General features: G+C 37.5%; 7 protein-coding genes and 1 pseudogene across 7 annotated transcripts; 3 read left to right on the top strand and 5 right to left on the bottom strand.

The window, feature by feature from the left end:
* The first annotated feature begins 14,692 nt into the window (after positions 1–14,692).
* On the top strand, positions 14,693–15,680 carry LOC149707817 (uncharacterized). Its single transcript, XM_089862323.1, has 2 exons — positions 14,693–14,732; positions 14,826–15,680. The coding sequence occupies exons 1-2, from the start codon at positions 14,716–14,718 to the stop codon at positions 15,127–15,129; spliced, it is 321 nt and encodes a 106-aa protein (XP_089718449.1). The 5' UTR covers positions 14,693–14,715; the 3' UTR covers positions 15,130–15,680.
* Positions 15,681–18,055: 2,375 nt separating this feature from the next.
* Positions 18,056–22,335, bottom strand: LOC149707818 (uncharacterized). Its single transcript, XM_089864109.1, has 4 exons — positions 21,265–22,335; positions 19,384–21,080; positions 19,025–19,314; positions 18,056–18,928 (listed from the first exon to the last, which is right to left on the bottom strand). Exons 1-4 carry the CDS (start codon positions 22,333–22,335, stop codon positions 18,465–18,467), a joined length of 3,522 nt encoding a protein of 1,173 aa, XP_089720235.1. The 3' UTR covers positions 18,056–18,464.
* Positions 22,336–44,077: 21,742 nt separating this feature from the next.
* Positions 44,078–45,715, top strand: LOC149707819 (mitochondrial substrate carrier family protein S-like; annotated as a pseudogene).
* On the bottom strand, positions 45,667–46,784 carry LOC149707820 (C-reactive protein 1.1-like). Its single transcript, XM_089864110.1, has 2 exons — positions 46,282–46,784; positions 45,667–46,203 (listed from the first exon to the last, which is right to left on the bottom strand). The coding sequence occupies exons 1-2, from the start codon at positions 46,711–46,713 to the stop codon at positions 45,874–45,876; spliced, it is 762 nt and encodes a 253-aa protein (XP_089720236.1). The 5' UTR covers positions 46,714–46,784; the 3' UTR covers positions 45,667–45,873.
* Positions 46,785–51,943: 5,159 nt separating this feature from the next.
* Positions 51,944–54,223, bottom strand: LOC149707821 (uncharacterized). The gene has a single exon (XM_089863812.1). The coding sequence runs from the start codon at positions 54,221–54,223 to the stop codon at positions 51,944–51,946; it is 2,280 nt and encodes a 759-aa protein (XP_089719938.1).
* Positions 54,224–55,157: 934 nt separating this feature from the next.
* On the bottom strand, positions 55,158–57,469 carry LOC149707822 (uncharacterized). Its single transcript, XM_089864112.1, has 6 exons — positions 57,281–57,469; positions 57,135–57,230; positions 57,006–57,064; positions 56,835–56,894; positions 56,502–56,700; positions 55,158–56,267 (listed from the first exon to the last, which is right to left on the bottom strand). The coding sequence occupies exons 1-6, from the start codon at positions 57,426–57,428 to the stop codon at positions 55,972–55,974; spliced, it is 858 nt and encodes a 285-aa protein (XP_089720238.1). The 5' UTR covers positions 57,429–57,469; the 3' UTR covers positions 55,158–55,971.
* Positions 57,470–57,960: 491 nt separating this feature from the next.
* LOC149707823 (uncharacterized) lies at positions 57,961–61,643 on the top strand. The gene is made up of 2 exons (XM_089863813.1): positions 57,961–60,892; positions 60,961–61,643. Exons 1-2 carry the CDS (start codon positions 60,499–60,501, stop codon positions 61,641–61,643), a joined length of 1,077 nt encoding a protein of 358 aa, XP_089719939.1. The 5' UTR covers positions 57,961–60,498.
* Positions 61,644–63,906: 2,263 nt separating this feature from the next.
* Positions 63,907–67,023, bottom strand: LOC149707824 (uncharacterized). The gene has a single exon (XM_089863815.1). The coding sequence runs from the start codon at positions 67,021–67,023 to the stop codon at positions 63,907–63,909; it is 3,117 nt and encodes a 1,038-aa protein (XP_089719941.1).
* Positions 67,024–71,857: the final 4,834 nt, after the last annotated feature.

Raw genomic sequence — 71,857 nt, forward strand, 5'->3', positions numbered from 1 at the left:
AAACCGAGTGTCGTAAATTCTCGCTTATCGTTCTCGAACTAGCTCGAACTGTAAGTCTCTAGCATTACGAAGTATAGAAAGTATCATACATATGGAAGATATCTTATAAACTTATGTTAATACCTGGCATATCTTTTATTTTAAAAAGTGAGAGGGATCTAATTGAATAAATTTTATTTGGGAAAATACTGTTTAGATCAACTTTGGATTTCTTATTCAAATCGTTTCGAGTTATCAAAGTAGTTACTATTACTATTCGTGTTACATATTACAAATGTTAAAAATAAATACTTACAATAGCCATCTGTTCGAAGCAGTTGGCGAGATAAGGAAAAATTAATTGGACTGTTCACATGTGACAACGACTACGTAACATTGAAAATTCAAGAGTTTAGCTTGAAAATTGTTCAATTTCGTCGCTGGCAGATGGCACTACCTCATTAGCGCCTTTTCATTAGCCAAAGCTCACTCGATCATGCCTTACTGATGCGTGATCGAGTAAGCTACGCTTTAGCAGACGATATATGAAAAGTTTTAGGAATTGACCAAAGCTGGAAATAAGCATAGGACACTGGACATCGTCCAATAAAATTTCAAAATGTCCCATAATTTTTTTAATTCTGAGGGTTCACTGGAGAGTTGACCATTAAATTTTGCTTGACTATGAAGATGCGACACTTTTATGGCATAGTGCCCTATGAATTTTCCAGTTAAAGGGGGATCAATGCACACATATCATTTAAGAAATGTTTCTTATTTCCAGCCCTGTTCTTGCCATTCTGATTTCGGTAATTTTAGTATTGAAAAGTCTTGATTGAAAAAATCACCATGTACTCGTTTTGTTTGAAGTCATCCGCTCTCGCGTCTGAACGGGAAATGATTCAAATGAAAGTACCCACGCCAGGGAGAAATGATGTAAAAGGGAGTGGCAATTAAGATGGGCGACCTGCGGCACTGAAACTCTCCCAGTGAACCTCGTGCATGGACGTCCCTACCCTTTGTTAAGTGGTGCCACGTAGCGACATTGTATTTATATGAGTACTAGCTTCTATTTTTAAGACAGAGAGGGGCATCATTTAGAATTTTGCACTGTACAGCCCTACCTAATCGCCGAGGATGCTGGGAGGACATCGGTGCCGTTCCGTAGCCTAGGTAGGGGTTCAGAATTATGGGTATTCCCACTCTATCCCTGTCTCCTTCAAGTCGACCCAACCGAAATGAGATTAACGTAGTCTGAATGGGAAGGCTTGAAAAGCTCATGTTTAGTTAAAAATAATGTAAACTTCGCTTACTTGGTTTTCCTGAACAGAAAGAAAAATTAATACATTATTTATTTAAGTTTCACTTTTTATTTAAATTATTTGCAAATTCCGGTAACGTAACATTATACCTTTAAAGAACGGTTTTTTTCTAAATATAAAAGGAAAAATATTAAAAAAAACTTATAAATTGTCCCTTATTATAAAATAATTCGCATTTAATTAGTCCTAAAAAAGGGTGCTACGGCGCCATCCACCATTGGTTTAGTGGCGTCTGCTAAATCGGACCTCTTACCTCTACTAGCCTGCGAGAATTCAACCATGCCCGTAGAGCTAAGAGGGTGTACCCCATATGAGCAGTTCCCGGTAGAGCAGTTCTCGAAATAGCAACCGCGGTTCCAAAAAACAGCGGTGTTTTTCAAAACTGCTGTTTTAGAAATAGCGGCCGCTGTTTTAAAATAGCGGCTGCTATTTTGAGAAATAGCAGTGTTTGTCTTTAGTTTCGAGCATGTTTTAACAATACAGTTATATTCTAAGGTTTCAAATACTACCTTTTCCGAAATCATTTTATCAGGAATGTGACATACTAACGGATGGTGTTTTTGATGTACACTTAAATATTGTACTGTTCAGGCTGTATCAGTTTACAATTCTCATACTAGGATAGAAAAATCATTCGGGAAAGGTTATTTTATTTCGGAAGTAGATAATTGTAAACAGTAATTTTTGGAAAAGGCATATTATAATTCGGGAAAGATTATTTTATTTCGGAAGTAGATAATTGTAAACAGTAATTTTTTGGAAAAGGCGTAACATTGTTACACCAATTCCAAAATATTACTAAACTAAATCTAGCCTAACCAAACCTAACCAAACCTAACAAAACCTCACCAAACCTAGCCAAACCTAACAAAACCTCACCAAACCTAGCCAAACCAAACATAACCAAACATAACCAAACCTAACCTAACCTAACCTAACCAAACCAAACCAAACCTAACCAAACTTAACCAAACATAACCAAATTTAACCTTACCTAACCTAACCTGAACTGACCTAATACTATTTAATTGAAATAATCAACTTTAACCTAACCAAATTATCAATATCTGACCTAGTTCTTTTTGAGTTCATATAACCCAGCTGGGCCAGCTTACACCATAATAAACAACTATAGTTTTTCGCATAGCAGTTTTTCCGCTCTTTAGAGAACTGCTGTAACGGTAATTGCTGTAATGGGTAAACCGCCATTTCGGGAACCGCTATTTAGAGAACTGTTGTTATGAGGACCGCTATTATGAAATCCGCTCATATGGGAACTGCTCATATGAAGGCTTCCCGAGCTAAGAGGTTCTGGCTAGCAGACGCCACTAAACCAATGGCGGATGGCGCCGTAGTCCTCGATTTTAAGACTAATTAAATTTTAATTATTTTGCAATAAGAGATTAATTATTTATTTTAATATTTTTCCCTTTTTTATTTAGTAAAAGGACGTTCTTTTAAAGTATAACATTATGTTACCTTAAACTTTCCTTTAAGTAACCGATTAACTATAAGTATGACAGTTAAAGAAACACGCCTGAAAATGCCTAGCCGAGATGTTTAAATATCAAGTTTATATGTTAAACGCTCATACTTGTAGTTAATATTATATAATTCGAGCTTTATTGTACATCTGTTACATGAAAACCCTTACTATATTTGCCTGTTTTATGTAGTAAGTGTAAAAATAGGAAAACGTTATGTGATTAGACAAAGACATGGTCAAACCAAAGCTGAAATACACAGTTTTTGGACTAGGAGGATTGATAAATTTTAGCCAGGAGGCGAGGCTACTTGGTACTGCACTTTGACCGCCAAGTAGCCTGGTCTCCTGGCGTGAATAGTATCAACCCTCCAAGTCTGAATACCATGCATATAGTAATAGTAGTTTATTCGTGAAAAAAAATAATATAATGTCGTTCTTTTTTGATACACTAGATTTCTACACTCCCTTTAATTATGAAAACGTTAATAATCATTGAGGAGTAGACACTATAGCCTTTACCAATACATAATGGAATATACCGGCAAATTTTTGCTATTCCTTTCCATTTTTTTCATTGGGTGGTTGTTAGAGCTCGGCATTATCTATCCATTATCCACGTAATTTTATCTTTATCCATACTCGAAAATTATCCTCAAAACATATATGTTAAATCGTATTATATCCACAACTCTGTTTACAAATAGTCGGTTATGTATAAAAAATGCCGAGCACTAGTGATTGTCTTCCATACGAGGCATATCATTATTGGTTGAAAATTGTCGTCTGCTTTACCGTATATCCTCTAAGTAGGCTGTTGTATATAGACATTTAGATAATACGACGCCTATTTTTAGCCATAAGAAAACTATAGCTGTGTGTTAGTAAAAAAACTACATTACTGTTATAAAAGCCGTTTACTCATATTCCGCATTCAGTCCGACCCTCGCTCTTGACGATGTAACACTTACTAATTTTAGAATGTAAATAAAGTGTAAATTTTTATTGAACTAGTCGATTAAGTTTCAATCTCTCAAGACCTATCAATAAAACAAAAATGACGACGGAGGGGAGATCGACGGCGTGATTGAATAACAGAAGTCCTAGCCTACATTGAAGAACGCATGTCACTCAGAGGTATATCCCAGCCAGAAGTGCACCACGGCATTCTTCATCCCGTGAAAACGGCAGCCATATTTGCAAGATTAGAGATGTTCTATAACAGAATTGAACCCTGGTCACAATACGTTGAACGCTTGGATGCGTACTTCGCTGTGAACAACATATCAGACAATGCTAAAAAAGAGCCATATTTCAGAACGTATTGGAATCGTACACGTACGCCCTATTGTGAAATCTCGTCAGACCTGAGACTATTCCGGAACATGACGTACGCAGCCTTGGTAACACTCTTAAGCCAACATTTCAATTCCAGGCCATCGATTCAACAATAGTAACAGAAGACAAGGGGAATCCATCTCAGTCTACATATCAGAATTAAGGAAGCTAACAGAGCATTGTTGCTTTGGGACCAATTTGGACGAGATGATTCGAGATAGACTTGTTTGTGGGATAAATGATGAGACAATGCATGGACGACTACTGGCGTAAGAGGGCACCCTTACTGTAACAAACGCTATTCGCTTCACCCTAGCTATGGAGAACGGCTACGAAGAACACTCACTAAATCAAGAACGGGGAAAGTAATCCTGTTTCCTCCGCAAATCTAGTATCAAGTCAGCAGAGAGATGGCTGTCATAGGCAAAGAAAGACAACCTTTAAAAAGCCAAACCCTACACCGCAAGCAACTAAGTTCATTCCCAGCAGGAACAGTTGCAACAGATGCATATCCAAAAGACATAGAAGTAACGAATGTTCATTCATCAAGGAGACTTTTTACATATGCGAGGAGACTTTTTACATATGCGAGGAGACTTTTTACATATGCGAGGAGATTGGACATTTAGATATATAGCAAAAGCATGTCAGTCATCTGGAACAGAGAAGGCAAAAAATAGAGCAGAGGCACACCAGAGAAATCATACCCGTACCCATCACATCGATCAGAAGAATACAGCCTCGATCGCATCTTCACGAGAGTATGACTTCCCAGTATACAACATTGTTGCCGAAAACGAAGAGACTGGGACCGAAATGCCATCATACAACACGAGTATCATTACTGAAACCGAAGACGGCGACGCCCATATATACCACCTCCCGACATCATCAGTTGTTATATCAACGGGACAAGTATTGATTTCGAAATCGACAATGGCTCAGATCACTCAATGATTAACGAGGCCTATTTTTGCACAATTCCACACACCGGAAGAAGCCCGAAGAATAAAGAAATTCACGAAGACCTTACGCTCATACACCGGAGGATCAGTTGACGTCATAGGAAGTACAAAAGTAACAGTCAGATCACAACCGAAGGAAGCACGATTACCGTTACTAGTGGTACAAGGAAATGTGGCAGGAAATGGCATTATTCTTCGTTGGAAATGCTACCGTCCATCAACGAAGCAAGAGTCAGTCACATGAATCAGAGCCACACCACACTGGAAACGATATTGAAGAACCACGCACAGCTCTTCACTCCAGGTCTGGGGAAGCTTAAAAAAGGGCATCTGCACGTCAAACCAGACACAGTCCCAAAGTACTATAACGCACGCACCGGAGCCTCCGAAATGAACTAGGCCCATGCATGTCAAATTTTATGTAGGGAAATATCCAGTTTGTTAAGGAAAATATTTTCGCCATATATGTGTACGAGATGGCGCTTTTATTCGGGTGGGACAGGGGTCCTTCTTAAATTATCGTTGATATTTTAGGGGTCAGTCATAAAATTTTTATGATAGAGAAAAGTTTCATCCTAAAATTAACGTAAATGTTTTTGGGGCTATTCACTTTTTATTCAATCTTTTGGTTAAATTGCATGGGTGACAACAAAATAAATTATTTGAATTAAAATAATTCAGTAAGAGTAATAAAAACGTATACTTAGTATCCGCGACCTTGGCCCAAATACTTAAGCAGTCGACAGGGTCACGGGGTTGAACTTTGTATATTTTACGGTACTATAAGTGTCCCCAAGCGTAAAACCACGGCGAACTAAATTGGTTAAAAAAATATTCTCGCTTCGTGACACGCATGGGCCTAGTTCATTTCGGAGGCTCCGCACGGACCATACCTACTCCATGACAGAAAAAGTCGAGACAGAACTACAAAGAATGGAGGAAGCCGATATCATTGAACGCGTACCATTTTCAAATATGCATCACCGATAGTTCCATTGATCAAGATGAATTGGAATATCAGAATCTGCGGAGATTTCTGTTCAACTGCGAATCTGGCAATAAATACTGAAATCTATCCTCTTAAAAGAGCGCAAGACATATTCGCCAGACTTGCGGGCTGCAAGTACTTCACCAAGATTGATTTGCGAGAAGTTTACAATCAAATCGAGCTTGTTAAAAAATCCAGAGAACTCACCGTTATTAACACTACAAAAGGATTTTACCCGCACAAGCGATTGCCATTCGGAATATCATCTTCGTCAGCGATCTTTCAACGCCACATGGAGATGGTTGTACAAGGAATGACCGGCGTAATGCAATTTCAGGACGATGTCTTGTTAGGCGCCAAAACAGAAGAGGGACATCTTCACCAAATAGACAAGTTCCTCTCCATCATGAAAGAAAACCACTTGAAATTACGCAAGGAAAACAGCCATTTCTTCGTCTCTCAAGTTGAATTCCTTGGACACCGATTGGATGCTGATGGTTTACACCCACTGAACGAAAAGATGGAAGCCATTATGTTAGCACCTGATTCCTACCAAACCATACAACAAACCTTGCGCCGTTACACCAACTTTTGCACAAGGACACGCCATGGAAATGGGAAAGAGAACAAAAGGAAGCATTCGAACGAGCCAAGAAATCCATACACAAGTCCAAAATACCAGTCCACCTTATCCAAGGCAGAGCAGAATTACCCGCAAATCGAACGAACCCCTATCGTTTATCTTCGGGATCACGCGTTTCCGCGATTATTTGCTCGGAAAGAAGTTTACCCTGGTCACTGACCACAAGCCTTTGGTTTTCCTCTTCGCTGAAGATAAGCCGGTGCCGGCAATGGCTGCGGCCAGGATACAGAGCTGGGCATTCATGCTTTCAGCCTATGATTATCGCATAATCCACAAGAAGGGCGAACTCCATGGTAACGCGGACGGTCTAAGTCGATTGCCAATACCTACGCCTGATTGGGAACCCCCTTTACCGGCAGAAGTTGTCTTATTGATCAATGGAGGTCCGCGCGGTCCCATTAACGCACAAGAAATGGCACAAGCTACAGGGGAAGACCCGCTGCCGACCGAATAATCAATCTCAAAAGGAATGGATGGCCAAATAACAAGGTCACGAAGGAAAACATCAAAATATACCACCGCCGCTCGAACGGCATCTTACTCTTGGGCAACAAACTAATCGTCCCAGAGAAACTTCGGTCGAAGATACAAGTCGAACTACATAGTTCGCACCAAGGTCTACGGCAAGTGAAAGACCTCGCTAGGTCCAAAGTTTGGTGGCCGGGTATCGACACAAGTATCGAGAGTATGGCGCAATCTTGTGAACTATGTCGCCAGAACACCCCAAAGCCAGCGACAAATTACTCCCCTTGGCCTGCTGAGTCCGCACCTTGGAAAAGAGTTCACAACGATTTTGCTGGCCTACTGGATAACCGTTACTTACTCGTGACGGTCGACGCTTTTTCCAAGTGATAGAAGTCATCCACCACTTTCATTCAGTGCCTGAGGCAGCACATGTCACGTTTTGGCGTCATTCCACTACTTTTGTCCGATAACGGACCATGTTTCACAAGTAAAGAATTCCGTATCGTAGTCAATAATGGTATAGAGCAGCGCTTCTCAAACTGTGGTCCGTGGACCGGCACCGGTCCGCGGACATGCGACTCTCTGGTCCGTCATACATAGTTGAAAAAAAACCGGTCCGCAAGGTTAAAAAGTTTGAGAAGCGCTGGTATAGAGCACCTAACTACCGTCCCATACCATCCCCAGTCCAATGGGATAGCTCAGCGATTATTTCGTACTGTGAAGACAACGCTCAAGAAACTAAATGGCGATACCAATCTGGAAGTAGACATCATCGCAGCTGGTCTTGACCTTTACACAGAAGGTACGCTCGACGCACGCCTCGCTCGATTTCTTGTAAACTATCGTCGCACACCCATTCGAGAAGACAAGTCCCCCTCGGATCTGTTCTTAGGTCGTTCCATCCTGACCAAAATGGATTTATTCCATCCCAAGGAAGCCGAGACCCGCAAATATCCAGCAAGTGGATCGTACGAGAAAGCCAGAAAGTTGGTTCCGGGCAAGAGGGTTCTCGCCCTAAACTTCGGTGTCGGAGTTAAATGGAAGATTGGAACAATCATGAAACTACGCGGCAGCATAATGTGCGAAATCCTCACAGACGACGGTTTTCATCTTATACGCCATTAGGACCAAATCCGACTGCTAAAAGGTGAAAAGCCAGACCGGCGACAACTACAGATTCACAAGGAACTCGTAAGCAACGCTGAAGAAACGCCAATCTTCATAAGTAGCCGGTCACGACCAAAACAAATCGCTCAAAACCTTCACCTTGCACCCAGGGTTGCTACCGTATCACCGCAACCTCCGCCCGCAGCAGTTCCTATCATTCCAGCGCGTTCTTCTCCACCGCACGTTACGCCGCTCAGAAGGTCCACACGTGCAACAAAACAAGTTATCAAACTGAACTTATAAACTGTCTACCGCAAGCACATATTTTTACGGGGAAGGTATTGTTAGTATTGTTAGTTCCAGAGCGCGCCGACAATGAATGAGGCGACGTACGTACATACACGAAACCTAATACTTGCTCCTAAAGCAAACACACATCACTCTCTCTCGCGCCTCGGTATCGCACAGTTCACGCTGAGCTATAATCCAATGTAACTCAATTAAATTGATAACCATTAAAGCATTAATCTGTTATACCAGTCGTTTATATCATTATATCATTAAGATTAGATAGTTGAAACAGGGAGGAAGTAAGGAGAGTCGACTCCGGTAGTATCCGTAAACATCCGGTAGAGGCATGATTTGCAGAAGCTAGTGCTTCTAGCGGCCTCTAGTTCTCCTACGGAACATAATTAGATGCACGGGGGGCAAGGGACTAGTTTCCCCAATGTTAATATCCCCCAGTTTTTCCGTACGAAAAAAAGGGGGCGCCACGGTCACGTTTCGAAAATCGGGTACTATAGCCAAAGCTAGAGTCGGCTATCCTTGTTTCATCCATGGTTGAAACCCTAACACAGGGTATAGTCAAGGTGAAATCCCTAGCTCGCTCGAGAGTATGGTGGTCAAACATCAATGAGGGGATCGAAGCAGTAGTAAAGCAATGTCCCCTCTGTCAGGAAAAGGATGCCAGCAGCCGAATTTTAACCATGGCCTGAAACCAACCGTGGCATAGAGTTCATGCCGATTTCGCTGGACTTATCGAAGGAAAATACCTTTTGATACTGGTTGACTCCCACAGCAAATGGATGGAAGTCGACGCTACACGCTCAACTTCATCCGAAGCAGTTATCAACTCTCTTCGAAATCATATCGCAAGATAAGGCATCATTTTGACGCTCATAACCGATAATGGGACAGGGTTTACCAGTCAGGAGTTTCAAAGATTTGTCAAGAATAAAGGAATTAGGCATGTAACAACAGAACCTTATCATTCGCGGTCAAACGGCAAAGCCGAGAGGAGCGTAGGACCCATAAAGGGGATCGACTAATCTGCTGAATGTCTGAACGTCTGAACTGCTGAAAATAGTAGAATTCCTACTATAAAATTCTCCCATCCTACCAAACCATAAACTGTCTGAATGTTTTTGACTATTTTGCTGAAATGCCGAATTCTGAACAGTGAACAGTGAAATTAAAGTAAGAGATCGTCTGAACCTTTTTGACTATTTTGCTGAAATGCAGAATTCTGAACCATGAACTTTGAAATTAATGTAAGATAGAGACCGTCTGAACTTTTTTGACTATTTTGCTGAAATGCTGAATTCTGAACCGTGAATTTTGAAAATGAAGTAGAATGGAGACCGTCTGAACTTTTTTGACTATTTTGCTGAAATGCCGAATTCTGAACCGTTAATTTTGAAAATAAAGTAGAATGGAGACCGTCTGAACTTTTTTGACTATTTTGCTGAAATGCCGAATTCTGAACCGTGAATTTTGAAATTAATGTAAGATAGAGACCGTCTGAACTGTTTTGACTATTTTGCTGAAATGCCGAATTCTGAACCGTGAATTTTGAAAATGGAGGAGAAAGGTTATTTTATTTCGGAAGTAGATAATTCTAAACAGTATTTTTTTCGAAAAGGCATATTATAATTAGAGAAAGGTTATTTTATTTCGGAAGTAGATAATTCTAAACAGAAATGTTTTGGAAAAGGCATTATAATTTGAGAAAGGTTATTTTATTTCGGAAGTAGATAATTCTAAACAGTAATATTTTGGAAAAGGCATATTATAATTCGAGAAAGGTTATTTTATTTCGGAAGTAGATAACTCTAAACAGTAATATTTTGGAAAAGGCATATTATAATTCGAGAAAGGTTATTTTATTTCGGAAGTAGATAATTGTAAACAGTAATGTTTTGGGAAAGGCATAATATAATTCAAGAAAGGTTATTTTATTTTGGAAGTAGATAATTGTAAACAGTATTTGTTTGGAAAAACAATATTATTATTTGGGAAGTCAATGAAGATAAACAACAATATTTTAGAAAAGGCGTATTATTGTTACACTATTTTCATTTTCATTTTCAAATTCACGGTTCAGAATTCGGCATTTCAGCAAAATAGTCAAAACAGTTCAGACTGTCTCCATTCTACTTCATTTTTAAAATTCACGGTTCAGAATTCAGCATTTCAGCAAAATAGTCAAAAACGTTCAGACGGTCTCCATTCTACTTCATTTTCAAAATTCACGGTTCAGAATTCAGTATTTCAGCAAAATAGTCAAAAAAGTACAGACGATCTCTATCTTACATTAATTTCTGTTCAGAATTCGGCATTTCAGCAAGATAGTCAAAAAAGTTCAGACGGTCTCTATCTTACATTAATTTCAAAATTCACGGTTTAGAATTCAGCATTTCAGCAAAATAATCAAAAAAGTTCAGACGGTCTCTATCTTACATTAATTTCAAAGTTCACGGTTCAGAATTCAACATTTCAGCAAAATAGTCAAAAAGGTTCAGACGATCTCTTACTTTAATTTCAATGTTCACTGTTCAGAATTCGGCATTTCAGCAAAATAGTCAAAAAGGTTCAGACAGTTTACGGTTTGGTAGGATGGGAGAATTTTATAGTAGGAATTCTACTATTTTCAGCAGTTCAGACGTTCAGACATTCAGCAGATTAGTCTATCCCTTAATACAGTTCAAATAACCAACTTACACCATCATAAACGACTATCGTTTTTCACTTCTCAGTTGTAGTGCTCTTTTGGGAACTGCCGTAATGCTTAAACTGCGTTTTCGGGAAACCGCTGTTTGAGGAACCATGGTTATCAGGACCGCTATAGACCCAACCAACAAATCTTTGAACTTTTATAACGGCCCAGGTCTTGTTCTCGGGTTTTGAGGTGAGAAAGGGATAACCTGATTCGCTCTATTTTGCCATGCGCAGAACCCGTTTTACCCCAAAAGTCAGACTCTGTCGAGATAATTCTAATCTGAAAAAAGTAAATTTATTTCCGTCCCTCAACAACAGATGGTGCTACAGGCATCCTTGTTAGTCACGTAATCCTATCCCTTAGATGGGGACGAGATCCGGTCAACTTGTTTATTTGTTAGTTGGGTCTATTATGGGTTCTGCTCATACGGGAAGAGCTTGCATGAGAGTTTCCCCAATGTGTTATGTATATATAGTGATCTAATTTACTATCAAATTACTGAGCATGCGTGAATTTTGTACCGTGATCAGTGAGTTGGCAATTGGCAAAGAAATTTGCTTTAAATCTATCTGCCAATTCGTTCCACGCTTACAGTCACGTGACATTAACAAATCACTTCTCCAGAAACTGGTAACACCACAACTTCAAAATATAGTTCTTGACACGCTCCTACATAACATGCCTTTATTTGATGTAGAAATATTTTGGTTTCGCAATTGTCTGAATTCTTAAAATGTTTTTGAATTATATTCCATTAAGAGAAATCAAGGATAGATTTAATTAGGAATGGAGAATGGTTGGTATTTACTTCAGTCTTACTCATAGCCTAGAATAGAGCCCCTTCCTCCAACACGTAAGGAAAATTTTAAATATCTTATTGGCTCACTTAAACTACGTTTGGATGACGTTGCTGACGGGGACGGCGAAAAATACGAAATTCCTTTTTACCTCTGTCGCTATGACCCGCCCGCCTCTTCTTTCATACCCAGCCCCCTCCGTCCCGTGGAAGGGGGTCCGTGAGTTTGACGCGCTCCCTGTTTACTCTGTCGTCCATTCCTACTTTTAACATCATATCTATCCCTGGAGAAATTAAATTGTAGTATTGAGTTTTTGAGCCCAAAAATCTATAAAATATTCGCAAAATTTAGCGTCGATTCCAATCGAGATTTACTTTTCAGAATGTTACATTTGGTATTTTAAAAACCTCTCTTAACTTAATATAGATGGAAATACGTAAGTGCAAGGGACATAGCGAGTGCCTCTCAGCGATTGAACATAACTCTTGGTAGTAGAAGAGGGCTCAATAAGCTAGCAGCAATTGAAATAGAGGTACGTATAATTACAATTTAGTATTAATGTCTTGAATTGAGAATTTCTCCAAATTCTTTCCAAATACTGTAACAGTATGACAGATTCCATGCCCAAAAAGATATCTATTTTAAAGGAAGTTTTGAACAAGTGCAATTAACCGGGAACTTCTTGTAAACTGAAAGAAAATGGTTATGAATGTTCAGCACCTTCAAAATACCTAGAAACAACAGAAAAATTTTCTCTTAAAGTCTTTTTTTGGAAAAGAAAAAAATAATAAAATAATAATAATAATATATATTTTAAAGTATAAAATATCTCTTCAAACAACACGATCTCAATTTAACTTAAACCTAACCTAACCCTAAGTTCAAAGATGACATGGGCTAAATGGCTTAATTAAGCAAAAATAGTTTTTTCCACAAAGTAATTTCATTGTTTCTGAATAATTTGAGGATGCTGAACACGAATATCGAATTTATTTTCAATTTAAAATAGCGCATTTAGTAGATAGAAAGTATTGCTTTTGAGCCACTGGCGTCAGTCAGTGCCAGATGGCACATGATCTGGCACCAGTAAATATGGCGTCAATGGACGCCCACGGAATTTTTCTTCTTATGGCGCCAGTGAATCAAATATTTTTTCTCACAATCCTGCTATGACGTCAGTGAATCAATCATGGCGTCAATGTTAGGGGCAATGTCCCTCTTTCAGTGGAGGAGAAGGAGCGGTTGAAGAAACCTTCCGCGTTTAAAGTAGAAGGCCTCATCGCAGGAGACAATTCCGTTCCCTTATCATATCAGCACAAAATGTTGAATTCTGTTAACACTAAATTTGAACTTATATGCGTATTTTTCTTAAATGAATCTAAAATATTACACTTGTGTATTATTTATCATATAGTTAAGAGGAAGAAATTGAAGTAATGTTGTTTTACATATAAAGTGCATGTTTGAACCTATAAAAGAACCATACCTAAAACTGTAACTGAAACTAAAACGGGCGCCAAGTAAGATAATAGATCATTTAAATATGGGAGACCAAAATATCTAGGTATATTGGCTCGAATTTCTTGAATATGACGCTGGAACCGTTATCTTAAATAGTATCCCTACACCCGCCTCAAATAGCGTATCATTAACGTAAGCCAAAACAGAGGCGTTGAATACACTGTGTTCAGGGTTGTTCCTTCGACTTTTGGAAAGGTGCTTTCCCCAATAGTAAAATGTGCTGATCCAATGGAAGCTTTTTTCAAAATGTGCCTTTCCCCCCCTGGGGGTAGGAAAATTTCCGCCCCCCCCCCAACGAAAGGCTTTTGGCGCCACCTAGTGGCGGAATTTTCGTCCCATAGACGCTAATGTTAAAAATGAAATTTGAAAATGTGTTTTAAACAGGCCAAATGTACTTTCGGTGCTGAAGATCTTAAAATGTGCCGAAAAGGCACAATTGTGCCACTTAGAACAACACTGACTGTGTTTGTCCTAAAATATATAATTTGAATACACTGTGTTTGTCCTAAAATATATAATTTGAATACACTGTGTTTGTCCTAAAATATATAATAGGAATACACTATGTTAGGCTTAATATTTTTAACGAAGTTGGCGGGAAATATGAACGGAAAAAAGAGTGTACGGTTTTCAGATACGACGGTGTACGTGATTCCTCAAGAGGACAGGGTGAACCATGAATTTCGTAACCTGCAATGGTTTAGAATGCAATTAAAGTGTAAATACGAAAACATATTATCCCCGATATTGGAGTTGAAAATTGAACTTTTCGCTAACCCTTGTCTTACACGTGACTCGGGACTTTCTACGTGACGTTGACTTTCGACAACGTGGCGGGAGGGGGGAAATTATATATGTTAGGCTTAAAGATTAAGCGTCATATCGTCTTTCGTCAACGTGTTTGAGGGTGCCATGGTAAATACCCGGGTTCAGGGCGTCATGGTAAATTTCCGTTACGTCGTTGATTGAGAAAATACACCCATCCTATCTTGGGCGATCGTCTCGCGATAAGACCCTATAAAAGACGCGGTAGTTTAAAAGATAAGTCATTTTACGACTCTTCAAGCTTTTCACCCCAGCTAACGATATCCACGTGTCATCACTTAGAAATGGACTTTGTTAAATTGTAAGTATACTCCTAACAATATAGTTAACCCTTGCATGTACATTGGTATCCAGACTTATAATTAGAGTATTCAGCTAATTTTTACTCCATCAGGGACGAATCAAAAGCGTTCTCCGAAACTGACAATACGCCGGACACGCCTTCCTGTCCTATCTGCTGTACTGAGGGTGGTAGAATGAATTCACCCATTACCTTAGAAGCCGCCGTTAGACGAAACAACTTAAGACGAATTGAAAATTTTGGTGCTATCGGATGGGATAAAGATTACGGAAAATCCGAAAGGACTACAGATCCCGAAACGGGGTATTTACTAATAAACCCCTCACCGAATGAAGTCTATAATGTAGACGATGGTGAAGGTTATATATATGGCAATACGTTAACGGCCCTAATATAAATTTTGGTTTGAAACACTTAGCGATGTACAGATTACTAACTTCTACAGTACAATTACCCGCAGGGTCATTAATTGACATGTTTGCTAGACAGTTTCCATGTATCATAAATAAGAAGACCCATCAATTCAAATTGAAAGAATTTGCGGGAGATACTATCCTCGTATTTCCGGTACACCTCACACCGCACAAAATGTACGGAATACCAAACCCAAATATTTGCCAGTTAGGCAGTTGCCATCCTCGCAATGAGGAGGAATGTAAATTTCGTACCTTTTATTACGGTGGATACGAATTTCATTGTCCATACCAGTACTTAAGAGTTTTGAACTTAGCTCTTCATATGTGTATGTTTATGGTATATAAAACTAACAAAACCGTAAGGAAAAATTATAGTGATGAAAACGACCTAGCTACGCATTATATATTCAAGGCCCTGCAGATTTGCAGGTTAGCCGAGTGTCTGTGTGATAAAACTCACAGTTTAATGTTTTACGAAGTGCATTATCACATGAGATCCAATGACGCGAATAATTATTTCGCGAATAAGTATTTCGCAGACTTTCTTTAATTAATAAACCGTTTGTAAGTTGTACACTTTGTAGGCAAAGGATAGTGTTAAATACTAAACAATATTTGTAGAATCTCGAATAAAAAGAAAATGTTTGAATGATGCAAGGTTCTAATTATTTTACGTAGGTTTAATATAATTAATATTTTAAACCCATTTTTAAACTTTATCTTTTGGGTATTTATTTAATTTTCAGCATTAATTCACATATGAAACGATATACATATCAATAATAAGCACATCCGACATTAATACTTTTTCATTTACCTGAACATAAGCATATTTCAAATTTTAGGGGTTATTTATATTCAAATTTAATACTATTTAACTAAGTATATAGGCATATTCCAAATTTTAGGAGTTATTTCAACTTAATATCCGAATTTAATACTATTTAACTAAGTATATAGGCATATTCCAAATTTTAGGAGTTATTTCAACTTAATATCCGAATTTAATACTTCTAAATATAAACTTTAGAAATTATTTCAACTTAAACCAATTTCTCTTTATTGATAGGCCTATTTCACATTTTCATGGATAGGTAATGTAAATAACGAGGTCGGTGATCGGGAATAGAGATACTCGGATGGTAAATAAACGGCCTATGTCAATAATTAGAAATCATGATAAGCGCTTGTATGAAAGCGGTTAGTGTCAACATGGGATGATAGTTGGGTTGCAATGTTTGTTTATGCTAGGAAACTTGTAAGTAAACAATCTAGATTGAAACTTGACGTGAATTTCGAAACATGGCACGGTTTTCGAAACATGGCGTGGCTCTCATCGTGACGTCAATGGGAAAACCCATTTGATAGTTCAGGCAGAGATTAAATGGACGACACCACAATGTTTGCTTATGCTAGGAAACTTGTAAATAAACAAACTAGATTGAAACTTGGCGTGAATTTCGAAACATGGCACGGTTTTCGAAACATGGCGTGAATTTCGAAACATGGCATGGTTTTCGAAACATGGCGCGTCTCTCGTCGTGACGTCAACGGAAAAACCCATATGATAGTTCGCACAAAGATTAAAGAGTATAAAAGCCTGGCACGTGTCTTTATAACTAGTTAAAATGTTTATTTGTGATATTTGTAATACGAAGTTCTCCAGGAATCGTGACGTCAATAGGCATAAACAGGTAAAACACGCGAAAGTTGGTTTCCCATGTTCGGTTTGCAACAAAGTTTTCTCCAGACGTGACATGTTAAAGGCCTTTGCGAGGGTAATTTAAAATCTCGGGTACAAAACAAAACCAAACCTAACCAATTCTAAGCCTATCGCACTGCGAACAATCTATTTAAATTGGGATAAAGATAATCAACTAATATATTTTTTAGTAATTTAAGTGGGTGTTTCCGAAACGAAACATATGAGTAATAAAAACTTTGTAAGAACCTTTTGTCAATATAAGTTATAAGCTGGATATTTAGGCGGGGATCTCTCTTAAAAGTGTCGTTAAATGACTAAAAAGTGGTTGAAAGTGTCGTTAAATGACTAAAATGCCGTTAAGTTACCATAAAATGATATAAAATTATGTTGTGCCAAAACTTTGACGGGTAATTTGAAACCGTAAATGCTTAAAAAGAGGTTAAAATGTCGTTAAATGACAAAAAGGTGGTTACAGTGTTGTTCAACGACTAAATCGTGCATGAAAGTGTTGTTAAATGAATAAAAAATCGTTGAAGGGGTTGAGAAAAGATGGTTAAACGTGTTGATAAATGACTAAAATGTGGTTGAAAGTGACGTTAAATGAATACAATATAATAGAAAATGATGTTAAATGACTGAAAAGCGGTTGGAAATGTTGTTAATGGCAAAACACCAAAAATAGGTTTAGCTTTCGTTAAAAGTCTAATAAAAGCCCCGCTATTCAACTTAAATGTGTTTGATATTGTTATTATATTACTGAAATAAATCTGATAGTGAAGTTGAATGTCTAAAAAGTGGCCGAAAGTGTTGTTAATTTACAAAAAAAATGAGTTTGAAAACGCTGTGAAACGAAAACATTCAATTGAAAGTTCAAGGAAATTCCAGTAAGACATGTGGCGGATTTTGCGTATATTTTTCTTTGTATAGATGCAGGGGTATTAAAATGTATGATATTTGCTTAAAATTTGTAAAAGATAAGAGTTTGAACGATAAAATGATATCGGAATTTATGTATAAGAGATTTTTAATTGAGTTTTTTTTTATTGAATTGTATGTTTTTCTTTAAATCGCGCGCGAACTTATCCCTACACACGCGAACGCGGGAAATTTAAACACGCGCACGCGGCAGGTCCCACGCGCTACCCCTCATTTAACCTGAAAAAAAATGTTTGCCTAAGTTGTATGAAATAAGAGGGAGGAAATTTGTATTTAAAAAATTTTTATTTTGAATGAGAAACCGTAGTGTCACGGAGTAAAACTCATTCGAGAAAAAACAACTTAAAACTATACAATTAAACATTGAAAATATATATACATTAAATTAAACTTATAAACTATACATAGAACTATGAAATTTTAAAGGAAAAGGGTTGGGCGTGGACCGATTCGGCCACTTCGCACCAAAAGGGTATGGGAGGGGAAATTGGGCGTGGACCGATTCGGCCACTTCGCACCAAAAGGGTATGGGAGGGGAAATTGGGCGTGGACCGATTCGGCCACTTCGCACCAAAAGGGTATGGGAGGGGAAATTGGACGTGGACCGATTCGGCCACTTCGCCCCAGGAGGGTATGGGAGGGGATAGGGTTACAGAAAGTTATACATTTGAAATTTTATTCCTTAATTTTAAAATGACCATGCGCGTATGTAGACACTCCATCGATGATGAATCTCTTATCATCGCAAGGGTTAAGAGCGAGTTTCTTCTGAGTGATGGAAAATAGTTCGTGTTTAACACTGACTATCCTCTTCATCTCCTCAGTGGTGAGTTTACGTTGAAGCAGGCATTCCTTGTATTGGGCGTGACGTATCTTCTTTTTGACAACGCGACGACAGATTCCCTTCGCCGTCTTCTTTTCACCTTTTGCCGACAAGATGCTGTACATTTTCGGCCGCAAGCCGCAGAACTCTTGAATCTGGACGCTGTTGAGTTCGTCCTTGAACTTTCTGAGGGCCTTCTTGTTTTCCTCGCTGAAGAGAGGATGTTCCTTGGGGTAGGCGGAAAAGCCAAACATCTCCTTCATCTGGGCAAAGTCCCGGGGCAAATCGTCGGTGAAAATCTGATAGGTCAGGCTGTCTGCAATTATACGTAAAAACATTTAATTAGTTTTTTAAAATTGAAAGTAGAAAAAAAGGATTTAAATCTAGTAAACGTTTTTAAAAAAAATCATACCTGTGTCGGTAAAAAGAAGTTTGAGGTCGTCGCCATATTTTGCCTTCATAGTGTTGTAATGGAAGTCGTACATGACCAACTTTGAGAGGTCCAAGATGGCGAAACCGGTGTAAATGGGTCGGTCCAACTTGAGGGATTGCTTCAGACGATGGATCCCAACCAGCTCGTTCTTAAAGATGGTGAACCTCTGGAATGTCGGCGAACTGGCCTTCTTGATTGCCATCTCCTGGGTCTGGACAAGATCAAAGTTGATCCTGTTGGGGAGGTTTTCCATCGTCTTCCCGAAAACACTGTTAATAGATAAAAATTTTGATTAATTTACGTGTGAAATAATAACTTAGTGTAGCGTAGATGCGTACCTATTGTTGGCCAACTTGAAAAAATCCTTCTCAAAGTCGTTCACTGCCTGCTTCCTCTTCTCCGTGTTGAACTCGATAAATGGTTTTAACCACGCACCCTGCTCGAATGTGAGTATTCGATGGATTTTCCCCAATTTCATCCCCTTAGCGATGTAAAACTTGAGGTTCCGGTAGTGGAGAACATATTTCTCTCTATTGTAGAGCGTGGGAACTAACTTTGGGAGGCTATCCTGTACGTTAATTTTCAGTTTGTTCAACTGTTCAATCGAATACGGTGAAAGCTCATCCGCGTTAATAACTCTACGTTCGGGTGCTAAGGGTAGACAGTTATGTTCTTCGTGCAAACTTTCCGGGTACTCAAGATCAACCTCCAGGATAAAACCCTGGGGATCATCGTCTGGGTGATTCAAGATAATTTCACGAGTGAAATCTTGACATGGTTGAATCCATCGAAATCCTCTCATCGGCAGGTGGTGACACATGACGGTGCCGTAAAGGTTATTACAGTCTAGGTAGGTAATGTAAGAGCTACGTTCTGCTGGGTTGAATGTTTCGGGGAGATCCTTATTATTGGCTATGGCTAGTCTATGCGTAATTAAAGAAACACCCCCTCTTATACCCTTCTCAATAAAGAGATGCATATCAGGATCCTGGAGTAGTTCCAATTTCACTTGGGTCATGTGAAGTGCGCTTTGCCAAGCGAAACCAGGACCTGTATATGCATGCGCGCAATCTAACTTGTAATATTCTAGACACATAGCCCTGAAACTTTCAAAAACATCCGCTAGGAGCAGAACGTCGGTCTTAACGTATAAATCATGGTACTCACCGAGGTTAGTGAGTTGGAATTTTTCCCAAACCTTTTGAGCTTGAGAATAATCTTCCTCACTAACCTCTTCGTCAGTTAAGGAATTGAAGAAGGCATCCTTGGGTGGCAGCTCGGTCTCGTCGAATTTAGTCTCGCAGTCGAAGTAGTCATAGGGGTAAACCTGCTTCCTCAGCAGATGCGGTACTTCGTCAGCGCTGAAGGCAGAGTTTAAACACTTGAACTTATCGGCTCCTCCTCGAGCCAAATTCGATACGAGTGTCTCAAGCGATGCCTGCATGAACCTAATTGAGTCTAAGAATCGTAAATTACCCTGAGAAAACGAAATGTACGTTTCGGAATTCGTGGGGATACACGTAATCTTGTGATCTTTGACCAATCCAATTTTGTCCATAATAAGATGAGCATCGTAACGAGATAAGTTATGCATGAAGACCGGAACGAAATTCCGGGTCCTCAGTTTCAGGTTACACGAATTATGAGCAGCTCCCCTGTAGGCTCCGTTAGTGTGGTCGTGGTCACGAACTTTACAGTCATTTACAGTGAAAGGCTTGTTACATAAGTAACAGGATTGGGCCGAGGCGAATTGCGCCTTTTCTAAGTTTGATAGATTCATGGGGGCGTTATCTTTAATCTTACGCTGAATAATCGCGTCTTCACGCAAAAGGTTTTCTAAAAACTTTTCCGTGGCATCTATCCCTCGATAAGTAACTGGTTTGGAGACTGTACCGTCGTGACTAACAATGACATAACTAAACCCACAGGAGATATGCTGCGAAGTTTTCGTGGTTGAAGAGAGGTCGTCATCGGGATCGCATCGGTGAACTTTACGGAGAATAGACTCGAAATCGGCATAGATGACGTATTTAACCTGTGAAAAAATAGAAATAAAACTATATAAGATAAAATGTAAACAAAACATTCTCTCTCTCTCCCATGCATCTTATCGTCTGCTTTATTTATCTTGCTATAGGCGCCGTCTAACGTTAGCCTCAGTAAACTATTTTGGCGCGCTATTCAAAATACCCTGATAAATAACAAAAGTTTTAGTTTACCTTCTGTTGCCATGCGACGTTTGTGAATTCCAGAATAGGTTCCTTTACCGGCATCTCGATCTTCTGGGGTCCGTGAATACTACACTCCTTGATGTGTTCGCTGTAGTTTTCCTCCGAGTTTACACCGGAGAATCGATGCAGGCAATAACGACAGTAATAGTTCGTGTTTGTGCATGCGGTGAATGACTTTGCTAGAAGTCGACTCATGCTTCGGATTAGGCAGAAATGCTTCTTCTCACCCTCGGTTAATAGCAATAAATCTACTTGGCGTGGTTCCTCAACTCTGTTGGAACTCACGTAAAGGGGGAAGACCTCTTTCTCGTATCCGAATACATTAATCGAAAGGTTATTCACCCGTTCGAAATTCTCCAATTTACCGGTATTTACTTCCACGGGGAACGTAATACCGGCCATGTCCAATTCGTTACTATACTCTAGGTACTTTGTTACACGTTGTGGGTTATTATTTTTAGGGTGTAAATGTGCCAAAATTGACCATAAGAAGCACTTATTGTCTGTATTTTGCACATTTAATAGGGCTTTTTTAGCTAGAAGATTTTTAGGGGTTTCAAAGTACGTACCCCCGTGAAGCGGGAGGTACGCTATGATATTAATCTGCAGGAAGATAATTTTATCTAAAACCCACCCGCTACCTTGCGCTTCGTACTCCTCCATTAAACGTTTCAGAGTCCTAATACTAAAGTCTATCTGTCCGGGGATAACGTCGGAGTTCAAAATAGTAAGGTTTTGGGTTCTATGATAAATTAAAATTTCCACTTCCTCGTCAGTGTCGGCTAACTGACGGGTGTAGCGAGCCCTGACAGTTAAATACCACTTAATCCCTCTGTCCCTAGCCAGTTCATTGCGCAAGTAATTTTCAATCGCTACCCTATGTCTACCCACGTACAGCTCTACGTCTGTCTCGGTCGCTACGTGTGTGAAACGTGCACAAAAAATAGCCCTACCGAGTACTTCCAGTTCCTCTAGCTCGTCGTGAAGAGGAACTTCCGGTGACGCAACGATGGGTTCCTCCTCCTGCTCTTGACCACCACCGCCCTCCTGCTGATCCATAAAGCGATGGATGTCGCGGTTCTCCTAGCTGGAAAGGGCTGGGAAGTCATCCTCCTGGTCCATGAACTCGTTCAGGGCACGATTTCCATCGTCGGACAGCTCATCAAGATTTTCGCAAACGGCGGGTGGAGGAGTTCCCAGTAGAGATCCATTGATGACACCTTCTTCTCGGTTCATGAACGCGTCCAGGGCACGATTCTCATCGTCGGACAGTTCATCTAGGGAAGGAATAGGGATGGACGTGGACCGTTTCGGCCGCTTCGTCTCAGGAGTGGATGGGTCGGACGTGGACCGTTTCGGCCTCTGCGTCCCAGGAGGGATAAAGGTAGAGGTTGAGGGGCCCGAGAATGGGATAACAGGAGGAACAAAGGTAGAGGTTGATGGACCCAAGAATGGGACAAAGGTAGAAGTTGATGGACCTGCATTGGTCATGAGGGGACGTGGAACCTTAGGGGTAGAGTGTCGGGTAGCCACGTGTAACGTTAAATTCGCAGGTCTGGTATAAACGGCCGGACATTGCGAGCATGGGTATTTAACATCCCCGTGTTTCTCCCTTTTATGTCTCAAAAGCCCCCTGTTCCCTTGGTAGGAACGCTCACAAATATTACACTTAAACATTCTCAAAGAATGATAAAGACAATCTTAATCTCAGAAAAATCGCAAGTACTTGTAAAAATACGCAAGTACTTGTAAAAATACGCAAGTACTTGTAAAAAAAATCGCAAGTGCTTGTAAAAATCACAAGTAATTTCGGTACTAGCCCGTAAACTTTTTCTTACCCTCTGCAAAATAACTTCCAACAGCAAATGTTACCAAGTATTGAAAAATACTATAAAGTAACTAGGGAGCAGGCTGGATCTCGTCTGAAGTCAGGAACAAAAGTGACTGAGTTTGGACACGTGTCGGGCTTTTATACTCTTGGCGTCGTCCATTTAATCTTTGGGTTTTCCCATTGACGCCAACTCAAAAATTCGCGCCATGTTTCGAAATTCACGCCAAGTTTCAATCTAGTTTGTTTATTTTCAAGTTTCCTGGCATAAACAAACATTGTGGGGTCGTCAGTTTAATCTCTGCCCGAACTATCATACGGGTTTTCCCATTGACGTCACGATGAGGGCCGCGCCATGTTTCGAAATTCACGTCAAGTTTCAGTCTAGTTTGTTTACTTAATAGTTTCCTAGCATAAACAAACATTGCAACCCCAACTATCATCCCATGTTGACACTAACCGCTTTCATACAAGCGCTTATTATGATTTCTAATTATTGACATAGACCGTTTATTTACCATCCGAGTTTTTCTATTCACGTTCATCGACCTCGTTATTTACATTTCTTATCCTTGGAAATGTGAAATAGGCTCGAAAACCGCGCCATGTTTCGAAGTTCACGTCAAGTTTCAGTCTAGTTTGTTTACTTACAAGTTTCCTAGCATAAACAAACATTGCAACCCCAACTATCATCCCATGTCGACACTCAGCGTGAGTTTCATACAAGCGCTTATCATGATATCTAATTATTGACATAGGCCGTTTATTTACCATCCGAGTTTCTCTATTCACGTTCATCGACCTCGTTATTTGCATTACCTATCCATGAAAATAGGTCTATCAATAAAGAGAAATTGATTTAAGTTGAAATAACTCCTAAAATTTGGAATATGCCTATATATTTAGTTATATAGTATTAAATTTGAATATAAATAACTCCTAAAATTTGAAATAGGCTTATATTTAGGTTAATGAAAAAGTATTAAATTTGAAAATTTATTATTTAAATTCAATGTATTACAAGAATTTTTTAGAGTTACATACACTTAGAGATACCATTTGCTATGGGGCGCCAAACTGGACAAAATTCGTACATATTAGTGATATATATCAGTCGAACTCTGATATATATTAGTCGAAAAGTGATATATTTTAGTCGAAAAGTGATGTATATTAGACGAAAAGTGATATATATATATATTGGTCGAAATCTGATATATATTAGTCGAAATCTGATATATATTAGTCGAAATCTGATATATATTAGTCGAAACCTGATATATATTAGTCGAAACCTGATATATATTAGTCGAAACCTGATATATATTAGTCGAAACCTGATATATATTAGTCGAAACCTGATATATATTAGTCGAAACCTGATATATATTAGTCGAAACCTGATATATATTAGTCGAAATCTGATATATATTAGTCGAAATCTGATATATATTAGTCGAAATCTGATATATATTAGTCGAAATCTGATATATATTAGTCGAAATCTGATATATATTAGTCGAAATCTGATATATATTAGTCGAAATCTGATATATATTAGTCGAAATCGATATATATTAGTCGAAATCTGATATATATTAGTCGAAATCTGATACATATTAGTCGAAATCTGTAAAATATTAGTCGAAATCTGATATATATTATTGTTTGGAGGATTAGCAAAAACTAATGCACTTTGTGAAGAAAGCATGAAACATTGCACAGTGATAAATAAGGGTATTTCTAATTAATTCAAGATTAGAGCCCACCTCTAACTCATCTGTGACATTTGTGACAAGCTTTTAAAAGTCCCCTTACGACATATACTGTATATTTGAATTCTGAAATTTATGAAGTTCCCTAAACTTCGTTGCAGAGCGAAAGGCGGACGGTCCAGTCGGGACTCGCTAGCGATAACATACGCAATTTATGCAGTCTTAAAGGATATTATATGTTTTTAAAACAATGGAACTGATTAAAATATAGAGAACGTACACAATTTTGGTTTTAACACTTAAAATAGACAACGTTAAATGCAATTTAAGAAGCGCTATTTGAATATTTTTCTTTTTAATTTATTGTGTTCTTAAAATTATTTTACACACCCTCCAAATTTTCAAAGTGCGGTGCAAGGTAAATTTGCTTTTACACATTTGCATTTACCATGTCAACCTTTTAGGCACCCACATTTAACTATTTCCCGACAAGCTTCTGCCGCTGGTGGCATTGTCAACCATTTTGGTTGCCATTCTACCGTACTATGAAGTTGTGCCAGTTTAGTCCGGCTGCTTTACCAATGTTCATACATAATTACAAATCTCTTTATAGTTGGTAGAAATTCTTTAACGACTATTTTAGAAGGACTTCTGAATTTGGTTTGTAAAGCATGAGTTAGTTCATAGAATGCTTTGCAAGTTGACCATGCGGTTTTCTCTCCTTTTGCGTTAAAATGTGATGGGGAATGAGAGAGAGAGGATGACTGGCACCGCGTAGTTACAACACATGCTTCGAGTGACTTTTGGGGGCGGACATTGGTAAAACAGCCGTATTTATCGGACGCGTCTAACTTCGGAATGACCAAACTTGTACAACCTGATAGTACCATAGAATGGCAACCAATATGGCTGACAATGCCGCCAGCGGCAGAAACTTGTCGCGAAATGGTTAAAAGTGGGTGCCTTAAAGGTTTACATGGCAAATGCAAATGTGTCAAAGCAAATTTACCTTGCACCGCACTTCGAAAATGTGGCGGGTGTGAAAAATAATTTTAAGAACACGATAAATTAAAAAGAAATACTATATTCAAATAGAGCTTCTTAAAAGTGTTAAAACTAAAATTGTGTGCGTTCTCTATATTTAAATAATTCCATTGCTTTAAAAAATATTATATCCTTTAAGACTGCATAAATTGCGTATGTTTTCGCTTTACAGACGGCCCCCATGGAAATGCCCTTAGCGAGTCCCGGCTGGACGTATTTCGCTTTGCAACGAAGTTTAGGGAGCTTCATAAATTTCAGAATTCAAATATATGTGTCGTTAGGGGACTTTTGAAAGCTTGTCACAAATGTCACAGGTGAGCTAGAGGTGGACTCTAATCTTGAATTAATTAGAAATGCCTTTATTTATCACTGTGCAATGTTTCATGCTTTCTTCACAAAGTGCATGATTTTCTGCTAATTCTCCAGACTATGTATATCAGGTTTCGACTAATATATATCAAACTTTATATATCTCGACTAATATATATCAGATTTCGACTAATATATATCAGATTTCGACTAATATATATCAGATTTCGACTAATATATATCAGATTTCGACGAATATATATCGATTTCGACTAATATATATCAGATTTCGACGAATATATATCGATTTCGACTAATATATATCAGATTTCGACTAATATATATCAGATTTCGACTAATATATATCAGATTTCGACTAATATATATCAGATTTCGACTAATATATATCAGATTTCGACTAATATATATCAGATTTCGACTAATATATATCAGATTTCGACTAATATATATCAGATTTCGACTAATATATATCGATTTCGACTAATATATATCAGATTTCAACTAATATATATCAGATTTCGACTAATATATACCAGTAATTTGGACGATTTTTGTCCGGTTTGGCGCCCCATACTTTGCTTACAGAATTGAAAACTTAAGAAAGTGGAATTATTAAAAATATTAACTATCATCTCGATATTTAAATTAGACACGGCATTAGAATAATGTTCATCTACACGTTCGCGCCATTCCGTCATTATACAATCATGCTGTAATTGTGAAGGATGGCCGATAATGCAGCCGTTGCACGAATTCTTTATTCCCTCAGTTAGTTGCTGTATTACTATGTCCTTAATCGCACTCTCCACACGTTTCGCTTCGGTAATGAATGTCGTCACCTGAATGTGTTTTTCCAATAACTTCTCCCATAGGAATGGTCCTATGGCAAATCCATTCCTAGTTGGGTATTGGATTCCGTAGTTCGGTCCTCGTCCCTGGATCACTTGGCGGATATTTAACATCTTCCTTTCCTGGTAAGTTACAAGTTGAATTCGCTTGTCCATCGATCCCTCGAAAAAGCACGTGGTGGGTTGAGCGTCGTCCTTCTCGAAAAATCCGTTTATGGAGTCCTTCATTCCGTAAAGTTGCATATATTCCTCCTCGCTTAATACGATCCCTGTTGAGCCATCGGTCATTCCTAGTCTAATCCTGCAGTCCGGCGTTACACTGACTGATTTAGTTGAGGAAATCTCGAACACGTTGGAGTTATCCCTAAATATTCACATTAAATAGAAATATGGTAATCACATTAAATAGGATGCGGACCAAGATTATAGCACTAAGATTTTATGGGAAATTATACTTACATTTTTCGGATCTGGATCGGTACTTCAAGGAAGGATGTAGAATGTCTTATCTTTAAACCGTCCTCGTCTTTTATACTTTAATGTCACGTGACTTTCTAACCATGTAAACATGGCGCTCTTTTAAGACCAATCATGTTCTTATAGTGAACATGGCGTTTAAACCGCGAGTATGACAAGGGTTATTTACCACGTTGCCGAATATGACGCTTAAGCCTAACATTGACGCCATGATTGATTCACTGACGCCAACACGTCATGTGCGTCACAACAATATTGGGGGAAAAATGTTTGATTCACTGGCGCCATAAGAAGAAAAATGCAGTGGACGCCCATTGACGCCATATTTGCAGGTGCCATCTGGCACTGTCTGACGCCAGTTCGCCAGAAGCAATACTTTCTATCTACTGCATTTATACCGGAAGGTTCGTCCCCTTTTGTGTTAAAACTGGATGAGCAATTTAACATTTAGCACTCAATGATACTTTTGACTCTACCCCTTCAGGAGTCGTGTCTACGAGTGTTTTGGCCTAAAAAAACTTTTCGCTTGAAATAGCTGTTTCATTCCGAAACACGCTTTCATTCCGAAGTTTAATCGTACATATAGCTGCCATGCGTAATTTTTTTTAAGTAAGCACAACTTTTATTTTCAGATCTTGGATACAGAAGTTCTTTTCTTTTTCCCAGGACCAAATACTCCAAAGCTTTTTCACGTATCCCTTCCTGTATATCAAACTGGACAAGTCATACTCAGTACAGTAGCACGTGATGAAGATTCTACAACAAGTGAACCCATGAAAATTCTAATACTGGATTCAGTCATTTTTATTTGTACCATAGTGGCCATTGTGGTGGTATCCGTCACGTATCTTTGCATTACTCGAAGATCTGAGTTGAGAGATGGCCAGATTAACTTCTCAAACTCTTGCCGGACGGTTTCGATATTTTTGCTCCATCTTATTTTAAATTGTTATAAGTACCCTTCAAGTTTTACATGTCGCTGTTAAAAATTTCCATAAGTTTATAATGCGTAGTACAGGTTTGCATTATAGGGGCATATAACATAGGCCTTGTTCATATTGAAACTTCTGCTTCACATTTCTTCTATGAATTTGACCTAGTTTACCGAAAACAGAGGCATTTCCTCTCAACAAAAAGAACTTAGTTGTTAAGTGTTAGTGTCGGTGTAACATAGTTTTAAATGACTGCATTTAATATCGTGACTTTAGCTGATTTATCTGTTTTGGGACGGAGATTACCAACGAGGATTTTGCTTGGATCTTGGACTTTGGCGTCGTTTGTCCTAATATGGTGCTATTACAGTTCCATGAAGATAGAAATGGTAGTTTCGCGTTCAGACTCTGTTAACTCCATTGAAGATTTGCTTAGAAAACCCAAATTGGAACCATATATCTATGCTGGAAAATTTAAGGACAGTAAAGAGGTGTGTTCATTTAAACAAAACCAAACTACGATAAAAATAAATTCCTCATTAGTTTCATTCATTTATTTTTTCACTCATCAGATTCTACGTACACTAAGCTTCGAGAGAGAATGACTTTAAATGGACACTATTTTTTGGGCCCTGACGCCCAGCTTCTAGGGAAATTTGTTAAAGGAACGGCTTTGTTATTTTGCAAAGACCAGGTCGTTGATTCCATGGTTGAGAAGTTAGCTTGGATATTGGCTAGACGAAAAAGGTTATTACACGTTGGAGAAAGCCTTTATGAAATTGTTAATGGGCACATGCTCTTCAGCAAGAAACTGCCTGCAAATATCATGGAAAATATCAATTACATGTAAGCTCAAACAGTTTGTTATTATTCATCAGTTCATTTAATTTTTAATTGGAAAGTTATAGAACTAGGTCTAGTAGACCGTTAGCTTGACAAAAGTAAATCGCGTCTGACCATTATTTTTAATGACCATTTACTTGTTGACAGCATTGGACGGATAGTGGAAACGAGTCAATTTGAACCCAGAATGAGGAAGGCATTCTTTGATCACCAAAAAGTTCTTGACACGGAAAAAGAAGAATTACAAGACGCGAAAGGATTGAGCCTGAGATTTCTATCGCCGATTTTCATCGTGTACCTTTATGGAATCGTACTGTCAGTTGTTGCAATTCTTGCCGAACGCATTTCGAAATGTTTAGATCGTTATTAAGGCAAAATACACGAAAACAACGGAGTTATTTCTCGAGATTCTTTGTTGCATGTTTGAAATATCGAGTTTTGGCTTTGCAAAAAATTTGAATCGTTCGTAACAATATGACAATTTTACACGTATTTACTCTAAGTGCTACTTGTAGAAATCTCACTCGAAAATTTGACCGTGAATTTCCAGACTAAAAACGACAAGACGAATTGACAAAGGACTTTTGTCCCGCACCTGTACTGAGTCCTGACAGTGATCATCATAATAACATAGCTGCATTAAATATGGTCAAAAACGGATTTATGGGATAAGAACGTCGGATCATAGCTTTAGCCTCTAGTACCATCCTCGCATACTTTATTGAGAAACTTCATCTGCTTATATTTTGACTCCACCCACAAATTCGATCTCTAGAAGTAGCTATATACAGAATTTGTTGGTGGAGTCAAAATATAAGCAGACGAAGTTTCTCAATAAAGTATGCGAGGATGGGGAGTGAATTCGCTAACTCCGACGTTCTTATCCCATAAATCCGTTTTTGATATTGTATTAAAAATTCACGGTTAAGGCGCGTTTTCAATCAACCTTTTTGCTGAAGCTTATGTATCACTGTTGAGGCGCTTTCTATAGCACCATCACGGGATCACGAAACATCGTTTACGAATCACCAAAACGCCTAACATGTCACAGTTAAAAAACAAACCGGTTTGTTGCCTCATACCGTTCCATTTTCAATTGGTAATAAATTTATATTTAACTAAAATTAATTCAGAGACACAAACTACTAGCAAAGTTTAGACCCTCATATTATATCCATTTATTTAAAACTAACACATAAAAGTGGTGTTTCTGTCCGTTAATATCGGCCTTTCATAACTGAAGAAAATTGGCACAGGTGTGGAGTACGACATATCAGTCTGCTCATCTTGTTTATACAATTTCAATAGCCTCGAATCTAAGATCGTTAATTTGCCAGTATCTAGCAGAAGTGTACTTTTAAAAGTTGAAGTGCGCCTAGCTGATAATGTAAAAGTAGTTCAAATTTTAATAGCACAAGAGTGGATGTTTCAAACAATGCCTCTAAATAACGATTTTATCTTGGTACGAATGTGGTACTACTACTACTACTACTTCAGGGCAGGTGAAACTAATAGCCTCATCGTACCTATCCATCATTCGATGTGCCTAACAAGCATTTTCAATTCACTAATAGCGAATTCCACTTACTGCTCTCGGAGCGCTCCCATGGAGCAATAAATATAGGAGACCCTGATTTAGCAAAAGCAGTCTTTAACGAAGCCGAGAACTACTTAGCCCATTTATATGGCTCCATGGGAGCGCTCCGCGAGCAGTCAGTGGAAATCGCTATAAATTACTTTTCTGCCTAGAATAGCGCACTCGAATTGGAAAAATATCTCATTTACGGAAATGAAAACGAGTGACCTGAAACCATCATAAATAGTATTAGTCCATTTGAGTGCCGCAGTAGTCTCAAGAATCTCGCCTTGTTTTCCGCGGGAAAAATTTGATCACGTGATCGACTGCCATTTAAGGAGAGAGGATTTTGTTTGGCATAGCCAACTCGATCACGTTCGGTAGCGCATGGGTTGTGATTTTGGTAGTTGATTATCGTCTGCAAAATTTCAAAAGTTGGCAGCGTCTATATTCGTTTAGTTTTTACATATTTCATGCACGTTTAGAAGTTAAAATTTCGAATTTAATTAATTATAACGCAACAAACAAAAGTGCATTGTTTACGAATGTTCGGTGTCTGAAAACGGAATGAATAGCAATCGAAAACTAGTCCAAAAAATTACTGTGTAAAGGTGTCTGGCAGCATTGCACCTTCGAAAATGACGCTGGGTTTTGTTGCCAAAATTTAAGCGACCGCAGTTGCTTCGGAGTTTCTCCAATATGGAACAGGACTATTTATAACACGCGAAACAGTATTTATCCAAAATGTAAAAATATTGTTGTTAAGAAAACTCGATTAGAATATGAAATGAATTCGTCAAAAACAAACGTTATAACATTTAGATTTGAAAAATCGATGCTAATTCCATTAGAACAAATAATTAAAGTTTTGGCCGCTAGCGAAATTAATGCGTTTATAAAACGGACGCTCTCGAGCAACGTACCAATTTATCACTCATCCTGTAAAAGTATTAGCAAAGACTTGCTGGGGCTCTCGGATCAAAGCTGACGGTTATGTAACGTGAAATAAAATTCAGCGGTAAGTTTATTATTTGCTGACAATATATGGCAAACTGCTTCACTTCACTGATCGCTGAAAATTACCGAACTGGTTCCTGATGCTGGAGAATCCTGATAAGTGATTAAAAATGTGCAATTACGTGAACCTTTGGTGGAAGCCCTGCCTTTTTGAGGCTAGCTGTTTCTTGTAACCCTTGTCGATCGCCGCGTACATCTTAACCCTATCGATGATAATGGTGTACAAGGAAACGATATGTTCAGGAACACTTGATTAACTTTACCAAGAGATTTTTCAATGAGTTTTTAAACACCTCAGCTTTTTCTTTTTAAGTGCTTTTCAATGATTTCCAAAGGGAATGAACCAGAATATCATAAATAGACGTACTGAAGTATTGTAAACAAATCTTCAATTCTTTTACACACGCTTATTGCGTACTAATTTGCAATAATTTTAAAGAAATACATTTTTAATAACGAGGTTCACCCAACGAAACATTTAGAAGGTGCCATCAAGTTGTACAGCTCCCAATCATGCAGTTCATAATGCGAAAGCAAAACATTCATTTCACTTTCGCTATCCCTTAAATGTTATCAAAGAAACGTGAATCCTCTCTTCGAAATAGCACTTTTTTTAAAAGAAAATATGTGCAATTGAGAACCACGGGGCTTATTGCTATTAATTAATTACTCTTTTAAGTAAGTAGTAGAGTATAAGGTCTGAAAATGTGCGAGTCACTTCCGGCCATTAATACCTGCCTGAGGTTCGGCATGCATTATGTAATTAAAAGAACATTTTTTTTTCTTTTCAAAGTGCGAGATTGCAAAATAAATTATATTTCGCAGGGTCGTCTGTTGCATACACAGGAAAATCAAGCCTTTGATCCATACTTCGAAAAATTTGTTTACATAGCAGTTATGTTTTTTACATATACGAAGAATGTCACGTAAGGTTTATACTTTGTTGTTACACACGCGTAATTACGCACGAGTGTGCAAATAATCACGAATTTGTTCCATTTCTGAATTGATGAATGATATTGGAGGTTTTTGAAATGAAGACTTATTCGAAAGAAAATCGAAAAAATTTATATCGATTACCTAAGTATTACAGGGCTCCTACAAGATCCCTTAATAGCCCCTATATCCCTGCAAGGTCCTTAAAAGCCCCTATATCCCTGCAAGGTCCTTAAAAGCCCCTATATCCCTGCAAGGTCCTTATCTACCCTAAAATACATATTTGTTCTTTTAATAGCGTTTGTTTAGTAGTTAGTCAAGGGTAAGTAGCTAGAATATTAAAAAAGAAAAAAAATAACCTGCTGTTTTGTAGACAAACGGAAAAAATAATGATACCATAATCCTAACACTATGTTTTCTGCTAACAAAACTGTCAATACATTTTTATTTATAAAAGATGTCATTTTATTTCACCAGTGGTCCCATTTTATTTCGTGATTTCAAAATTTTGGTTCCTATTTTTACCGTGAAAATCCTCTTTTTAAAATATTTTTTTATAAATTTTTTTTTTTTTGACTTTTGGTGGGAAACCTTCTATAGAAATAGCCGATATACGCGTTTATTGATAAAGAAATATTATTGCTTTGTAAATATTTACCTAGTTTATCATTCTTAAAATATTTTTAATTATATTCCATTAAGTGAAGTTTTTTAATTACGAGTAAAATATTCGACTAATTTAATGACGACTCCAGTTCAGATTATTTTAAAAACCTTTCTCAACTTAATATAGATGGAAATATGTAAGTTATGAGGACACATTGAGTGCCCTTCAGCGATTGAACAAAACTATATCTCGTTCAAAACCGCTCAATGTAATAGCAGCAATGGAATTAGATGTAAGTGTAGATCTCATTACTATTAAGAATTCCCGACGCTCATTAATATAACGAAGTGAAATAGTGTTTCACTAGAAAACACGCTTTCATTCGCTTTCTTCTAAAGAGAAATTATAGATGTCTTCCACTTGGAATCTTTAAGCGCCTATGGACCCCATACAAATGTCTGGTTGAATGGACTTAAAGCTTTGTTAAAAGGCCCGCTCCTCGATAATCGCGTTTGATTGGTTATTGCGCTACAACATGGGTGACGGTTTCTATCCCTCTTACACCATAATTCAAGAAGAAAGGCCCTGAAAATGGTCTGCTAAATATTCGAAGTAGAGGAAATCTACGTACTTCTGGTTCTAAAATAGATAAAATAGGCCAATACACATTGATTTTTTTTCTTTTCATTTAGGGGAGAGCTATTTTAATATAATTAATAAAATCGATTTCTGTCTTATCTATCTAAGAATGTTTTGGCATATAACAAATGGTCGCGTCAGAAGTTAATGACTTCTTATCCTGGGAAGTATTGGACTCTAACCATATCCGGATCCATCTCTGTTAGCCAACTTCTTATTAGGTCTGATCACCACGCCACCTACGGCGCTTCTCTCATTTTAAGCTGGCAGGCTGGTTTGCGCGCCAGCAACGGGCAAGTAACGAAACTTTAAGGCGTGTCCTGTGGTTTGAGGTAACGAATCAGAAACAGCTGTTTTAATAGACTGCTAGAAATTCCGTTCAAACTAGAGTAGGGTCCTAGGCCCACGGACTGTAATGGATTTTCAGAGAGTTCTAGACAGACGGCTTTTCAACGATTGGCGCTGAAGAAGTTTTGAACACGCCCCACAGTTTGAGAGCCACAGCCTCGCGGCGTGGGATTTTTTCAGTAGACTAGATCGTTTTCCTAGTGGGGAGGAAACTTTCGACCCTCTTTTACGAATGCCATAGGCAATTTTGACTTGCAGGAATGGATACTATATAAAGCCTTAGTGTCCAATACTTCCCAGGATAAGAAGTCATTAACTTCTGGTCGCGTGAAATAGTGTTTCTTTTGGAAAAGCACATTAATTATCTCATATTCTAGCTAGTTTTAAATTTCTAGCACAAAAGAGCACAATGGTTAACCATTTTTCTTTTACTAGGCCTAACAGTGCTCTTGATAAAACAAACTTTTTTGTATAAGTGTATCTAAAACGTTTTTTACAGATCTTGGATACAGATATGATGTTTATGATCCCGAGACCAAATACACCAAAGCTTTTTCATGTATCCCTTCCTATTTATCAATCTGGACAAGTCATACTCAGTACAGTACCACGTGATGACCATTCTTCAACAAGTGAACCCATGCAACTTCTAATACTGGATTCTGTCATTTTTCTTTGGACCATAGTGGCCATTGTGGTGGTATCCGTCACGTATCTTTGCATTACTCGAAGATCCGGGTTGGAAAAAAGCCAGATTAATTTCTCAAGCTTATTTCGGACCGTTTGGATATTCTCGCTCCATCTCGTTTTAAATTGTTAAGTATTATTAAAGGTTTACCACGAGCTAATCAAGAAGCTGTTAGAAACTACCATACGCTTATAATGTGTAATAACTGGTCTTTTGAGGAGCATACAAAATCCTAGACATTGCCACTTCATATAATTCATGAAAATTTAAAATTTCCTTGGTAATATGTTGCAGAAGACCAAAAATAGATTCAAAAACAAAGATATTACGTTACCAAAATAAACGCAACAGTGTAAAAACGGATTTTTTTCTTATTGTGGGTTGTTGAACGCAGCCTGGTCATGGCGTGAGATAGTAGGCAATAATGGTTTTGATTCTCAGCAAGGCTGCCATGAAGATACGCCCTCTAGTAAAACATTACCACTGTGAGACGCTGTTTACTCATTTAAAGAGGGCTCGTGCTCGTAACAAATAACCTTTTGACCCCATACTAGTAATGGAGAGTATGATAAACTTATGGGTGTCAGTTCCTCTAGCCCACGACCCCGCTAAGTTGTTATTAAAATTGCGCCAAAAAGCATTATAGATACTGCATATAAAGTACTAATAATTTCTTCGTTAAATAATTGGAACTGCATCTAAAATAGAACTTCTCTGTTAAAGTTTAGTGTCGCTGTGACAATGTTTTAAATTATTGACTTTATTATCGTGACTTTAGCTGATTTATCTGTTTTGGGACGGAGATTGCCAACGAGGATTTTGCTAGGATCGTGGACTGTGGCGTCGTTTGTCTTGACATGGTGCTATTATAGTTCCATGAAATTAGAAATGGTCATTTCCCGTTCAGATCCTGTTAACTCTATTGAAGATTTGCTGAAAAAACCCAAAATTGAACCTTATATGTATTTTGGAAGGTTTGAGGAGGAGATAGAGGTCTGTTTATATAGAGTAACAAAACTAACTCCGAGAAAAATTAATTGGACAATTGTGTCATTGATTTATTTTTTCAGTCATCAGATTCAACGTATGCCAAGCTTCGAAAGAGAATGGCTTTAAACGGACACTATATTTCGCAACCCGACGCTAAGTTTTATCCGAAATTTTACAAAGAAACGGCTGTGATATTTTGCGAAAATCAGCTCCTAGACAGCATAGTTGACATATTTGCCAATGAATTGGCTTATCGAAGAAGGTTCTTGCATGTAGGAGAAAGCGTTTACAAAATGGTTTATGGACACATGCTTTTCAACAAGAAACTGCCAGCAAATATCATGGAAAACTTAATCTATATGTAAGCTCAAGAAGATTGGTTTTAATAAGGCTTGTGCGAGTAGTCGGCTCGACCCTCGAATACGAAATTTTAGAGACTCGAATGCGATATTGAGTCTTTAAAAAGGCTCTGTCTAGACTCGAATAAGACTCGAACTCAAATTTCAATGTTTATGAGAGCTCGTAGAGTTCATTTTAAGGGGAGAATGAAATTCAACTAGTAGCTCGCCAATAGGACAGGATACCATTTAGTAGCTTTGTGTAGAATCAAACCAGAAGGTACTTAAAGCTTGGCTACTTTCTTATACCTTAATTCGTTGGCCAGCTCGAAAAGCAACGTATATTTACTCCGTTGTATAATAGTGTACTCTTCTCATATAGTTAAGTAAGATTTGGACTCGAAATGGGCTCGAATAGGATTTTGCGGGCTCGCTTATTAGGCCTACTTGAATAAATAGATTTGCCAAGTGAAAACCGCTTGAGTACTCGACGTCACATTCAAGACTCTGGCTCGATACTCGAACCCGAAATTTTTCATGGCTTGGACTCGGCTCGAAATCCAAAAATAAATACTTTAATCAAGGGTTCATATAATTATTACTCGAGCATTATTTTTAATATTCATTTACTTGTTGACAGCATTGGACGAATTGTGGAAACGCGTCAAACTGAACCCAGATTGAGGAAGATATTCTTTTATCAGCGAAAAACTCTTCATACGGAAAAAGAGCAATTACAAGACGCGAAAGGATTGAGCCTGAGATTTCTATCGCCGATTTTCATCGTGTACCTTTATGGAATCGCACTATCAGTTGTTGCAATTCTGGTCGAATGCATTTGGAAATTTACACATCGTTTTAAAAGAAAAACACGAATAGAAGAGAGATTTCATTTCAAATGAAATTATCGTGGATTGAAAAAACGACATCACGAATAAAAATTAACAGATTCCCACGTTGAAACTCGATTTTATAAAATTTGACCAATATGATTCACATTATTGAAACATTATATAGCACACGGAAATATATTCTAAATTTTGAATATCAATTAGTAGTCCTTAGGCCTAATCGTAAACACTTTAAATTCGAATATTACATATGCGAAATGCTTGAAGTGATTCCAAGTAAAAGTATTTGGTGTTTTATATTGTGTGAAATATTAGAAATAGAGCTGATTTGTACAACTTATTGATAAGAACGTATTTGAGTTAATAAAAAATATGTAATAGAAATGAACAGATATCCCTATTTAATCACATAATTACATCATTTTACAAATATTATTAACATTATTGAAAACGTAGATAAAAACTTTCACGGAATGATTCTATATTCTAAATTTTATAAAAGAAAGTGGCGAGAAAGGAGCTAATCGGTCGAGTTTTACGAAAACATGTATTCGAAAATAATTGTCTTTTTCTTTCTAAATTGTTTGTAATCTTGCCCGATTCATTATGAACTTTCACCTTTGGTTTGTGAAGATGAACCAATAGTTTGTAAAATAACGATATAAACTTAAAATATGGGGTTTAGGTAGTACTTATTGTTTAAAGGAAGGAAAAATTAAAAAGTACCAAAATTTTTATTAAACGATTTTAGTTCAAAATTTAAAATATAGATGGCGCTGTCGTAATAATCAATACCAGAAACCAAACAGGAGATATACCTACAAAATAAGCGCGATCCTATCGCAAATAATCCAAGGCATCAAGTCTTAATCTACTTGACATTTCCAAGAGAGAGACCATTAATGCATTTTCCATTTCGTATGCGCTTCAAATATTTTAAAAATATTGTTTATGTTCCGAAAAGTTATCTGTAGCTGCTTAATGTGTTTCCGAGAATACGTAGATTTCTTCTACTTGGAATCTTTAATAGTTAATTTTCTGGGCCTTTCTATATGAATTATAGAGGAAGTGTGTAAAAACCGTCACCCCTCACGTCATGACTAATGTATTTGAACTTAGAAATCACTTGATATTGACCTGTTCCAAGATTCACACGAAATTTGAGCGCCGAATCCGAATGTAAAAAACTTTGCCGAATGATTAGCCGATGGGACGTGATGTGGAAAGTGAAGTTTTCATTTTATTAAAGATTTATGCCTTTCCCGAACCCCTTCTCTTCAATCATATAATAGTGTGAAGTCTAGGGCTTCTTAAAGATTCCAAGTAGAAGAAAACCATGTATTCATGGTTTTATCTAATGACTTTATGCATTAACTTAATGATTGTATTTTTAAACTTAAAAGCTTTTAAAATATACTAAATGACATTTGTATCGACACGAGTTCGCAAAACTTGGAAAGTAGCTCTTTTATCTAATGAAAGCGAGTGGCCTGAGAGTCAGCATAACACGCAAATCTGTATTTAACTTAATGTTGAAATATTTGTGTTCACTTAAATCGCTTAAAATATGAAATGCTTTCGTACAAGACAAACGTTTTATCCTTAAGATGTAAGAAATCGATTCTAAATACATTAGAGCCAGGGTTTTCTTAGTAGAAAAAACCATCTTAAAGGATTTTCTCTACCTCTCGAAACTTGGAAACATTTTATGGAAAAACAGACTGATATATATCAATTACTAACTTCGAATCCTGATAAAAAACTAAAGAATTTTAAAATTTAGAGGATAAGACAGAACAGAATTATACTAAACTTAACGCGTCTTTCGACGGTATAATTTTTACTTTTCAAGATATCGAAGATTTTAATTTTAAAATATCCCCTTATAGAAGTCCTTACTATAAACAGACAAATACCTAAAATAACGAAACATATGGAACTTTTAAAGTGTAATACTTAGCTATGGAATGTATGATTGAAACTGTATACTAAATTCTTATCAAACTTAACAAATATTTATTCGAAGACGAACCGTTCACGAATCATTCTACGAACACTTCAACGAATTATTAAATTATATTATGAATTATATACTCCTACGGAAACAATTCATAAATTTAAAGACACCTTAGAGAAGAAAAATTGCAAGTGTACTTTAAAACCATTTAACCTTCATAGGTTAATAATTTCCCAACAAAAATATTTTAAAACTAAATTGGAAAAATATTTGTAAATCTTGTGAAAATGGATTTTCTTTAAATTAATATTTGGGTCCTGACCATCTTGTTTTTTAACTACAACATACCTTTTAAATAAGATCCGTAAAAACCAAATCTAAGCTTAAAGAGTACCCCTTTCGACTCGAAGGACATCACAATTTTCCCTCAAATAGGGTTGACCATACCGTCATCCAAGCGAGTCGCCCAAGATACCAACGCGCGTGTAAACGAAGTGAGGAGAAGGGAGGGGGGTTTGTATCTCGTATTATCGTAATGGTGAGTCGCCCAAGACACAAACTCGTGTATAAACTAAATAAGGAGGAGAGGGGTTACGTATCGAGTAAATATCAAAATATCGCCTAAATTTTTTTTGGTTTATTAGTTTTTAATGGTATTTTATGTCTATAATATATTTATTTTTTCGTAAAAGGTTTGTTGTTGTAAAACATTTTTTTTCATTTGTATTTCTTAATGTGACGATTTTACTTTAAATTGTTATATGAAAGATATTACGTCTAGATATTTGTATTGAATACTATGAAATTCATTATTTATTGATTCTTATATCGTGTAATTTTATTATTTATTTATATTTGTACTGCGTACAACAATATTTTGTTGTTTACGCAATCTCTAATCTAATTAAATTTCAATGCGTCAAAATATATTTGGTGTATCCTAACCAATGTTTACCAAATAAAAATTTGAAAAGAATTTATAAGTATTATTTTCTTTCCAATGGATCATAATAAAAAAATTTGAAACTTATATTGGGGTCTTGACCATCTTGTGTTTTCCACTACAACATACCCTTTTAAACAAGATCCGAAAAGAAAAATTCTAAGCTTAAAGAGTGCCCTCTCACCCCGAAGGAAATCGTGACGATACCACCCTCTAGCTGCAGAAAAATATCTTTCCCTATAAACCCTAAAAGATTTTCGCTCTGAAATATATTTTCCCTGTAGTATCAATTGGCATGAAAAAGTGGTCGCCCAGTTTGGGGGCTCACTGAAAAAGTGACCGTCCAACACAACAACTCGCGTCTCATAACTTCCCCTTCCCTCGCACTCTCTACGGCGACTCCTTACATGTTAAAGCTGGCAAAATTAATTACCTAATAATACCTTTCTTTGAATTTGCCATCATGTCAACAATAAAAGCAGTAAATACTTTATTATTTCGTGTAAAAGCAACAGTTTCCTACAAACGATAAATTACTAGCCCTTAAAAATACGCCTCTTTCGAATTTGTCAATATGTAAACAGTGAAGAAAAGGGAGGGGAACTTGAAATTAAAGAGGTCCGGTAATTATTGGTTGTGAACAAATCGTAACCAAAGGGATGTACCGGTATTTAGGGGGATCTCTAATTCAGAATAAGAACTTTAGTCGAATAAAAGGTGTTCTTTGGGAACTGACAATACATAAATTACTTTCCCCCAACCTATTATTGCCTAGTAAAATAAACAAAAATACTCTTCTTCTCTACGTGTTAAGAAAAGGGGAATTTTGAATAAAAGAGGACAGCTAATTATTGGCTGTCAACAAGGTGAAATGAAAAGGAATTTACCAACGTTTAAATAAGGCTGACCATACCGACATCTAGCGGTGAAAAAATATCTTTCCCTATAAACCCCAAAAAAGAGTTTCGCCTCTCTAAAACATATATTTTCCCTGTAATACCAAATGAGGGGAGGGGTGGATGAAAATATGGTCGTCGTCCAGGTTCCCTATAAACCCAAAAAAGATTTTCCCTATAATACCAAATGGTGGGTCGGCAAGGGGGGTCGCGGAAAAGAGTACATATATGGGGGAGGGGAGGGGGTGGGGGAGTTTTCCCTATAATACAAATAGGGGTCGGCAAGGGGATCGCACAGGAGATCCTTTCCCTGTACTGCCGTATTATTCTCTAAGGGGTAAAAAGATTTGATTTAGCAGACGCCAATAAGAAGCCCGTTCTTATAAGGTATAATGTTATGTCACCTGAACGTTTCCTTTAAGAATCATAGAATACAGAAGAAAAGAATGCTGCTTTAGTATAATTAACCGTGGCAAGCCTGATGATGGACGTTAAACCTTGATCCAAAGGTGCTTTGTAATAGAGTTGCTAAACCAAAAACTAAATTTTTATTGATTTGTTAGATTATTTTGTTTTTATCAGAGAATTTATAATAGGGAGTGGAAACTGAGGAATAATATGTAGCTGAAAAATCACGTGATCAACACAACTTGGTTTTCCGTCTATATCACATAGTAATCTGACAATCTTAGTTTCTACTCCATCATAACCGTTGATATTGCAATAGTTGATTGGGAGAGGTTTATTTTGGTTTACCAACTTGTTTCATAATATTAAGTGAATATGTGGAAGTATTTTTCGTAATTACGATGCCTTTAGTAGTTTTGTAACTTGAAAGCTGTTTCATTTTGATATTCCAAGGACATTTTTTAATATTATTATTTGAAATGGCTGTTTATATATTACTTAAGCTATACTACATCTGTATATAGAATAATCCTTGCTTTAGTTATATCAAGAAGAACGCTAAGGCTTACACTCTGTCCGTTAAATCAAGTATTATCCGAAATAGGCCTAGTGAACAAAAGAGTGTATAATAGAGGCCCAAGGTGTAGTAAACTATGGGTGCTGATTTTTGTGTCTGTATTGAAGAGACATTAACGGTTCAGAGTGAGCCGAAAGTTAAATACACGTTTAAATAATCAGGTGTAGATATTATAATAGAAGAAAAGATCATGGTGGAAATTAGACCAATGAAAGGGCTAATGGTAAACGGGTATTATCTACGGAGTTTTCATTCTTTTAATGGTGCGCAAGACTTTCAGTGCGTCTAGCCACAAATCAGCTTTGGTGTTATTTAACCTTAACACGCATGTTGGCAAACTAAGAACATGGTTGAGGTGAGACAAGACGATAGTGTTTACACTGCAAACCAGTTGTGAATGTAGCTATGAGTACATAGGGTAAACAGCTGAAGCGTAGACAATTGGGCCTTTTCAAACACATAAAGTTTATATCTCTCCAAAACTATACACTTAATTTCCTGTTTTTTTCCCCATTGACTAATTTCCATGTGTCCAAGACATATCTTTATTGGATGTAAAATGTCGTCTGCTTTACTGTATATTCGCTATACTTGGAATACTGCTTTAATAATTCGTAAATTTTTACTTAAAAAAAAGAAATAATTCCTTATCTAGGTAAATAAGTTTGTAGTAGTAGTCCTCCTATTGACTCGGTGAGGAAATATTTTGGTTTTTCCCACTTGTTGTGTATGTGAGTTATTTAGCGTCGTTGCGAGAGGATTTATTTTGTTGTTTGATTTTTTGTCATTTTTTGCTATGGTTTTCTTAATTTGTTTTTCTTCCTATACACGTGAACAGCCAATGATATGCAAGGAGGGAGGAGTGGGCTGTCAAACAAATTTTTAAGCCCTTCCCCTTATATTCAATCAGTAATTAGTGTGGGGTCTATGGCCTCTTAAAGATTCCAAGATGAAGAAATCTATGCATTCCTGGGTATACCTATTAGAAAATATGGTATCATCGTGGAAGAGCTCATACACTGCAAAAGGAGTAGGGATATATTGACAACTAACCTAATTTTCATTTAAATAAAACGTTGGTTCGTTCTAAAATAAGTTTTTATGTTTTGACAAGTGGACCCAAGGGCTCGTAAAATATCCACATCGTACGAGTGAATAGCCCCTCTATACCTACCCTAATGAGTGGATAACCCCTCTATACCTTACCCTAATGAGTGGATAACCCCTCTATACCTTAATCTAATGAGTGAATAACGCAATCTTTTACAATGCTTAAATGATTTACCGTGCATAAAATCAGAGTGAATAGCCCCTCGATGCCCTACCCTAAACAGTGATAAAAACTTCTGCCCGGTCGGTAAAAATTTATTTAATATGATTTTGCCTCTCCAACCGCGAAGTTATATCTCCTGGCCTCGGATAGGATCATGACTCCTAGTTGAAGAGAAAGAGGGAGAGAGAGAAGGGGACGGTGCCTGTGACAAACCTCTCTCTCCGAGTATAGCGCTTCATTCGAGCCCGTTTCTGAACATGCGATTTTAGGCGAGGCTGTATAGTACTGGGGTGGCGAGTGAAAGGTCCGCGGTACGATTCTCCGAGGAGGAAGGAAAGTTAAAAAAAAATTTCTTCCCTGCACTAAGTTTAAAACTCCACCTGTGAACTGTAACGTTAACTAAAAAGAAAATATTTTCTCTCGACGTTCAAAAATGACGAACGAAAAATTTGATACTGCCAAAGGCAGGACTGTGACACCCCTACTACTACTACTACTACTACTACAACAACAGGGCAGGTCAAACTAAGAGCCTCATCGTAGATGTACATCATACGATGTAGCTAAAAAGTATCTTTCAGTGTCCCATCATTTATAAATTTGAAATTTGGTAGAATAATTTTATAGAAATTCAAAACCACACCCTAGTTTAACCCCTGACTTTGTAGCTTGTGAGCACGTGACCTTAAATAGAAACTGAAGCCGCTGGCGTGCGGAGTCACGGAGTGGCGTAGTGTTTGTTAGCTTGGTGTATTTTCTATTAAAAGTTATATACAATATATTGATTAATAATAGAAAAATTATGACTCATAATGAAGAGCGAACCCATTGGATTGAGGAAGGAGCTATAGGATTATCAGGTTTGTTTTAATTGTTACTTTTTGGTAATGCCGGGTTCGATGTGTGTAATAGCCGAGGCTTAGAAACATATTTAGGCCCGGGGCAATGACACTGCGGCTGAAGTGTCAAAGAACAAAGAAGGACAATTTCGTTATTTGCGTTGATTTGTAGTTGGGATATTATATGGAGTCACAAATGTTTGCGTTGGTCATCCTTTGGATACCAGTAAAACTAAAATGCAAGCGCAAACTGGTTTTGAGAAAGTGGGGATGTTTAGAGCATTTCATAAAACCATAAAATCTGATGGTTTCTTTGGCCTCTATCGGTTTGTAAAACCTTGAAGAATAAAACGTCTTTATCGCTTCTCCGAAATATTGATAAGATTGTGCCTTACAGAGGTTGCATTCTACCCTTAGTTGGGTCTGGCATGTATCGTTCTGTTCATTTTGCCTCATTTGAAGCAATGTATGTTTAAAATTATTTTAGGCCTACTTTTGCAGAAGCCATGCGGAGAATTGAAATAATTTCGATACTGCAGGTATACTCTTATGGACAGTGAATATGGTCGTATTGAAGTACCTTATAGTGGGGGTTTGCAATTGTTAGTTGTACAAAGTGATAAAACACATTAATTCTAATGGATAATTAACAATGTAGGAGAGTAATTGGTGGTGGTATCATAGCTAATACAGCACGATCTATTATAGAATGCCCTTTAGAATATGTTAAAGTGAGTTCCTCGTTTTGAAACGTCTGATTCGCGCATAAAACCGAAAAACATGGTAAATTATAGGTAAGAAGGCAAATTGGGCAGTCATGGTCATTACCGAAGCTGTACACTGTACGTACTTAGTTACTGTTTTAAGATGGAGGATAGATAAAACTTATTCTTCATTTTCATGTGTAGGGGTTTGGGATCACTTGGTGTCGAACTACCGGTTTAATGACCACGTACTTCATATTACTTGATTCGGCACGGCGACAGTTAAATACCAGCTCAGTCTCAAATAGCTCAGTACAAAACCAAATTCTTGGCCCTTTTCCAAGATCAGGAATCGCGGCTACATTAGGTTGGTGGCTTGTTTGGCCTTTAGAAGTAGTCAAATCGCAAGTTTAAGGAAACTATGGAAAGAATTGTCTCTGTTTTGAGCATTGACTTATGGTGGTACAACTGTATCGTTCTTGGTAACTAATATTGTTAATTTTGAATTTTAAGAAACGACACTTTTGAATCGCTTGCGTGGAATAGTCAGAGAAAAAGGGTTAATAGCATTGTATCGTGGGATAGCGCCAGGGTCTCTTCGAAGTTTTATCGCTAATGGTTTAAGCATGATAGTTATGACTTTTGCTCAGAGGAAGGTGACTGAACTTGGTCTTCGGGATTGAACCTGTTGTTATACTTAATATACTGTTGTTATACTAAGATATTTTAAAACTAAGAAGGCATAATATATTTTTTCAAGTTCATTGTAAAAGTTAAAATTGATAAGTTCACTATTTTTTATAAAGATTTTATTTTGTTAAGACAAAGATTTATACACAATGGTAACAGTTAAGATATTCTATTGTAATACTTGCTGAATATCTATAGAATTTTAATGAATGTAATGTTTTAGTCACAACAGTACAAAATATTAATTGTTATTTGTTATTGACTCAAATGAGAAAAAATATATATATAAAAACATTTTTACTTTCAAGTTAAGATAATGTGTCTTTTGGCCACCATTTCATTATTTCCTTTGCATAATTGGGCGGCGCTGAAACCAACCCCTTCCACTGCGCTAATTGGTGTTTTCATCCAGGCGAAGACATTCCCTTCTAGTTCGATATTGCAGCGAGCCATGCTGACTATTTGGTCAATTTTTAAGGCCTCATCCCAAATTTGTACGTCAGCGACGTATCCTTCCCACGATTCTTCCAAATCAAATTTTCCATTATAAACGTCCTGATCTTGACCGATCATTAGAACTCCTCCAGAGCGAACTTTGCCCCTAGTTTGGATATTTATCCCTTTACCCACCAACTGAAATTAGAAATTATCTCTGATTACAAACCTTTTTCCCACAAAAAAAAAATAAAAATTAACAGTCTTTAATTATACTTCTCCATCCAAATAAGCCGCAGTTTGACCTTCTCCACTGGTCCATGTGAAGCACATATAATGCCACTTTCCCGGTCTAAACCTTTCCGTAGGTGCGGAAAAGGTTTCGTTTGAAATACTCAAGATCAGCTTAGTTTTGTTGATACCGCCGTTCGGAACAACGCCAGTTCGGATTTCATCAGCCGCTTGACCATGAGCGTACGAAATGACATAGACACCCTTTGATTTTATGGCGTGCGCGTTGACCCAGTGACAAATCGTTAATTCGTTCATATTAGGCAAAGTACCGTTCAAAATAATCCTTGGAAATCGTTTCAAATTTCTGGGATTTGAAGGAAAAACTGCCTTAACATTTACCGAAACCGCAAACAAAGGGGTGAAGAAAACGAGAAGAAAAACTAAAGAAATGATCGTAGATGCCATTTTGTTCATTAAAATAAAGTTGCTGCTGCAGCTTGCTTCTCTCTCTACAGTCAAGAACTGGTTTATGAAGAAGAAATCATCCCAAGGACCCACAAATAAAACACTCGAAAATGATTTAGTTTTACTTTTGCGCTGATGTTTCGATAAAAAGTTACCCCTCTTTATGAGACCAAGGCAGGAGGGGTAAAACGTTATCGAGAATAGCGGGCCTAAAGAGAACTTTGCTCCCTGACACTTGATCTGATGATCTGACTCGTCGCATAGTTTGGTAGATAAGAGACATTTGACCCCGGAGAATATAGGAAGTTGGAGTCAGATTAAATAAATACATCGAATTTAATACAATCAATTATTTTTAATGCGATTCTGTTAGAAAGGAATTTATTTTCAGATGAAAAATGATAAGCACGTCGTAACAGTTATTATAAAGAATGATTTTTTTAAAGGAGTAGGTTAACCTGTCTATAATTAACTGTGTTTCCTACACTTTCAAATGATATTACACTGCTGAAATTGCGAGATACAGACTTTAATAAAAGCATGAGTTAATAATATGTTAGCTCCCTATAAGTTACTCAGGCAATTCATTTTTATACTCCAGCGTTTTCTTCCGAGCCGCCAGCGTCCCAATTATATGCGATGATCTGCGGCCGCCACGTGAACGACAATCTTATTTACTCTTCTTTCCGGTTTTTCCTCCGAAGCGCGTGTAGTGGAAACTAGCCAATGATATCGGAGCTATTTAAGCAGCCGAATATTTTGCTCAGTAGCCTCGGTTAAGAAAGCAGTTAAGAGATCAGTGGATTGGATTTAGCTCAGTTGTATAATTTTCTAGTTTCAAGTCATTGCAATATCTAAGCTCAAAGATTGAGCTCAACAGACCATTAAAATATGTTAGATTATAAAAAAGAATAACAAAAATCTGTCATGTCTGAAAAACATATCTTCCTACCTGACCCTTTTAAATAGCTTAATTTGGTCATTTTCAGTCACTTTTAGGTTCCTTTTTGCTTACAGTTTATTAATTATTAGTCACTTTTTATGTAAATCTAAATGTTTTTCTGTAAATCTAAATGTTTTTCTGTGTGAGCCCTTCAGTTTTTGATTAGATCTAGATGCGACGTAACTAGGGTTCGAAAATTACGGTAATTTTGGAAAATGGTAAATTACGCCGTAATTTACCGCGTAAAATACCGTTCATGGTAATTTACGAAAATTAAAAAATTAAATTATATTGATCGTTTCTAAGCTAAATAATAAAAATATCACTTGAACACAGCTATTCTTTTTACAGCATAGTGTTTTACAATATTTAAACACCGAGTTTTGATGTTAGCAGCTCAAAATAGTTTTGAACAGCAACATCCACGTTCTTCTTCTTACCAATTTTGCGAATTTTTGCTATTTCACGTCTTTAGAACAAAATTCTAGAGAAGGGCCGATAACAGTTTAAACAAGTACCGATATATCGGTTTAGTCAAATTTTGGTGCCGTTATTGGTATCGGTATGGGCCCATCTCTAGAAAATTCTAACAACTACAGCTATCCAGCTAAAGCAAACGAACTCGACAACAAGAATAGACGAGAAAATCAAATTTAATTTCCTTAATCAAATTTTTCCCACGCTTGTCGTTCAACCTTTTATGACTTACTCATATATCATGGGAAGAAATAAGTGTGCATGCACGGGTAGAGCAAAATATGGAGCTTTTAGACCATTTTCCAAGTGAAGGAATTAAAAATTCGGTGGTAAATTACCATCGTGGTAATTTACCCGAGAAAATCGTAAATTACAGTTACCCTGGTAAATTACCGTGTAAATTACCATGGTAATTTACCGATTTAGAACCCTGGACGTAACGCAATTTAAAGAGTCTTACGTTTTCAATCAAATAAAATAATCCAAACTCTAAATCTGAAAATTTATGAGACCTGTATAATCCTTTCATTTTGCGAAGGGCGTCCTATTTTTCGTGTTAAAAATTGAGTTTTTTCCCTGCATTGGTGTAAAGGGGAGTGAACCATGAATGTGCGAGAAATCTTAGAAGAGAGCGGCGACAAGTCGTAATTGCTATAAAATATGAAATGGAAAACTAGTAATATTAAACTTTCGTGATGTTCTCATACTTTTTGAACGCTCAACACTCGAGAAGGGGCCCTAATTGTCGGGCTGCGGGCGGTCCCAACGAACGTCGTTACGCAACTGAATATATCGAGGAAACGTAAACCACAATTCACAAAGCTTAAAGTCGAGCTAAAGCCAGCTTGGGAAGGGGGGAGTGGTTGTTCATATGCCTTTAGTTTCTGCTCATTTCGAAGCAAGTGTTTCAAATAAAAAATTTCAAGACTTTACAAACCGAAAGACAACATTTCAAAGATTACAACAAAATTGTGAAAAACTTTTATTTTTAAAATTACATTAAGTTAAATGACATTAAATTTAAAGTTACTAATTCCAATATATCTTGTCTTTCCGTCGTTTAAATTGCATAAAATTTTGCTTACACGCGCATTTACACCTACGCTAGTGGTTCATCGAGACACTTTTGCAAAATGTCAATTATGTAACTAATTAAGCGAATAAATAAATTTAATTAGTGACTTAATTAGTTAAATAATTGACATTTTCCAAAACTGTCTCGATTAACCACTAGCGTTGGTGTAAATGCGCGTATATGCAAAATTTTATGCAATTTAAACGACGGAAAGACAAGATATATTGGAATTAGTAAATTTAAATTTAATGTCATTTAACTTAATGTAATTTCAAAAATAAAAGTTTTTCACAAATTTGTTGTAATCTTTGAAATGTTGTCTTTCGGTTTGTAAAGTCTTGAAATTTTTTATTTGAAACACTTGCTTGGAAATGAGCAGAAACTAAAGGCATATGAACCAGTACAATTAAATGCAATTTTTAAACTAAGTATTATAATCCCCATCCTTTTAAAATACACGAACGAAAACTATCACCTCACCCGTAGTCTCGATATCAGTACATAGTTAACTCTCCGAGTGACGATGACGTCACGGAGAGGTATTACACTGGACGTATGTGTGTCTGTCTGTCTTGTTGTTCGCAATTTCCGAACCGCCTTCGCAAGTCACAGAAATTGATAATACTGTTGCTCTAACACCACCACAACGCACTAGTTTTCCATCTATACCACATAGACGCCAGACTCTTCTTACTGGCTCCAATACACCACCACCTTCTGCTCTTTCGTTCATTCCACATGCATACCAAACTGTATTTTATTGATTCTAAACACCACCAGCTTATAATCTTTCGTGCATTCCACATGCATACCAGTCTGTACTTACTGGCTTCTAAACACCACCATCTTCTGGTCTTTGGTACATTCCACATGGCAATATATGTAGCTTTGTCTTCTACTCCGTTATCATCGTTAGGGTTAAGATATACGCGGCGATCAGCTAGGGTTACGAGAAACGTCTAGCTTCCCTAATGTGGGATAGCCACCCAAGGTTTTCGCAGTTGCGCTTTTCTTATCAACTATTAGGAGTCGGATGCCTTATATACTCTCAAAATAGTATAGACCAAGAGCCAGTGGCCTAGATCTTATCTCATTGAGTACAAAAGGTCTGACTATCGGAATGAGTTTAGTTTTTATGCTCATTAATAGATCTGGCCGTCTTACGCGTCACAGCTTGGGCACTTGAGGGAGGGGCGGGGTCATGTTTGACCCTAATGAGGTATGATTTCTAACCTCATGAGGTACATGAATAAAAAAGGTGGCATACCCTTGATCGCTAACCTAGTTCAATTACCCTTGATCGCTAACCTAGTTTAATTACCCTTGATCGCTAACCTAGTTTAATTACCTTTGATCGCTAACCTAGTTTAATTACCTTTGATCGCTAACCTAGTTTATCTTTGATAGCTACCTAGCTTAATTACCTTTAATCGCTTACCTAGTATAACTGTCTATAAATTCGCTATAATCGCGGTAAAACGACTACCTAACCCATACCACTAAAAACTCGTTTGACCCACCGTTGCCTACGTTAATCAAGGCCTGTGCGCGGTGGCTTCGAAGGGGGGGACTTTTAAGAAACGAGACTTCTTATTTGCTCCCTATTTTACCGCGAGATTTCATTGATAGCCGGACCGAAACGCGCGCGAAAATGAGTATTTAAAATTCTAAGCGCGTGAAAATAAACATTTCAAATTATTTAAGTCCAACTAATAGCGCCTCAGGTGAGAAAATTTGCCAACTTAAATTGCCAAACGAAAAATAACAAGTTGGGAAACCAAAATAAACCTCTCCGAGCCGAGACGAATTTACTTTCTAAACACAGGTCCACCAGCCAATGAGAAAAACCGGAAATACATAGTTCAAATTGGCGAAATATTGCCAAGGTCTTTAGCAAAAGCTTAAGCGTTTAACAATTTCCTTTGTATCCTCAATAATTCTAATGAGGACCTAAAATGTATCACTGAAGGGTGTATTTAACTTTCGGCTCACTCTGAACCGTTAACACCTCTTATAAGAGGAGGCGAAACAAGGTCATTTCTAGTTTAAATCTAGGGTATCTTATTTCACAGACCCTGTTGCGCGAAAGTTTAGTCTTTCGTATTGGGAGAGCTTAAATCGCTTTCGAACCCGACTGAAAAAGTCCGAAAGCTTTTAGATGGAAACTTTGAGAATGTTCGTTCGACACGCGCGGATTTAAAATGAGGATAACATAACCAAGAAACGACTTTAGTTAGGAAAACAATAACAATGTCTTTAATAATATTTAAAAGTATCGAATTCAGAGTTTACAATTTAGAATTTATCCATAGGGCGGACGCGCAGACGAATCCCTAACTTATTAGGCTGAATAAAATATTGCGACTGAAAATTTCATGATAATCGTTTCAAGAGGTAAACAATTAAGAGCTCAAAAAAATGTCTATTGGCCAAATAATAAAAAAAAGGTAGAGAGAGAAAAATCACAATATTTCCTTATATGGCAAAAAATTTAAAAGAGTTTTTTAAGCTTTAGTAGACATAAACATTTTTTAGAGTTATACTGTTTTTTGTAATAAGTTCGCTTACAGATTAAATTAAAACTCTCACATGATTATTTCAAAATTAAAAAATACAAAAATAAGACTTATTTTTTCGTCAATTAAAATATAACTAGGTTTTGGTTAACAACTAGATTTTGGTTTCAACATAAGCTCCCCCCCTTGAACATTAAGTGTTCAAGAGGGATTTTAACCAGATCAGACTTATTCGTTTATCTCTAGATTATAGATTAGGGGGATAGGTCGTTTCAATTTAGATCCGTTCGCAAGCCTAAGCATACACGATCGGACCTTATCATCTCGTCCGCGATAAGCTTCTTCCACAACTGCCATCTTCCAGCACAGTCGCGGTAGTTTAGGTTCAGAGATGAGAACCACGTCATCCTTTTTAAGTTCTTTTGTAGGGTCCTTCTTAATGTTATGATGAGCCGAACGCAGCTCCAATAAATAGTCATTTTTCCAGCGGTACCAGAAGTTGTCTATCAGTCGTTGACGGTACTTGAGTCGATTAGTTAATTCTTTCCTTTCTGCAGGAACGACTTGACTTTGAGGAAAAGTTCTTGAGGGCAATGTTGTTAATCTTTCCCCAACCAAAAAATGCGCAGGGGTTAACGGTGTAGGTTCACCAACATCCTGATAAACAAAGGTTATGGGCCTAGAATTGATGATGGCCTCCGATTCTGCCAAAACTGTTGCAATTTCTTCTTCCTTGAGACGAGATTGACCAAGGGCCTTTCTTAAGCAGATCTTAACCGAGCGAACTAGTCTCTCCCAAAAACCTCCCCACCAAGGAGCGCGGTCCACAATGTAATTCCAGGAGATGTTTAATTCTCCTAGGTATTTAGTGACTTCAGACTTAGCAACATTTTTCAAGAGATCTTTTATGTCCAGGTCCGCTCGCTTGAAAGTTTTAGCATTGTCGGAATAGATTTCCTTAACTATTCCGCGACGAGCGATGAAACGTCTGAAAGCAAGTAGAAATGCTTCAGCAGTCATGTCTGACACAAGTTCAAGGTGGACTGCTCGTGTTACAGCGCAAGTAAATAGTGCGATATAACATTTGTTCCCATTTTTGGCGTAGAGTGGTCCTGCAAAATCGAGGCCACACTTCTCAAAGGGGGGTGCGGCTGTGGTCCGGAAGTCGGGCAAAGGTGCCATTTCCGCTTCACCAGGTTCCGCTCGAAATCTTTTGCATAGGTGGCAATGATGCACTACTTTGGTTACAAGTTTTCTTCCGCTTAGAATCCAGAATTGTTCTCTCACTTGTATGAGTGTGTCGTTTACACCAGCGTGCATTAGACGACCATGATGATAGTCGGCGATTAGATGGGCAAGCCTATGTTTGGGAGACAATATCCAGGGATGGCGCTCTCTATATGAAAGGGACTTTGACGTTAGACGTCCCCCTACGCACATCAGACGATCGTCATCCAGAAAAGGTTGCAGCATGAAGATCTTCGAATCTGAGGCTATCTTTTGTCCAGTTTTCAAACTTTCAATCTCGGAAGGAAAGCTCTCCTTTTGGGCCAACCGTATCCAAAATTTTTCTGCTCTAGTCATTTCTTCTACGGAAAGATCGTTCAACTTCCGGTCGACTTTAGGTTTTCTTAGGTTGTCCTTTAGACGGAATATCCAAGCTGTTACGCGATAGACCTTTCTAAGTCTACTGTAATTTTCAAGATTGAGTGGTGGTTCAATAGAGGGTTCGACGGTGCAAATTGATTGTGTTACGGATCGAAAGGAACTACGTAACTCTTCGTCCGATTCAGGAAAGTTTTCCTTTGAACCTTGGCTCTGCCGTGGGTGCATCTCTTTGGGTTTTCCGAGCCATACAGGACCGTTCCACCACAGACTACTATTTTCCAACTCTGATACTGTCTTTCCCCTTGTGGGTAGACCCGCGGGATTGTCTTTGGTCGTACAATGGCCCCACACTTCGGGATTGGTCAAAGTTTGAATTTCTCGGACCCTGTTAGAAACAAAAGGTTTCCATTGCGTGACTGAACCTCTGATCCATTGAAGAACGATTGTAGAATCGGTCCACATTTTTAATTCAGTGGGTTTGGTTGACATAGTATCGAGTAAATGCTTAGCTAGTCTAGCTCCTATGGTTGCTCCCATTAACTCCAACCGAGGAAGCGTAATCTTCTTCAATGGCGCAATTCTGGTCTTTGCAGTGACTAGTACGGTTCCGAAAGTACCGTCCTTGGTTTCGAATCGAAGATAAGCGCAGGTCGCGTACGCTTTTTCGCTTGCGTCAACGAATACGTGTAGCTCGTTTGATTTAATGTTTTCGTGGAATTTAGCTCCAGCTTCTTTGTAGTAAGAACGTAGTATTGATAGGTTTCTGATTTTTCTTAATTCAGAAGTCCAGCTGTCGAATGTTGCTTTTAAATCATCGGGCAACTCTTCATCCCAAGGTAAACCCCTTTGCCAAAGCGCTTGAAATAGAAACTTAGCTCGCACTGTAAAAGGTGCCAGCATTCCCAGGGGGTCATAAATGCGTGCGACGGCCTTGAGTACCCATCGCTTAGTGTTTAGTCTGTGCATTAAGAATTCAAGCAGCCCTTACAAAAATCGTGTGTCTGTTTTTTGGCTGCACTACAGCCAAATTTATAATATTAAAAGAATGCTACAAATTGACTGCTTTAGGGTTGGAAATTGACTGAAAGTGTTTCATTTTCAGCCAATTCAGCCTAGCTTTTCCAGCTTACATTCAGCTCCTATTCAGCGCTGCATTACAGTCCATTTCTAGCGCTATTACAGTCCAGCCCAATACAGCCCACTTTCAGCACTAGTTCAGTCCAGCCCAATACAGCCTATTTCCAGCGCTATTCCAGTCCAGTCCGATACAGCTCACTTCCAGCGCTATTTTAGTCCAGCCCAATACAGCCTATTTCCAGCGCTATTTTAGTTAATTGCTTTACAGTCCATTTCTAGCGCTATTACAGTCCAGCCTAATACAGCCCACTTTCAGAACTAGTTCAGTCCGGCCCAATACAGCCTATTGCCAGCGCTTTTCCAGTCCAGTCCGATACAGCTCACTTCCAGCGCTATTTCAGACCAGCCCAATACAGCCTATTTCCAGCGCTATTTTAGTTAATTGCTTTACAGTCCATTTCTAGCGCTATTCCAGTCCAGTCCGATACAGCTCACTTCCAGCGCTATTTCAGTTAAGCCCAATACGGCCTACTTCCAGTGCTATATTTCAGACCACCCCAATATAGCCCATTTCCAGCGCTATGTCAGTCCAACCCAATACAGCCTATTTCCAGCGCTATTTTAGTTAATTGCTTTACAGTCCATTTCTAGCTCTATTCCAGTCCAGTCCGATACAGCTCACTTCCAGTGCTACTTCAGTCCAGCCCAATACAGCCTACTTCCAGCGCTATTTCAGACCACCCCAATACAGCCTATTTCCAGCGCTATTTTAGTTAATTGCTTTACAGTCTATTTCTAGCTCTATTCCAGTCCAGTCCGATACAGCTCACTTCCAGCGCTATTTCAGTCCAGCCCAATACAGCTTATTTCCAGCGCTATTTCAGTCCTGCCCAATACAGCCTACTTCCAGTGCTATTTCAGACCACCCAATATAGCCCATTTCCAGCGCTATTTCAGTCCAGCCCAATACAGCCTATTTCCAGCGCTATTTTAGTTAATTGCTTTACAGTCCATTTCTAGCTCTATTCCAGTCCAGTCCGATACAGCTCACTTCCAGCGCTATTTCAGTCCAGTCCAATACAGCCTATTTCCAGCGCTATTTCAGTCCTGCCCAATACAGCCTACTTCCAGTGCTATTTCAGACCACCCCAATATAGCCCATTTCCAGCGCTATTTCAGTCCAGCCCAATACAGCCTAATTCCAGCGCTATTTTAGTTAATTGCTTTTCAGTCCATCTAGCTCTATTCCAGTCCAGTCCGATACAGCTCACTTCGAGCGCTATTTCTGTCCAGCCCAATATAGCCCATTTCCAGCGCTATTTCAGACCACCCCAATACAGCCTACTTCCAGCGCTATTTCAGTTCAGCCTAATGCAGCCCACTTCCAGCGCTACTTCTGTCCAGTTCTAAATTGTCCCCCTTTTCCATAGTGTCCAGCGAATATAATAAATAAACTAATTAAGTTTCAAAACATCGAATTTTAATTAAATTCATTAGAGTAGTTTAATCATTCACATTCTGAATGACATTCACTTTGTTTGATCACATTCTGAATGACAATTTCACTTTATTTAGTCACTTTCAGAATCAATATTTACATCGTGTTCAATGTTTGTTTCTTCTGAAATTTCCGCTTCATTTCCTTTTTCAAAATTACTGTGGTCTCCTGTTCTATTTTCACCCTCTTCTATTTCTTTTTGGCCCTTTTCCGTTTCTTTTTGTCCTATCTCGGCAGCAGCCAAAGCTTTGAGCTTTTTTTGGAACGATAGGTTTACTGTTAAACAACGGTTGTTTATGCATTTTTTAATAATTTTTTCCGAAATGTTTTGAAATTTGGCTGAATTCTTGTACATTCTGCTGACGTATGCTATAAATATGGAACTTTTTAAATACTGACAATAAGTCAATTCCAAGGTGCTAATTAGGAGAGTTACACCACCGATACTAAAAAAGGTCCGAATGTTTAATTTGGCTTGACTCTGTCCTTGTCTAGAAAAATTGTTGAAAACTAAATTCATAATAATCGTGCAGCTCTTATTCTATTTAGCACCATTGGTTCACTTCTTGATTTGATGCAATGATTTTCTCTACCGATACTTACCCATAATACCTTGTACTTCATACTCAGGAAATGGTTTTTTGCCACCTTTCCCTGCAAAAGACATGTTTCTTAATTCCTCTTCGGTGTGTAGCATGTTGACAAGCTGAAGCACTGTTTTCTTGGGAGAAGTACAAGTGTATGCCAAATTCAGTTTTTGCGACTTTTTTACTTTAATTGGACATCCATCAAATAGTGGAACCTATAAGTTTTTAAAAAAGTCATAAATATGTAATTTGGTATGGCAAGTAAGGTGTGAAAATTCTTTTTTGAAGGATTAATGGTGGTAGGGCTTAGTTTTTCAAGTGTAAATTATACAAATCAATATATTATTACCACTTTCTCTTGTTCCGGTGATTGAACAGCCGTTACACTGTTTGAAGCGGAACTTTCATTCTAAATTAAATACGTTATAAAATTTATTCCTTATACATTTTTGCATTTCCCATCGCTTGATCAATAGTTCTTAGTTATACAACATCAAAAACCTTGGAATGGCAGTCTTACCTCAGTATTTCCACTTGGAACTTTTATAGAGTTCACAAGACTTTCAAGATGTTTCTTGGCTGTATTTATATTTATAGTAGAGATTTAAATATATTTGGATGGACCAATGATTGCTGCCTAAATACGTACCTTTGTTAAGGTTATGACAACTGTGGCACTCTTTAGAGCTCGTCTTCAAGTTTTCCAACTCTTCCTTCAAATTCTTTATAATTTGATCCTTGTCTCCTAGAAAGTATAATATAAATGAAGAAAAAAGTGCGTTTTTATATTTATACCATTGAATTCTTCAGTTGTCTCTTTTGAAGCAGCTTTCAACAAAGCTATTTGAGCTTCCCTTTGTTTTAACTCGTCTCTCAGTTTTTGTATTGTTGTATGAAGGTTCTCCGAAGAATCCAAATTTAAGAATGTTTTCGACTGATTCATATCTTCACTTATAACATCTACGAAATATTATTTGAAAACTATAACACAACATTAAAAGACGCTTTGTATTTAATTTCTTTCGATTTGAAGAATAGTTAGAAATGTCCCTCTCGGGTGCAACGTACTCGGCAACTTGTGTCCATTGTGAATTACTGTTTGGTTGGCAATGTGATGTATCGTTGGTTCTGGGATATGATGTTTCCACTGAATTACTTGTTCTAAATAGGATGTTTGAAGAACTTTCATTTCTGGTGTTTTCTCTTGAATGGTTGGCATTAGCAAATAAAGTTAATGACCTATTCCTTCCCAATGAGGGAGTTTCTAGATGGTTTGTTTGTGTTGTTGCCAATATTTTTTGGTTCAAAGCCAATGGCGTCACATTATTATCAAAGCAAGATGGAGGTAAATGATGCCTGTCCTCAGCTGACGGGTTGTCAAAGCGCACTGTTACCGCAACACATCGATGGAGAGGCATCGTTGGTAAAGTCATTTGATGGAGTGAGATTGTGGCCCAGTGCAACCGAGGACCTGATATTGTTACTCAAGCTAGCAGATGGAGTCACATTGAACCCTAAGCCAGGACTGATGTTGCTTCCTAAGCTTGGCAATGGAGTGGCATCGTGGCCGAAGCTAGTCGATGGAGTGGCATCGTGGCCGAAGCTAGTCGATGGAGTGGCATCGTGGCCGAAGCTAGTCGATGGAGTGGCATCGTGGCCGAAGCTAGTCGATGGAGTGGCATCGTGGCCGAAGCTAGTCGATGGAGTGGCATCGTGGCCGAAGCTAGTCGATGGAGTGGCATCGTGGCCGAAGCTAGTCGATGGAGTGGCATCGTGGCCGAAGCTAGTCGATGGAGTGGCATCGTGGCCGAAGCTAGTCGATGGAGTGGCATTGTGGCCGAAGCTAGTCGATGGAGTGGCATTGTGGCCGAGGCTAGTCGATGGAGTGGCATTGTGGCCGAGGCTAGTCGATGGAGTGGCATTGTGGCCGAGGCTACGCGATGAATATTCAACCCCCGAAGAGGTTGTTGAGTTAATTGCGCCTGTTTTCGTTGTGGATATGTTCCACTGTTCGTTTAACGTCGGCATGTTTAGAATTGATTCATTGAGCGATTTGCGTGCCGCTTCTGAATTTTTTTTATCAGCGTGTTGTTTTTTTAATTTGGCTGTCGCGCTATTCGTACTTTCTGGCTTTCTTTTCGCGCTTTTTTCTCTCTTCTGACGGTTTCTGTATGTTTTCCCTTCACCTGTTCTAGTTCGTTTTCAATTTCTTCGTCTTTCTTGTTTTGTTCCGATAATAGCAGATCTTCATCACCTAAAAAATTAAAAGAAATGTACCAAACATCCTTAAATTGAATGTCTACTGGGTGTGTTTTAGCCTTTTTTTTTACATAAAAAGAAACCAACATGCAAACTTTCCCCCACCCAAGTTGACAAACCAAAATTTCCTAAAATAAACATTTGTTTTCATAAAATTCACTCCCCTTGGATGTGAATGTATATTCACGTTAAAAATAATTCTTAATCTGGTATCGAAAACAAATATGCCAAAAGCAAACTTAACGCTTGAAACTATGGCTGGGCCTCAATTTTAATTGTATGCAATATAAGGCGGACGTAATTCATTTAGTAAATCAAAAGGTACAAACTTGTCCCTATTACAGCGATTGCTGGCCCCTCGGTATGGAAAGCTGGCGCTAATGATTTTGGGGGGGGGGAATGATATCGTGTCATTTTGTATACATGGGTTTCGAACTAGGAGGATAATACCATTTACAACAGGATGCAGGGCTACTTGGTGCTGAACTTTCTCCGCCAAATAGGCTGGCTTCCTGGTGTAAATGGTATCAATCCTCCTAGTCTGTGCATTTACATCCATAAACTAAGTTTTTAATATTATACTCTTTTGACGGCTATTTCTAGGATAAAATATAAACGCTTATAAAAATTCGTTGTAAAGGAAAACAAATTAAAACGCAAGCAACACAAAATATGATAGGAACTTACTTGAAATTTTGAGAACTCTACATTGATATTTAGTCCCACCATTCCATTTAACTAGAGTCTCTGCGGTTTCGAATTGCTTATTTTTTTCAATAATTTCTAGTGGAACAATTGATGTTTTCTTCGCCTTAATAAAAAAAATTAGAGCGCGCACAGTGGATTTTTGGCTTTGACACTGGCTGTTTTGATCCGCGTTATCCGAAGCCATATTTCTCGATGAAATGTATTTAAAATATTTGAAACTAACTACATAAGCCGTACGACGAAGCCGCGAATTACGACTCGACGCGACTGGAAGTCGTCGAACGCTACCACACCCGCACAATGAAGAAAGATGTCTCGCGTGGCATTAATTGTTATTCAATTGATATATTAAGGGTTTCCCATTTTAATCTATTACCCATTTCCTTAAGATTTTAGGTCCGGGAGTAAAAAAATGCCTCCCTGGGTGGATCTAAAAACGGTCATAAAAATATAAATGGGTAGATGACGATGGGTGGAAGTTCCTTAAAAAATATGCAAAAAAATTCTGCTTTATTTCGGTCTTAGCGGTATAAGGCATGGGGTGACAAAATTAAGTTTCTTGGGGACTAAATTATTTTTACAAACCGCGTGGAATGGAAAACCGTATCTGGTTTTTGCGTCAGGTTTTTGACAGAGCTAATACAACTGACGTAAGTTTATAAGATATGTTCCATAAGTATGACACTTCCTTTACTTTGTTATATGCTAGAGACTTACTAAGAGCTAGTTCGAGCAGCCCTCCGTTAAAAATTATTTGTCTGCTTTGTGGCTATACACTACAGCCAAGAATTACCAATAGTGTCGCGGTCTTCAATCCACAAACAAAATACTGCACCCCATTTAATTTTCAAAACCGGACTTTTTCATTTAAATTTAAATTAACTACTCTTAAGTCTCTACTATAATGTTTCATAGACTCTGCTGACACATTATCCTTTCACTTGTCCTTGTCAGATAAATCTCTAAGGTTATAACTGTGGTCAAACAGTATTTCAAGAAAAGCTAAGCTTCAATTCCTTATTAATTAGCGAAGAATATTCAAAACAATGAAACGTGCAAAGAACAACAGTTCTACCAAAACTGTATCACGTTCAACAAGGTGGAGAATGAAGAAGCGATTAGAAAATATGTCAAACAGTTTAATTGAAGATGACTTAATTCCATCCTCATCTAACTCATCGAGCGAATCTACAAACTTTTCATCAGACTCCACTGCTTCCAATGATCGTGATATGTGTAATGAATCAATTAATACCACCATTAACTATGGAAATCAACGTGATGATATAAATGCTGCTGCAATGAATGACCCAAATCAGCATCAGTTGCAAAATGTCAGAGAAGATGGTGTAAATGTGCAACAAGATGTTGAGGTGAGGGACAATGTGAACGTTGGAACTCGTAATTACGATGAAAAGGACAACAATAATTTATTTAATGGTAAAAGTGTACTATTGGGATAGACAACATTTTAAGGGAATGTTTCAAGCGTTAATTAAATTCTCCAGGTGACTCGGAACCAAGCTTAAGTATGTCATCATCAGCAGATGAGTCTTTTTCGGAAGATGAAATGGATGATCATGATAGTCAACTGTACCGAGGTTTAAATTTAAGTCTGGGAGAGAGCATGTTAGCAATATTGCTGTTTGCTATGCGACACTCTTTAACGGGATCAGCGTTAACAGATCTACTTTTGCTCATTAATCTTCATTGTTTGAAGCCCAATTCCTTAAAGACAACACTATATTTGTTTAAGAAACACTTCGCCCATGTTAAAATACCACTAATTATTCACCGCTATTGTAATGTATGCCTATCAGATCTTCAACCAAATAACATTTGCCCACGTTGCCTGGTAAAGCGATCATATCAGATTGACGCATCACTGTTTGTAGAAATTTCCATCTTGCCTCAAATGCAAGCCATGTTTTTAAGGAAAGGATTTCTCGATGATCTAGAATATAGGTTTAATCGAACTAAAAAAGCTCCTGATAATATTGAAGATATTTATGATGGTTTGCTCTATAAAGAGTTTGTTAAGAATGGTTTTTTAAAAACTAAGCATAACATTTCATTTATGTGGAACACTGATGGAGTTAAACTTTTTTCTTCATCAAATTTCTCGTTATGGCCATTATATTTAAAAATAAATGAATTACCACCTCATAAGAAAATCGAACCGAAAACATAATAATTGCGGGTATATGGTTTGGGAAAAGTAAGCCAAACATGAATCATTTTCTAAAACCACTACATCATTCATTCAGTGAAATGAAAAATGGAATTCACGTTAATGTTTTCAATCAGGTAGAACCAGTATTAGTTAAGGCCATTCTTTTATGTGGTACTTGTGACTTGCCTGCAAAATGTTTAGCTTTGAATATGCACCAGTTTAATGGTGAATATGGATGTGCCAAATGTATGCAAAGGGGTCAGACATACCGAACTGAAAACCGTGGGCATAATCATATCTATACTTTTGACAGAGATAACTTTAAGGGACCCAAAAGAACACACGAAGAAACTTTAGAACACGCGATTAGAGCCACGAGGGATGGTAAACAAATATTTGGAATAAAAGGGCCATCAGTGTTAGCACTGATAGTTCCCGACATCATTAAATCAACCTCAATTGATGTTATGCACACTGTTTACCTTGGTGTATTTAAAAAACTTTGCACATTATGGTTTGACGGACATCATAGTGACGGCTTATTTTCCCTAACCAAAGTAAAGAATATCGTAAATGAAAGGTTAGCCATGATCAGACCCCCAATTCATGTTCAAAGAATGCCACGTCAATTAAAAGATATGAATTACTGGAAAGCTTCAGAGTTTAAAAACTTCCTCTTATATTATTCAATACCCATATTACATGATATTTTGCCACAAAATTATTTTAAACATCATATCCTATTTGTTACCTGTGTATTTATTATGAATCAGGATTCAATCACGCCCCGAGATTTAGATTTTGTAGATAAATTAATGCTTCAATATGTTTCTATGTTTGAAGAGCTTTATGGAATTCAATTCATGACTGCAGTGATACATCAATTAATTCATTTAGCTGACGATGTTCTCCATTTGGGTCCTTCTTGGGTTACGTCATGTTTCCCATTTGAGGATCTGAATGGAAAACTAATCAGAATGATTCATGGCACCCAGCACCCCGAACTTCAGATCTCATCTTCGCTATCATACATATTGAACCAACCTACTATGATGCCATCATTAAATGAAGGTACGGATGTTGAAGAGTTTTGTAAAAATATGCTTCACCATGAAAATAAATATAAGATAGCTGAAGTTATTTCCAAAGATATATGTACTGTGGGTACTTATAAAAGTTAAAGGATTTGCCATTTGATTTGAGAGATGCGTTGTTGGATGCCACCGATAGCATAGGTAAAATTCAGACTTTTCAAAAAGTTAAGATTAAAAAATTCATGTACAATAGTGTTAGACATTCTGAAATGAACCATGACTCTTCAACAGTAAAATATGTTGACGCTAGTACAACAGGATATGGCAAAATTATGTATTTTGTTAAGAACTCGAAAGCATGCGAATATCACGAATATGAATGTTACGCTTGCAACACTGAATATTTTGCTTTTGTTATGAAACTAGAAATTTTAGGTTATCAATCTTTTCAAATTGAAGAAATCGGTAACATCGAATTTTCCGTGAAGGAGATTAAAAGTTTAGATGATACGAAAATTTTAATACCATTAAAAGATATATTATATCCATGCTTTTTAGTTAATATTCGAGATAAAAGTAAAATTTACTGTTGTGATTTGATAAATTCGCTGGAGGCTGAAAAAAACTGTTTTAAGTTGGTTTAAAGGTCTCTATTATAAATTAGTTTCCTGTTAATTTTGGTCTCCGAGTGATTTTTACAATGCCATAACATTGTTTTGAATATGTGTATTTTTATTCACCAATATATTCTAATCCTTATAAGGTATAATTATTTGTTTATCATGTATGGTATTTAAAATTACTATAATTTTAGCTTCATATAACCCTAAATTATCATACAGCAAGTCTATATTTGACGCCTTTGGGCTACAAAATAACGTCCCACCAGCCACGAATTAGCATACAGCAAAAGGCTATAGTTTCAGCTTTAGCAGCCTAGGCTTTGGGCTTCGAAACAGCGACCTACCAGCCACGAATTAGCCTACAGCAAAAGGCTATAGTTTCAGCTTTGGCAGCCGGCTGCAATGCAAAGATATTACAGTCAAATACCAGCCGGCTTAATTTAAAAAAATGTACAAGCTGTAACCCAGCTTAGTTTCAGCTACATTTACAGACAAATTTTAGCCTGATCAGCCTTTGTAGTCAAATTACAGAAAACAAAAAAGGCTGATTTTTGGCTGTAAATTGCTTGTAGCGCAATACAGTTCCCAAACAGCTTACATCTAGCCAGGCAGCCTAAAAACAGCTCAGCTGCGTTTTGAAATCAGCCCATAATTTTTGTAAGGGAGGCTTTCGACTTCAAAGAAGAGACAGTCCGACTCTGTGTTCCAGGATATTCCCAAGACTTTAGTCGTAGAATGATTGGATAGGTCATCTTCAGCGTATTTATTTTTGATCCAAAGTTGGCGTAACTCTTGGCAATTAGTCTTGAATTTTTGAAGTTTCATTCCAGCTTCTAATAAGCGATCTGCGGCTTTACTAGAAATATGGTAAGCTTCTTTAGCGCTTCGGTGACTACAGGCTAGGTCATCTACATAACGTCCCTTGTCAACAGAATCACAGACCTTGGGCTCTTGTGATCGGTACTTTTCGAAATGATGGTTTATTACGGCTGCCAACAAGAAGGGGCTACAGGTGATGCCAAATGGTACACGAGTAATGCGATAGACCTTCAGTTTAGAGTTTGGGTTTGGCTTCTTTGCATCAATCCACAAAAAACCTAGGACGTCTCGGTTATTCTTGTTAATAGCTATTTGTAAGAACGCCTTTTGAACATCGCCAGTAAACGCAACTTCTCCTTCTCGAAATCGAATAGCAATGTCAAAAATGTCCGGATTTAAGTTTGGACCAGGGTCCAAGCAATCGTTCAGTGACGGTTTCCCCGTGGCGTGGGACGACCCGTCAAAGACCACGCGTAACTTTGTTGTTTCACTAGATTCTCGGTGTACGCCTCTATGAGGGAGATAGTATACTAGGTTTCGAGTTTCAAGTTCCTTTGAATCTACTTCTTCTATTACTCCAGAATCGAGTTGTTCTCGCATAACTTCGTTGTAATTAGCGAATAATATCGGGTCTTTGCGTAGTTTTTCAAGCAGGTTGAGCGTTCTTCTCGTAGCTATGGCAAGATTATCTCCAAGATCTTCCTTGTTGGGCTTCCAGGTTAGCATGGTTTCATAGCGTCCTTCCTTAAACGTGAGAGACTGTTCAAAAGAGGCTAGTGCTGCGCTGTGACTTTTAGATGTAGATTGTGAGTCGACTATTCCGATGGACTCCAACTCCCAGAAGGCGCGAAGTTGATTGGAAGTGAGATCTTCCTCCGTAAAGAGAATAGGCGCGGCGAAGATTGCAACTGTATTTACTCCAATTGATGCAGTAGTTACAGATGATGGGCCGTGTACCGTCCAACCAAGAATCGTTTCAGCTGCAACTAGCTTTGGTCCGAGTCGTTCGAAGCCACCAAGGACGATACTCCAGTACTCGTCGGAGCCAATCAAAAGATCAATCGTGTGATCTTGATTCCTGCTATTAGTCTCTACAGGGGTGTCAGCAAGTGCTAGACCCCTCTTATTCATCTCGAAGACCACCTCGGAGCTCGGTACAGAGAACGCGGCTCCGCTGATTTCTTTAGATTCAAGGGCTTCGATAATTACAGTTTTTGAGGAATCTCGTACGTTTTGTAGTTCAAGACGAACTCTTTTTCTAACGGTCTTTATGGGCTTTTCACCTTCGAAGTAGAAAATATTAAGTCCTTCTTCTCTAACTACGGGAAGATCGAGTTTTCTAGAGACGCTTTCCTTTATGACAGTCACCTGACTTCCGTTGTCGAGGAGACAACGTATTGTAATCGAATTTCCCCCAGCGGGACTTCTTACAAAGGCTTGGGCCATCTGCAAAAGCACGGTTCCATTTCTGTTACTCCCGTTTGTACCCACGTGACAGTTGACTATCCCTTCGTTAGACACAGAGGCGTTACTTTTTCTTTCCAAATCGTCGCAAAGCGTTATATGATGTTGTTTACCACATTGTTTGCAAGATTTGTTCTTACTGTCGCATTTCTTTACGAAATGCTTTCGGAGACATATGAAACATCGTTTTTTCGATGTCACAGCTTGTTTACGTTCAACGAGTGTTAAGTCTGTGCACTCTGAGGTTTTGTGCGAAGGCTTATCACAATAAAAACAGGTTTTCACGTAAACACCGCTAGTTGATAGGTTTAAAGACGAAGCAGTGGGTAATGACGGTCTATTATTACGAATGTCGTTTGTCTTATGCGTGCTAGGCTTGCGCTCGGTTTCAATAGGCTTAAAACTATACGCTTTTTCGCGACATGCAATTTCTTTTCGAAGGAAAGTTAACAAATCCTCAACTTTGTAAGTTAGGCTATCATATTTTCTATTAAATTCAATAGTTAACTCTAACGGGAGCAATTTTGTTAAAACATGGCATAAGAGAATACTGTAAGAGTCAGAAAATACACCTAAAGACTGCAAACTTCTTATCTGCACTTCGCAAGTAGAATACAATTGTTTTAAAGAATCAATGTCACTCGCTTTTTTAACAGGATTTAAATTGGTCAAGATATTCATGTGAGTACTAGCAATTTTTTCAGTATCCCCAAAACGTTCTTTTATAAGAGTAATAGCGTAATCATAATTGGAATCAGTAGCTGCTAATCCCTTTATAGCCAAAGCGGCTTCTCCCTCTAAATAAGACTTCAAATAGGTAAACTTATCTGACTTCCGTAGATCAGTTCTGTCATGTACGCCGTTGCAAAATTGTGTCCAAAAGTTGAGCCACTCGGATATATCCCCGTTGAAACGTTGCATTTCACACTTTGGAAGTCTCACATAAAGTTCTCGCGAGGCCGACACACCTCCCGTACTTCCAACTTGTGAACGGTTTTCATCTTGTAGATTAGGTTGAAGCAAAAGTCCATCTATCGGTGGGATACCAGGATTGATTAGCGTTGATGTCATGGATCCAGCTGGATTTTCTCGTAGATTTTGAACTAAAGAAGTTCCGTGTTGTTTAAGACGATCGTGTAGACGCTGAGCAGCTCCACGAACCTCGATGATTTCGTCATTGTATTTGATACAGGTCTCGAACTCTCTTTCTTCTTCCTCAGGGTTATCGATGAGACGCTCCACGATAGCGTTTAGTGAGATCAGTTTCTCCTCCTTATCGTTGAGAAGTAGTATGCCATTATGAAGGTAATCGAGACAAGGGTTTCCACCATCTATTTCTTTCTGAAGCGCAGAAATAGTCTTCGTAACTGAAGCTCGCAATGGCTTACGTTTTCTAATTGTTTTTGCAAGTTCGCTGGCGGCGAAGTCCGGATCTTGTAGTAGTTGTTGACCCTCCATGGTATTAAGGTTAAATCGGCGTATCCTCCCGGGTTTTGGCACCAAAATGTTGCGCGAAAGTTTAATCACTCGTATTGGGAGAGCTTAAATCGCTTTCGAACCCGACTGAAAAAGTCCGAAAGCTTTTAGATGGAAACTTTGAGAATGTTCGTTCGACACGCGCGGATTTAAAATGAGGATAACATAACCAAGAAACGACTTTAGTTAGGAAAACAATAACAATGTCTTTAATAATATTTAAAAGTATCGAATTCAGAGTTTACAATTTAGAATTTATCCATAGGGCGGACGCGCAGACGAATCCCTAACTTATTAGGCTGAATAAAATATTGCGACTGAAAATTTCATGATAATCGTTTCAAGAGGTAAACAATTAAGAGCTCAAAAAAATGTCTATTGGCCAAATAATAAAAAAAGGTAGAGAGAGAAAAATCACAATATTTCCTTATATGGCAAAAAATTTAAAAGAGTTTTTAAGCTTTAGTAGACATAAACATTTTTTAGAGTTATACTGTTTTTTTGTAATAAGTTCGCTTACAGATTAAATGAAAACTCTCACAAGATTATTTCAAAATTAAAAAATACAAAAATAAGACTTATTTTTTCGTCAATTAAAATATAACTAGATTTTGGTTAACAACTAGATTTTGGTTTCAACAGACCCAATCGTTTCAACATTTGTGGATAGATGAAGAATTAACATCCATATTACCTAATGAATATAACAAAATGCGTTTACACTATATATAAATGTAGTAAAGCTGATTTAAAAAATAAACACCAAATTTGAAATGTTAATATCAAAAGATATTCTTGGAATATTAAGATGAAACAGAGCTTTATAGCTACACAACTACTTAAAGAATCGTAATGCCGAAAAATATTTAAAATATTTCCATTTAATATTCTGCAAAAAGGAAATGTTATCGTTTTGTAAGAGATCTTATCATCCTACTCGCTTTATATTAACTTTGATATGCGTGTAGTGTTTCGATTCGGATGCAATCTTCATTACTCGTTCTAAATAAACTCTCACTTGTGTCATTACATAGAAATAAGTTTATCTTAAATAATTAATTAAATATAAATGATATTAATTATTTTAATCCCCAGTAAATAACTTTAAAAATAGTTAAATCGTTTAAAATAAAGTTGTTCCTATTATCTTTCGAAACTTTGCTAATATTGACGTTTAAAGTGAAGGGTACCCCTCTTAAACGCTTTCTTCAAATTTTGGGGTATATATACGATTCGTTTCCATTATAATAATAGATAAAAACGCATTTGCGTGAACCGGTGGTGGAAGCCCTGCCATTGGGAGGCTAGACGTTTCTCGTAACCCTAGCCGATCGCCGCGTATATCTTAAAACCAAACGATAACGATGGAGAAGAAGCCGGAATGAACAAAGACCTGAAGATGGTGGTGCATAGAAGCTGGTGTCAATGTGGGATTGACGAAGAACAGAAGATGGTGGTGCTTACGAGCCATCAAAAACAGGCTAGTGTCCATTAGAAGGCTTAGTTAGTAAAGACTGGTGTTGGCAGATGAATGGCCAAATTTCCGTGAACCTCGAACGCGTTCCGGAAATTGGGTATTTGTTTGCTCCGATTTGTAAACTGCGAACGCGGTCACGTGAGGTCTGACAGACAGACAAACACGTCCAGTGCAATACCTCTCCGTGACGTCATCGTCACTCGGAGAGGTAAAAATCGGAGGCCTTGATTCAACGCAATTCAGAGTATGTAATTAAAACTATGAAAAACAATACTTAAAGGAAAAGTTCAAGGTACCTAACATTACACCTCAAATTAACGGCCTCGTTTAGAAGATATCGAAATGATTGATAAAAAAATTATAATTTCCCTAATTACGATTAAAATCCAATTAATTGACCCAAAAATTGAGGAGAGCAGCCGCGCCATTTTTAAAAGTCACGTGAAAAACTCGCACACACGCCGTTATTGGTCAAATGGGTAGCGAATAGGAAAGTTAGATTTCTCTACTGCAGACGACGATATTTATTGATATTATATTGAGTGTTGACTTTCAGCATAGCCCACTCGATCACGCGCATCACGACGTAAGCTGCTTGCGCTATAGAAGCCCGTTCAATCGGCCAAAAAGTGCAACTTTTGGATTCTTGGAGAGAAATTCGAAGTCAGCGAAAATTAACATTAAGTTCTATGGGAAGAGGTAGGTTTTTTGGCCAGATCCTTTGTCCTATTCATCCGAATGTCCTGAAATTTTAATGAGACGTGTGTTTTGACGTGTTTTATTAATCTTAAAAAGATTCAAGCTTCTAGAGTGGATAGATTTTTTTAAAAAAAATTATTTTCATAGCCAAAATGATGGGTTCAGTGCAAAGACTGAATATATTTTCAGATCTACTGGGCCCAATGTCCTGAAATCTTAATGAGGGGTGTGTTACAATCGTTTCTATTATATTAAAAAGGTTTCAAGCTTTATTAGTGGATAATTATTTCAATACAAATTAATTTCCGATGTCATAGTTGTAAATTAAGAACTTAATGCACAATATCTTTGGATCTACTGGCCCAAATGTCCTGAAAATTTAATGAGAGGTGTGTTAAAATAATTTAACTTTCACTCCCTTTCCAAGATTAAACGAATTGCTTAAACATTACGCTAAAAATCTTAGAATTAAACAAAATTATAGGCCCTAAAGCCTAAAACACACCTATTTTGGGGAAGTTCAGAAGAACCCCTGTTTTTCTGCCAAAAGCACTATATTATGTACACGCAATTTTAGTTCAAAAATGTATTTATTGCAAATATCACATATTTTACAAAAACCAAAAATTAAGCATAGAAAAATCATGATTAAGAAACTAACTGAAAAGGGTTGGTGAAAAGTATCATAATACCTGTTGCAGTTGGTAAAAAACAAAGATTTAGTGGAGAGATAGTTTTAAATTATAATTAATTGTCAGGGAGATCCAAGAAGAAAAAAGCTTCCTCACAGCGATCCTCTTCTTGTTCAATGACATTCCGAAGCTTCTTGAGTGGTGCTTGATCTTAGTTTTGAAGCTTTGTTTTAGCATTTGTCAACTTTTCTTATTTTCACGATATACTTTACATTTTAATCGATTAATCTTTTAAATGCCCCGCCCAACAAGTAAGGATAACATTTAAAAATCGCCAAGGGTTTTCGAGACATCTGCCCCTCTGCATGTTTACAAATCATAGAAAATTGGTTCAAGAAGTCTATGATTTATAATCTATTAATCCCCAAAAGGCTAGTTTTGGACAAGTAGAATGAGGCTGGTTTTTTTTATCGCGGAAATAGGTTGTAAGAAATTAATTTACAATTGTGACATGGGATATTAATTTTTTTAAATATAATCGATTGTAAGATATCTCTAATTAAATTTTCGGGACATTTGGCCATTAGATCCAAAGTTATAGTGCATTAAGTACTTAGTTTAAAATTATGACATTGGAACTAAATTTTTATTAAAATAATTATCCACTAATAAAGCTTGAAACCTTTTTAATATAATAGAAAAGATTGTAACACACCTCTCATTAAAATTTCAGGACATTTGGACCAGTAGATCTGAAGATATATTCAGTCTTAGCACTGAACCCATCATTTTGGCTATGAAAATAATTTTTATAAAAAATATATCGACTGTAGAAGCTTGAATCCCTTCTAGATTAATAAAACACGTCAAAACACACTTCTCATTAAAATTTCAGGTCATTTGGATCAATAGTACAGAGGATCTGGCCAAAAAACCTACCTCCACCCATAGAACTTAATGTTAATTTTCGCTGACTTCGAATTTCCCGCCGAGAACCCAAAAGTTGCACTTTTTGGCCGATTGAACGGGCTTCTATAGCGCGAGCAGCTTGCGTCGAAATGCGCGTGATTGAGTGGGCTCTGCTGAGATTCAACCTTGAATATAGAGTAATTTCGGTTGAGAGGGGGAGTGAACTGTGTATCCCCTACGTTAGGGGCAACTTTGTACTAGAGAATACTATTTGCCCCCGGAAGGGAAGGGGGGGGATATCACTAAGGTAAGAGATAGAGGGTTTTGACGCTGCCGTATATGGGAAAGAAATTACTCTATATCAATAAATATTGTCGTCTGCAGTAGAGAAATCTAACTTTCCTACTCGCTAGCCATTTGGCCAATAACGGCGTGTGTGCGAGTTTATCACGTGACTTTAAAAATGGCACGACTACTCTCCTCAATTGTTGGGTCAATTAATTGGATTTTAATCGTAATTAGCGAAATTATAATTTTTTTATCAATCATTTCGATATCTTCTAAACGAGGCCGTTAATTTAAGGTCTAATGTAGGTACCCTAAACTTTTCCTTTAACCTTAATTGTTTTTAATGAAACTACAAAAGGCAACAGTTTAATGTTCAACCTTTCATTTAAAACCTATTTCAGACCTATGGAACAAATAGTCTTCAAAAAATGGTCGAGAAACTTTGGCTGTCACTGGAAATTTTTCCCATGTTATTGCAATGGAAAAATTTCGAGATTTTTGTCAAAATCTTTGATTAATTTTATAGAAATGAAAACCACCCTTAGCAACTTTATTTTTTATAAAATAAACTAATTAAGGGATCTCCACACATTAAGGGCCTGGATTGTAGATCCGTGGAATTTTTTAAAAACAGTAAACATAATACGAAAAAAATTTCATCCAATAAAAAACCACCCTTATACATTAAAGTATGAAGTCTTATCTAAGAGAGCTACCGCTCTCATAGAATTATCAGACTGATTCGGATGAACTAGTTGAGATTTAAAATGTAACAGTTTTTTATCTCTTTTTGCATTAAATAATAATTGAG

The sequence above is a fragment of the Phalangium opilio genome, unplaced genomic scaffold, assembly GCF_054372755.1.
Source record: "Phalangium opilio isolate 3A_F unplaced genomic scaffold, DU_Popi_V2 ptg000013l_1, whole genome shotgun sequence".
Classification (NCBI taxonomy): domain Eukaryota; kingdom Metazoa; phylum Arthropoda; class Arachnida; order Opiliones; family Phalangiidae; genus Phalangium; species Phalangium opilio.

Excerpts from the sequence above, each read along its gene's own strand:
- LOC149707818 (XM_089864109.1), bottom strand. The coding sequence starts at position 22,335 with ATGGATCAGCAGGAGGGCGGTGGTGGTCAAGAGCAGGAGGAGGAACCC. Across the intron at positions 21,081-21,264 it reads ACGTCGCATGGCAACAGAAG|GTTAAATACGTCATCTATGC; the intron begins GTAAACTAAAAC and ends ATTTTTTCACAG. Across the intron at positions 18,929-19,024 it reads ACTTCTTTTTACCGACACAG|ACAGCCTGACCTATCAGATT; the intron begins GTATGATTTTTT and ends GTATAATTGCAG.
- LOC149707820 (XM_089864110.1), bottom strand. The coding sequence starts at position 46,713 with ATGAACAAAATGGCATCTACGATCATTTCTTTAGTTTTTCTTCTCGTT. Across the intron at positions 46,204-46,281 it reads CGGCTTATTTGGATGGAGAA|TTGGTGGGTAAAGGGATAAA; the intron begins GTATAATTAAAG and ends TTCTAATTTCAG.
- LOC149707821 (XM_089863812.1), bottom strand. The coding sequence starts at position 54,223 with ATGCTGGCACCTTTTACAGTGCGAGCTAAGTTTCTATTTCAAGCGCTT.
- LOC149707822 (XM_089864112.1), bottom strand. The coding sequence starts at position 57,428 with ATGAATCAGTCGAAAACATTCTTAAATTTGGATTCTTCGGAGAACCTT. Across the intron at positions 56,895-57,005 it reads TTCCAAGTGGAAATACTGAG|AATGAAAGTTCCGCTTCAAA; the intron begins GTAAGACTGCCA and ends TATTTAATTTAG. Across the intron at positions 56,268-56,501 it reads TGAAGTACAAGGTATTATGG|CATACGTCAGCAGAATGTAC; the intron begins GTAAGTATCGGT and ends CCATATTTATAG.
- LOC149707823 (XM_089863813.1), top strand. The coding sequence starts at position 60,499 with ATGAAACGTGCAAAGAACAACAGTTCTACCAAAACTGTATCACGTTCA. Across the intron at positions 60,893-60,960 it reads CAACAATAATTTATTTAATG|GTGACTCGGAACCAAGCTTA; the intron begins GTAAAAGTGTAC and ends TAAATTCTCCAG.
- LOC149707824 (XM_089863815.1), bottom strand. The coding sequence starts at position 67,023 with ATGGAGGGTCAACAACTACTACAAGATCCGGACTTCGCCGCCAGCGAA.